The sequence below is a fragment of the Ixodes scapularis genome, unplaced genomic scaffold (assembly GCF_016920785.2).
Source record: "Ixodes scapularis isolate PalLabHiFi unplaced genomic scaffold, ASM1692078v2 PGA_scaffold3__209_contigs__length_174095766, whole genome shotgun sequence".
Taxonomy (NCBI): Eukaryota; Metazoa; Arthropoda; class Arachnida; order Ixodida; family Ixodidae; genus Ixodes; species Ixodes scapularis.
The window spans coordinates 112,461,548-112,533,423 of record NW_024609868.1 but is presented as its reverse complement, the minus strand read 5'-3'; the positions used below and the strand labels follow the sequence as shown (position 1 = coordinate 112,533,423).

Below are 71,876 nucleotides of genomic sequence, written 5' to 3'. Positions count from 1 at the left end.
GATACTGACGCGCCCATCGTTGCCCTGGATGGATACCCACTGACCTCGTCTTTGAATCTTTATATAGTGTGAAGCGGCCGACCCATTGCACTTTGGCTCGGCATCTGGATGCGCTTGGCGCTGGTGTGCTTGGTAAAAATACTTGGACAACTCGGATACCGCTTTCCCACCGGAACTTCCCGATGCACTCAACACAGGATACTGTGCTTGTGCGTGCTGTGTGTGTGTTCCGTGCACCGTGTTTGAAGACGACGCGACGACGCGTCGTCACCAAACACGGCCGTAGCGTGCCTGCAAGCCTCGCTTACACACCCTCCTTCACACATACCGGCAAAGACGAAAATAAATCCCTGAATCCTCGCCTGAGAAGCATCCTGGCACAGGAAGAGATCACCACCGCCTCGAAGTCCCAGTAGGCGACCTCGACTGAAACGCTGGAAAGGAGGCTGGACAAGAAAAAAAAAGAGTCAGTAAAAAATTAAAGAAACTTGACGTCATAACTCTGCTGTGAGAGAGCTCAACTCTTTTTATATATGCACAAGAACTTACCACCGGTAGGTTTACTCCTTCTTGTTCGATAGCAGAGCGTACACAAGCGGGACCACCGCTCCTTGATACTATCAGTGCACGGTGCATAACTGGTAACTGACGTCCCGTTCATGAACCAAGCCTTGGCAATGGAAAGTTGTTCAGATTTTTTTGGAGTGCTGAAACGAGGATGCGTCATTGGTCACCAGCACCGCTGTCATGAGCCAGGAAGGCTTCATCTTGGAGCCGAGACACCTGTAAAACATAAAAAAATACATTGGCCTAATCTGGCAAATATTTAGCTCAATAGAACATCGTCGTACAATGATGCCCTGACTTAACTTGTATTCCTCTGGGATGGTGATGTATTCACGGAATTTCGGGAGCGCGTACTGGTCTTCGTGTTTCAGCCTCTGCTTTCGGAAATGACAGGAGGACGCTTCATCTTCCGCTTTACACACTTAAAGGCGAAGCTTAAGCGTCCTGCTGGAAACGCCTTGAGAGCATGCCTTGCGTTGCCTAGTCAGGAGCCTTGTCTGGCTCGCAACCGAAGGGTCGTGAGATGGAATCCCGACTAAAATTCTTAATTTTTTTTCTTTAACGCGAATGCAGTACTTTTATAAAGTGAACTAATTTAGACATGCGGCGACCTTTAATACGAATTTCACGTCATGCTTTAATCACTTTCATTCCACACGTGACGTCATGTTTAAGGTACACTTTTGGCTTTTGTTTTAAATTCCAGCGCAAGGTCATGTGGATGAAATTTTAAGACGATATCGACCTATAAGACTTTTCCCGTCCCACAAAAGCTGACGTCGGCATTTCTGTGACAAGAGCTGCTTCACACACTGACATTAATTAATGCCCTTGAGCGTGCTGGCTGAAGGTATCTGGGAAGCGGTGTGTTCACTCACTGAAGCGGCGGCATCAAAAAGGATGATAATAATCACTGGAGAAGGGGAACAATGGGGTCAAAGGACGAACACAAATCTCCAAGCACAGCTAGGTGACCGGTGCGCGACCGAAACAGACCGCCTGGTCGTGGTATCGAGCTAGGGACTTATCTATTTCCAGTGGAACGCTCTACCAACTCAGCTAACCAGGAGATAGTCGTCAGTAGAGCTAGGCTTTTATCAGCAGCCACGAGCCTAACACCAACAAGAATGAACGACCTGAATTTTAATGTTATTATCCTAATGCAACTAATGCAAAGATGCAAGCGAGCTAAACAATAATGATGATAATAATAATTTGTGGAGAAGGGGAAAAAGTGGGACAAAGGATGCGACTCCTTCTCCGAGTGGTATAAATGTGGTTCCTTCCACTAATGGTATGGCTGATCGTATCCAAAGGCGTCCGCGTACTCTGACAGGCAGAGCACAAAAAGGGGGAGGGGGAATGTACGAATATCCATTTGTGGATTCTTAAAGGTTGCGCCAGCATGACCTTTTGGAATCGCCAAACACACGCGCGCCTTTGAGAAACTCTACTTACTAATTCAAGAATTCAAAAATTCTAGGATTCAAGATGACTTATTCCTGAATTATCTTAATGGTGGGTATCAGATAGTACGACTAGGCTCAACACCTAGCAGGTAATTCGAAGTCAAGCAGAGAGTTCCGCAAGTACAGTACTCGGACCACTTGTTTAACTTATACGTTATCCAGATAGCCAAGATCAAATTCAAATGTTTGATTTTTCAATATGCGGACGATACAATAATTGTATACGCAAGCAAACATTACGTAATTGCTGTACTGACAATACAAGAAGACATTATTTATACATTAACAGAACGGTACACAAAAGCAGAATGGTCGTAAACGTTCCCAAAACACAAGCACGTTCAGGGCCCGTGGAAAGAATCCTAACTGAATTACAAATAAAATGCACGACGAGAATCGCAATGATTGCTCATGTGTACAGCTGAAACACGCTGATAATTTCAAATACCTAAGCAAAACATGACAAACAAATTAAATTTGGTATTCATGTGGACCAAATTTGTAAAAATAGGTTTACTAACGGGGCAGATGTTTCACGCACAAGATCTGGTCCCTCGAACAATACTAAGAATGATATACAATTCACTAGGAGAGTTCACACTTCAATGTGGAACAGACTACGGACACTGTGCCTAGTATCTGCCACTAAAAATATAATCGATCCAAAAAAGTATAGACAAAAAATATGGGTTGCCTAAGTGATGAAACTGTTCTACAAAATGTTTTCCATAAAGGAGCAGGAATGTTGCGTTTTAGAGACCAGAAGTATGATTTTCTGAGAAAACCTTTTCCCAACAATAATTATAAAGCGGAAAATGCCAAAGGAAGAATGTTAAACCGAATAAAAAAAATTTATTTAGCCATTCATTTATACCAAATATAAAGAGACCACACGAATTTACTATCTACCTAAGATTTTTAATGAATTACCTGTAGAGTTACTCAAGATAAAATCCCCCAAAATAAATGAACCCGTCAAAAATGTGAATACTTAGAGTAGAAAACGCTCATAAAATTTGGTTCGCTTTGATTAGTTGAATTGTAGATAGGTACTGAACATAAATTTCGAGCTCACAAAACAAGGCTGGAGCAACAGGCGGGACTCTGCAGAACCCCAAAAAACCACTCATATTGCGATATACCTAACAGATGGCCGTTATTTTGGAAAAGAAATGCGCGATTCAACACGGGTGACGAGGCCGACGAGACATGTGACGTCACGATTTTCATTCCCTCTCCATCTCGCTTCGTCCCGTCAGCTGGTGAACACAAGCGAGGAAGAGAGAAGCAATGCCGCTTCTCCTCATTCTCAACGGTTCTAGGAGGATCATGACGTCACAGCCGTCGCTTGATCGCGCCTTTCTTTTCCAAAAATACGGCCATCCATTCGAGCTATTGACGTTTGAGTGAGAGTTTGGAGTCCGTAGCGTACCGTTCAACGCTTCTGCGGCCTTATTTTGCGAAATACAAATTTAGGTTCAGCATCTCTTTAACAGTAATGCCAAAATCAAACACATCTTATAAATTACTGCTGTTTATTGATCTAGAGGCTGCACGAGAGACTGTGGCTACATTTTTCTGGGGTTAGAAACTCTATATATTTTACAATGGAGCGCACTAGTGCAAGTTTCACAATTCTTTAAGAAACAATGCAGAGGTACGTGTCGCGTCCCACGCATACGCCAACATTGGCTGTGTGGGATTTACATTCGAACTGTATTTTAAAAAGCAAGTAAATATTGTATTGTATAATATTGTACTGTACTGTATTGTATCGTGTAATTCAAAGGCCTCCCAAACAAACTCCTTTACTATACCGGTGAATTAGCGCACCACAAAATATATATGTTGTATGGTTCTCGTTCGATTCCCAGGGCCCCTGTCTCCGGATGAATGTGACACCGCAACGCGTAGCTCTCTGCAGAACGGGTTTATTCCACTCACATTCTGCTTGGGGATTTCGGGATCGGGAGAAGTGATCGAGAAAGCCTGGAAGGGGTGCGCCGTCACTGCTTGCTGCATCCCGATCGTCCCTGCGGTGCTAGTCCCTACCAGATGCCGGGGGCGTCGCCGTCGAGGGTTGAATCCGGGGTCTAAGTCCGGACCATGTCACCGGGCTGTCGCCCGAACCGGCGTCGCGGTCGCCACCAGCGCGAACGTCCGTCATGGCCCGTTTCCCGCCCAAGGGTCCACACTTCCCATCTCCCGTCGTCCCTCGTCCCAGCTTGCCGCGCACCAGACAGGCGGGAGCCTTTTGTCTCCCACCGTGGGCGGTCTTTCGCTGGAGCTCCCCGTTCGGCTCTGCCGCAGTATGTGCAGGGCCTCGGGCGAGGACGCTGTCCGGGAGGGGGGTCCTTGGATGTCCAACGCCGACACCACCAATCTCTTCAAAATGGGTCCCAAGGGAGGAGGCACTCGGGCGCCAAACTTCAAAGGACCCGTCCTCGCCACGGAGGGAACCGAAAACGAGTCCCCAGGCGCTGATGTCAGGTTGTCGACCAAATGGTGGCTGACGAGATCCGACAACGTACGGGGTCGTGAGTGACTTTATGCGTACACCCTTTTTCGAATACCTTTTATATAACTGATTAGCCAGTTATTTAAAGGAGTTTTTACTCGATTCCTTTAAATTCCACATAAAATAAAAGTATTAGAAAAGTACGTCACTTCGAAGTACTGTTAAAATCAGTCGTTGTTGTCTTAAAATCCGATGAGCTCATGGGACTTCAATAAAGTTTCCACCATTTATTTCGAAGAATATTTACATAATAAATAAGTGGGTGTAACCCGCTTGTGATTTGATACCTATATGGAAAGCTACACACGTTTTTGCAGACATAAATGTGTATATTGTTAATTGAAGAAAATGTCTTGTAAAAATCTTGGAAGCAAAGGTACTGTGCTTGATCCAACCCTCCCGCCTTAAAATGATAAATGACGGACACCTCTACGCAGGCAATCGGTTCATAATGGTATAGGAGACACTGCAGATAAGCGCGTTGACAACGTATGAATGATTTTTTTCAGTTAATAGCCAACTCGTTCACTCGAGTTGAGTAACTCGGGGAAGCATCTCTAACAAATGACTAGGCGAGGAACCTCATTCCCCGCTGTCCAGCGCTGTCTTCAAAATAGATTGTCCGTACATCTGGGCTAAGCTCTTCGCGGGTGCTGCGAACAATTACACTCACCACGAGAGCACATAAATTCATATTTAGTTTTGGCAAGGAGAAGGCTAAGTGTATTGATAGGAGAGGCCATCAACCAGTGGCATCTATGCTTCGGACATCGGGTGCATTTTCCAGTAGTAAATTACGATATATTTGGCTCTACTGTTGTCTGTTTAGAAATTTTGAAGCCATATCAAAGCGCGTATGTGCACACTAAAAGGGCTCGCACGACCAATATTAGCAGAGTGTGTTTAACGGGTGAAATTTATGCTTTGAGCGTTACGCTTGAGTGTAACAAATACCCTTTACAAGCTGGTCAAGGCAACAAAGCATGCAGATCTTGTAGCAAACAATCTATAACAATACAAAGCACACAGAAGGCACATTCAGTCATAAATAGCAAGCCGTAATCATAATTAGGCATTAGTAACTGCATTTAACGAGGTTTACTACGCGGTGAAGCGGTGATAAAACCACGGACCGTGCGACCCATTGCCCGGCAATGGAAGCGTTAAAATTTATAATGGGTAAGGCCCTCCCGCATCCCCTAAGAGCCTTAAGACCGGCTTTTTTTGTTGTAAAAGACTACATACACGAGCCTTTATGGGAAAAAAGAAAAGCTTGGATTTTGGTAAACTGGCATGCTTGGCAACGCTTCGCTGTGACGTTACATCTCTCTAGAACCCCCCCCCCCCCCCCCCCCCGCCCCCCGCGCCCCCCTCAAGCCTGAACGATAAATCTTCTCGTGAGCCTGACGCCTTTGTTCGACGAATAGTCGAACGGGAGCAGAAGCAGCTGGACTGAATGCGATTTACGGTAGCCTACAGAAGCTGAGAATCGTCTGAGTGCGCAACTGGCTCCCGAATAACAAAGCTTGGCTTCCCACTTGATCTCAGGAGGTCACGGGGTGGATCATAACGATTTGACGAATAACACCGCCGGCGTATGACATCTCGGCTACGCACAGCAATCAGTAAACAGGGGGACAATACGACTCCTCTCCTCACCATAGGGATAACATGAGATGGATGACATTGTTGCCTTCAATGTGAGACACTTGTATTCCTTTATAAGCTCAGGTAACTTATATTTATTTATTTACAATATACTGCAGGCCGCCTGCGGGCCCAAGCAGGGTTCGGCAATATAGAGTTACGCTGCAGACAGTTTTACAACCATTAACGTCATATCGCGAGGCAATAAACAACAATATGAAGTAGTACAGTAACAGAAGTGATCAACAAACTGCTGGCGCTATAACAACTGAAGAACGAGAATAATAATAAAATAAAACACCACGGGGATGGCTCACGACATTTTTTTAAGCACTCACAAAAACCAAAGTATGTGCTATAAAGAATGGCTTGTAAGGATTTGTGCGAGAGCATCATATTTATTAATGTAAATAAGAGGCATCGGCGAATTATTCAACTGTAACGCATTCAACTAACTGCCTTTATGAAATTTTCCAGTCATCTCCTGTCCTAGAAGAAAAAAAAAGAAGTTTTAAACATATTGGACGACAATCAAAAAGCTCCGATGTGGCGCCAATCGTGTGTTCTGGTGAAGCGTTTGAACGGAAGAGGAAGTACGTGGAAGGGTCGATACCAGTCTGCCTATTCACAATACCAAAAAAAAGAAAAAAAAGCTTTATTCCAGACTCTAGGCAGCTACGTCGGGAACACAACGGCTCAATATTCGACAATGACAATATTTGAGAAATAAAATTGGTCCTCTTGTGTTTGCCATTCTATATATGAAACGTAAGCCCTGGTTTTGTCTACGTTCAGCTCTAGAAGAGTCAATTTTGGTACACGAATCCCATACAGTAGTGACGTATTCTAACTGCGGTCTGATTGGAGTTTTCTATGCAGTCAACCTTGTTGATGCTGGTGCCAGTTTAAGTTTGGTCCATGTAAGACAAAGTTTTTGGAAATGTAGATGACAATATTATATATCTGCACAATCCAGCCAAGACTAGGTATGAGTACCTAGCCTTAGCTGGTACTCATACCTCAAGTATTTAACGTGGTCAACTCTGGAAACTAGAGAGTGTTTGAAAACATTGCGCGTCTAGGTCATGTACCATCTGTCGTAGTTTTTCGAGGTCACGTACGATTGATTCGAGCTAGTCATGAGAAAACAACACGGCATAACCACGAAGAGCACCAGAAGTTGGATGGACATGTTATTCACAAGAAACGCAGATCACCTGGACGTTACAACTTACCCAGATTGCTCGGACTGCAACGCGCTCCTTGTAGTCAGAGAGCACGAAAAAAACAAGGGGGATACACATACCGTTAGAAGAAGCAGAAGCAGAAATACATTTTGTTAAAGGGACCATGAAATGACCTTTTTACTTTTTCCAGATAATTTTTACATTAAACCGTCAATGTTCACTGAATGCCGAACAGGCATATGGCGATGCGTCCCTTGTTACAAATTATCGCCCAATTTCCTTGCTTTGTGGCTTTTCGAAAGTTTTCGAGCTTGTCATCCGTAAGAGAATGCTATTTTATTTCGGACAAAAAATAACTTCATTGCAGCATGGTTTTTTGAGTGGCCGGTCAGTCGAGACTAATTTATGTAGATTTTTAGACTTTTCTGCCCCAGTTGTGGCTAATAGACGACAAGTTGACTCAATATATTTTGATATGTCTAAAGCGTTCTACAAAGTGAGCCATAAATTACTCTTGCGTAAACTGTCTTCATATGGAGTGGGTCTTGAATTATGCGAATGGTTTGACAGCTATCTGTCATTGCGCCCAAACTCTGTTCGGATTGGTGACTGTTTCTCTGAAAAATGTTTTTCGTCGTCCGGAGTTCCCCAGGGATCAATACTGGGCCCTCTTTTGTTCTTGATCTTTATAAATGATATTGCGTCTTGCGTAAACAATTCCGAACTACTTGATTTTGCTGATGACCTTAAGTTGTTCAAGAGCATTAATAGTCTTAAAGATTGCGATGTCCTGCAAGGTGACGTTACCAGCGTTCTTCAGTGGTGTAAAAATAATCTATTGCTGTTAAACCCTCAAAAAACAAAAGGGATTTCTTTTTGCCGTAGGCATTCTGTTTTTGAGTCTACTTATTATCTCGATGGATTGCCAATACACCGTGTATCAATCCTAGAGGACCTTGGTGTGTGTTTTGACAGCGCTTTATCTTTTAGAAATCATGTGTCATTGGTCGTGGGCAATGCTTTTAGAGCTTTAGGGGTAATTTCTCGTTTGACGCGTAATTTTAGAAACCCTCATTCAATGGTTAACCTTTTTAACTCTTTAGTGAGGTCATGACTGAAGTATGCTTCTGTCGTATGGAACTCGATTTCTAACACACAGGCTATAAGCATAGAAAATGTTCAGAAAAGACTTGTCCCAATCGTTTATGATAGATACTTTGAGCGGCGCTTTTATTATAGGTATGAATATATAATGAAAATGTCATCTCTTTCTCTATTGTCAAAAAGGAGGACTGTTCGTGATCTAATTTTTCTGCACAAGGTTGCAAATGGTGCTGTTGATTCGGCTCAACTCCTTGCAAAAGTGAACTTTCATATTCCATTCCGAGTAACTAGACACTTTGTTTGCTTTGATGTTCGCTCGCCGTGTAACACATCACCTCTCTTACGGATTCAGTCATTATATAATACCTTCGCTCCACCCCACCTTGATATATCTGCATCAATATCTATGTACCGTCGCGATTTAAGTGACATTATTCGAGCGCCTTAGCATTATGTTTGTCTTGGATGTTTTATTTTTTTAGTAAATGTTTAGAGCCTATGTACTTGCTTGCTCATTTTGCTTGTTGTGTTGGTGCACCAATAAGAAGACCAATGTCGTTGTTTTTGGGCACTCCAAAATAAAGATTATTATTATTATTATTATTAGCACTGCATAGCGCTTACAGCGCTAACTCCCTGATTAGGTTGGGCCCTAAGCTTGAAAACATATCACAAACTTCGCGCATGCAGCGAGCATGCAGCACCTACTGCGCACCTGCTGAAATAACGGGCGGACGGTGCCCAAACTGCGACGTATGTCATCATTTTTCAATCAAGCATTGTGTGGTGAAAAACGAGCAGCAGCCAGCAACCGTAAATATCCTCGTATCCAGCCGTCATGAACTATTCCTTCCAGAGCTTCAATTTGGCGATTGTAGTCAACAGCGTTCAGAAATCTATTCAGGGAATGAAATCGATCTTCATGTTCAGCGTCGAGTGTTTTGTAAACTCGCGAAAGCGCATATTTGCGGTTTGACGCGTATTGTTTACGCAAATAACAATAGGGCTGGAAATTGCAATGAGAGGCAGAACTCTCGCGACACGCGCCCGAAAGCAACGAACCACTAAATCACTACTGCTTCTATTGTTGGACGCGGTTTCACAGGATTTTACAGAACCTAATCTACAAGCATACACACTACGCGTTCCACCCTTGCTGGGGTACACTTCATTCCTTCGGGATTCGCATCAGTTATTCTTAGAAGATATGACAATACCCTGCCGTACGCTTTATAGGTAGCGCCAGCGCAGCTAAAAATTCTACTATGCCCTCCTCCCCCCCCCCCCTTTTTTTTTTCGGAAGAGACGCGGAATAGTATTCGTCGTAAGAATGCAAAATATTGCTACGTCGATCCTTCGCAGAAACACTTTAATGCACACCCGCGCCTCACCCCTTTGTCACATAGGCAACACGTTTGCATTCTGTTTTTATCTATTTCTAGAAAAAACAGTTACATTTCGTTTTCATCTGGCTGTTTTCTATTTAAAATTGAATGAAGCTTTCATACTTAATAGTAACCATATATAATATTTAAAATTCTGAGAAATTGTGTAACATTTCACACTTTATGTTTCCATGTTTTTGTTGCACACCTTTTTTTTCCTATTCCTTAGTGTACGGCGTGCAAAACATAATATCACTGTACGCCCCCTTGCGTGTATCCTCTCGTTGGAAATTTAGACACAAATAACTCAAATACATGAAACTAAAATCTTGGAAATTTATATAAAGAAGCTCAGCCAGAGGTTCACATCATCAGAGAAGCAGGAAACACAAGGAGCGCCACTAACCATCGGCCGAAATGGCAATGAAAGTGCAGGAAAGATAAAATTACTGAACAAACGTGACGTCAATAGAACACCTGTTTCCCAGTAGTGCTTTAGCAACAACTAATCCGCCGGCGTCTTGCTGAAACGCTGGTGATGGTATTTGAAATAACCGATTCGGGGGAAATTTTGGCGTCTCTTTGACGCAACATTTTGGCTATGACCATAGTTTTCTGATTGTTATGGGTTGAAGCTGACCAAGTTGGTTCATAATTATTAGAATCAGCAGCTAAACATAAAAGACTAAACGCAAAAAAAAATTTTAGATCCACTAGCAGTGTTGGTGTATATTTCTTTGTGTGTGTTTAGTCTCTTATGTTCAGCTGGTAATTCCAATAACATAGTTTTCTCAACTAAAGTGATATAAGGCGTTTGTGTTGGTTTTACTTTGAGTTGAGCCACCTTTTAATGCTTATGCATAAAGTAATATGGACATTTAAGCGGAAACCATAGAATATCAGGATCTGTGTGTTACTGCAAAACACAAAAGTAATGAAAGGAAGAGGAACATTGCTGACTGGTAACTGCAGTTGCTAGCCAGTGGTGTCCTTCTCCACTTATTTAAATTCATGCTTTGTATGACATTCAACTGTTCACATTAGCATGGATGAAGCAAGCAGCTTAACAGAAACCAGTGGGGCAGTAATAAAGTTAATATATGTCGAATTGTGCTAAGCATCGGGTACAACGAGTAGTCGAAGTGCCACGTTGGTAGATGAGCAGGTCTTGTTTTGTACCTAAACTTTTATAATGGTAATTATTTTATTAAAGAATTTAGTATGAGCCAGCAGTCAAATTCAGGTACAAAATATGTATATACGGCAGATGTGTTCGAATACAGGGTGTGCAACGGGTAAACCACACCAAACTTCGGCGAACTCCTCAGGGGAGTGTGCTGCACCCGGTTTGCCATTGCTTTTCGTTGGATTTTCGAACCCGCAGGAATTAGCTAAAATTTTAAAGACACTGAAAAGAAGAAAAAAAATTTTTGTTTGTTTTATTTTAACAGTCTGTGTGGGACATGCGTGCCAGAAAACAAATTTTATGTGAAATATTTGTTTGCGATATTGACGGCGGGAGGTTTATTTGAAATTCTGCGCGCGAAGTCTATAATGCTGCGGGTCATTTCGGAATGACCATTTTGGTCGTTAAGGCGAAGCCGCTTTACCTCTCCTCTACGTACCATAAATACCGAGAGAGAGAGAGCAAATGGAAATGAGGTGAGTGCCGACTAAATCGCCTCTCGCTGCCGCTATTTTCTGCAACCGCTGACGCAGTTGCAGAAGATGTTCTGGAATGAGATATGTAGTCCCCAGAACAAAAATAAAGCCCGCTTTCTCATGTGTAAACTACACATTGCAGGAAGAAAAAGATGGGGATATAACCCCAGTGAGAGTTATAAAATCAGAAATTTAAAAGACATGATGTTGCCTGCATGAAAAAAAAAAACAAGATTTTTTCTACATTTAACGTTTATCTATGTTTAATATTAGTACAGCTGAGAAGCGGCATTCCGGGGTCTCTGTGTGTTCAGTTTTTGCTAGAAACTACATGAGCAAAGAGGAAAAGCTTATTTTATTTTTTTGTGCACGAGCTCTATTTTGTTAATGAAATTAATGGAAATGTGCAGACGAGCTGGAAACAATAAAGAAAAGTGATCCCTTGACAAGGGGAACAAAGACAAGCACAAATCCCCACACACAGCCAGGTGACTGCTATACGCTGAAAAAATCCACCTGGTCCTGGTATCAAACCAGGGACCAGTAAAGCGCTCTACCAATTGAGCTAACCAGGAGTTAGACGTCAGTAGAGCAAGCGGTTTCTATCAGCCGCCAAAATTGCACGCCGTTCAACAAGGGTGAACGGCGTGCAATTTTTAAGGTTATGATGTTAAAGCCAAATGCTAAGCTGCAGGCGATCTGGGCAGAATAAACAGTAATGATCCCTGGAGAAGGGGAATAAGAGGGACAAAGGACAAACACGAGTCTTTACACACTGTTAGGCGACCAGTCCGTGCTGAAAAAAATCCTCCAAGTCCTGCTATCGAACCAGGGACCTCTTCATTTTCAGTGGAACTTTTATTGAAACAAAAGTCGCAGGCGCTCACAATGCCATTTCTCCGTGGAATAAATATTAGGCTTAAATGAAGGTCCCCTCACAAAATGTCTGTTTTTATCGTTCTCGTTTGAACCGAGGCGGCTCCATGCTTTCAAACATTCGCGATATATCATCCAGACTAATGAAACATCTTCAAGAATTTTAAAATACCGCGATGCGTAGTGTCTTCGTGAGGGCCGAGAAACCGCGGTTCATATATATCTTTTTCACCTACCCTGTACCAGCCGGAGGAGGGCGAAAACGGGGCTTAGTGTGAAAATAAATGTGGACGCTGGCCAGAAGCGTTCCCATTTTTACTGTTTCCTGAGAAAAGTACGCTCGCTGAAATGAGGCGACTGGAGTATCGCGCTCACAATTTAAATAAACATTTGCAACGATGCTACCACTTTAGACAAGCCTTGAGTTCCAAGAGGGTGCTTTCTTCGTAAGGACCAACCATTTTCGCTCCCTCGAATTCCTTAGTAAAGAAATGGTGGCATAGGATGCGAGGCAACTTAAGAAAGAAAACAAAAATGCCGTGTAAACCCACTCAAGCGACGGCGTTCGTCTCGAATTTTACGATCAAGAGAAGTCAAAGCGAGAGGCGATCGTGATAGGGAGAAGTAAATTCTCAGCTTCGGTTGTAAAATGCTTGCAAATTGAGATCGAGCAATGAAGGGGGGAGGGGGGGGGGGGGGGGGGGGGGCGTATTCCAGGCTTTTTTTTTCTTCCAACATTCATCCTTATTTGTTTAGAAATAAAAATAAAAATATACGTGCGAATGTCCGAAACATCTGCCCCCAGAATAAATAGCTCAAGATCGAGAACTGTCGAAGTATAGTGGAAATGGCCAGCTTCCGGGCACGCCTTTTTCAGATGATGGCAATGTACTAGGTCAACGAATGAACAATCAAAATAAATACGACTTGGTTCAATATGTACAATTTTTTTTCACGCGCCATTGAAGACGTGAGCACCCATAAAAATATATATTTGGTTTAGAAACGCGTCAAAGCTTCGGCTGTTGATAAACGGAGGGAGCGGATCGGAAGACGGTTTTGTGCTCTTACTACCGATTGCAAACAATTACTCAAATAACTTTCGCCGGCTTCGTGAGCAAGGCACCTGCATCAACTGTTTCACGAAGTACCGTGCATGTTAATTTTTCCGGGCTACGAAACAGAGAGAGAAGTAGGCGTTTATTAAAACAGTGATGTCATCCAGCGCCTTGTGCTGGTTTGCTACACTGTGGCTACGAAACAGATGCGCGAATGACGACGCGGAAATAGGCATTCTCGCCAAAAAGGCAACCTTCTACGTGATATGGGTGATTTGGGGCGTTACGTCTCACGTGCTGAAAGCTAGGTCAAAACCGACCGCGATTACTAAAAAAAAAAACATTATAAAGTAGCAGTTATAGTCATATTTTTTAACGATATTTTGAGCGTCCGCTTCGCTTTAGTACTGGTCACGAGTGCTGCGTACACTTGTGTATTGACTCGACCGCGGGTTCACCTTTTAAAAAATGCGCCTAATTTGGTGTTGTTTTGGTGGGGATGCTGCGTGGAGTTTCAAACGGCTCAATCTCGAGAACAAACATCTCGTGCTCGTCATGACAATCCTTGAAATTTTCTTGATTATAAGGATTCCGTATGGATCGTTTTCTGTCTAAACAAAGGGTCTCAAAGACGCGGCCCGCAACTCTCTGCGATGCGGCCCACAAGCGTCCCCCGGCTGCGAACCCCGGTTTTCATGCCTCGAGCGTCACATGCACCTTAAGTAATAGTTTTATGTTGTCGATTCATTCCCGCTCGAAAAGGAGCACTGCTCTACTTCTGCAACCGCCTCTTCACCTTTGTCCGTGAAGGCGCCCGACGTTCGTCAATCGGGTTAGTTGCCCCTCGACGGGCTGCGGTTCCAATCTGCCGGCACCTTGAAGCAACTCCTTTAGGACGGATATGATAGTCTATTGCATATTTACAGCAGGAAGCATGTTGAGTCCCGCTCGGGGTCTGTCCCCCTGACAAAAGAGTCCCCTGCTTTTATAACGTTCAGCCAAGCGCGAGAACGAGACGTCAGTCACGTAGGCCGCGTAGCCCGCATGCAGCTAGAGTATCCGGTGTCGCCGGAACGTGCCACACCGCCGTTCGGATGAGGCGCTCGCGGACCGGAGCTTGGCCGTCCCGACCGTAGTCCAAGGCCGAGGAAACGACAGGGTGTGTCGTCGACCGCATCCCGTACGGTGCCAAGGGCGCAACGTGATGCCGCGCACGTAGCTCCTCCGAAGACTACACCCGCGTTCCCCGGCGTGTGTGCGGTTAAGGTCATCGCCGTCAGTCCTTGAGGTTTGCGCCGTTTCTCGGTGTTGCGTCGATCCCAGGTGTTCCGCCGCCGGGTGCTGCATCTTGAGCAGGCGGCTTCAGCACAGCGTGATGGCCTTGTCTCCTCCAACCACGCGCTCCATCTGTGTCAGGAGCTTTGTACATGCGTAGTTGAGCCCGACACCTCCCTTCCGACTGTGATGCACACCACATTGGGATGCATCACATCACCAAGAGGAGCTCAACGTCTTTGCGTCCGGGTGGCGTATAAGCAAACCATATCCCGTACAGCACCTGGCCACGCCCCCTTGTCACGTGACATGACGTCACTTCCGCCAAAGCAATTTGTCATGTCACGTGACCTGACGTCACTTCCGCTCCAAACCAAAACCAGTTGTTTTATTGGTTAGCGAATTGTCACGTGACATGACGTCACTCGCGCCGCTGTGGCAAGGTAAACATGGCGCCCGCCGCCACCTGAAGCACGAATCGTACGCGGTCGATCATCGGTGCAGTCGCGGCTGAAGCCAGAAACGCTTGAGACGGGAAGCCTACGTGATCGACGCAGTCGCGGCTGAGACGCTGTGAACGCGGTGACGCGAGGGACTCAACACTTGGTGACGCAACTACGCGACGCCCGCAGTATGCGACGTCTCGCATCGTGCTTCTGCACAGGAGTGCGTAAAAGGCGCAAGTACTTCTCTTAGCGTTCTCAACTCGTCGCTTGATAAGAGCGAAGCAAGGTTACTACCAACGCCTACCGCTGGTTTCCGAAGTCGAGCCTTCGGTTTCCAACGTCGGGTCTCGATGTCGCCGCTATTCTTGCCGCGCAGGTTCGTCGCCGACGCGGCGGATGTGAACCACGTCATGCATGAACGCTTGCCTTTTTCGATACGAAAATATGCTCTGTCGTCACGAACGCTTACGCCGACCCACAAGCTGAATTTGAAGTATTGTCAGCATTTTTATTTCGCCTGTACGTTGTCATCGCATCACCGTTACTCGCGGCGACGCAGATCTTCGTGCTTGCCTTCTAGCGGTGCCGCGGCTCTCCCGACCCAAAATAAAAAAAGCTGCTCTACGCTCGAACCGCAAATTGGGGAAGTGGTAAAGAAATTAGCTGAGTACCGTCAGAAACACTCGTATGACGATAGGCATGCCCAGTGGAACTATGAAGAGAAAAAACAAGAGTGCATACTTTGAACTCGAAAAGTTTTTATTTCACCACATTAAATATATTGTTGCAATGCAGTGCTGGTTTCAAAGAATGCTATTTCCTCAGTCCCTTGCAAAATGGCAAGTTCACACTGAAAAGCAACAGTTTACGTGTACAAAAAGAAGTTCACAAATGGTAATAATAGTTTCTCTCGAGACCTAGGGTAAAGCAAACGGGCATGTCGCCTCAAACGCACATGAAAGCTGTAACTTTGGAAGCTACTACAGCTTATTCATGTAAAAGCAGCTTCACACACTTGCAACAGCTTATGACCAGTGGCTGACCAGTGCAGTCACAAGAGGCTTAAATCGGTATGAAGTCATTCCCTTCGTAAGCAGTTTGCAGGTGAGTGAAATAGCCTTAAAGTGTGACACCTTTCGCTGTAAACACCAATTGTAAACAAGGAATAAACCTCTTCTGTTCTTACTTAATTTGCACCATGTCGGAATTTTACATCACACTTGTGTGCCTGTGAAATTGTGTGTGCATGTGACAAAATGTGAAATTGAGCCCGAAACTGACACGGCTGCAAAATAATCAGTTTTAAGAACTCGTGTCGGATTCAAAATTGCACCCAAAAATCCTGGACACGGAGCAGACGTTTGATTGTATCTGTTCGGATGAGCAGCTGTGTTTTTCCTTTCATTAATCCAGACAGTTCGAATGGATGTAACCTCTGCTTTTGTACATAACATGTGGATATGAGCATAAACAACAGGGGAGGCACCCAGCATTAGCATCAGAAGAATGAAAACAGGTTAGAGAGCAGCTGGACTTAATTCTACTTGTTGGCTGATGAGTTCGTGGACGACATGAAGCGTGGAGTCTTCTGCCGCGCATGTCAACCCTCTGTGTACGCCCCTCTTTCAATCTCTTTTTTTTTTTTTTTGTCTCCGCTTTTGAGGAGATTTGGGGCTAAGGACGTAGGCAACAGGTCACCGGTTCACACTCGACAAGTGCTTCCGGGGAGTCTGTGCCCAGCTACATTGCCGTGATGCGTCGTGTCTCTCAGCACTGCGAGTAGACATAGTTTTCGTACAAGTTTTGTGACCGGTTAGTTTGTAGAGTGTGTGAGGAAGCCATCTAGCGACACCTTCTTGCCACACCAGATCTCGCTTTTGCTAGGGCTCAACAACTTGTGATTGCTGTGGAGTGTGCCACAAACGGAAAACCCCACATTTCCGAACTCCAGAGATGGCAGAGGTTCGCCACATGGACAAACACCACCTACACAAGGCATGAAACGGTTCATCAATGCCAAGCCACAGCTTTGGCGCAGGGAAGACATCTTTGAGTACAGCTAGAAAATGTTGCGCACAATGCAAGTAGCTATAATTTTAAACACGCCATTTCTGTGGTGGAAAGGGACTCATCATACATGCGTGCCGTCAGTAGTTGGCCAAATCCAAGCACCAAGCTCCGGAAGTGGAATCCAGTCATCATCTGGATCATTGAACCAAGGCAGAAATCTTCGAAGTTCAAGTAAATGAAATCTTCATCTGCATAGATGGTGAGGCTTGGTCAACAATTGTTCTAAAGAGATAGTGTCGGCTTGGAACGGCAGCATAGACTTAAACCTAAACAGCTCTCCGGACGTATTCACAATGTAAGTTGGTGGTTCTGGGAAGTATCAATTTTTCCATGCGGTTCAAGGGAAAGGAGCGTGAGCCATTGTTGCTGACCGTGAAAAGACGTGGAGCAAGCCTGCTTGAAAGAAACCGGTTTGAAGTATTCCATAAGCTACGTGATGCGTGAGCAACAGACCTTTCCAGAAACATGTGGTAACCCCAGCGTCTACTTTATGCACTGCGACGTCCAGATGTATGGCACGAGGAATTGTCCCAGAAGCGAAGACGGAGTTGATGTTTGTTTAACAGTTTGTGATTTCAGAACACGGAGGGCGCAGAGGGAAAGCAAAACAGAGGGTGTGATAACTTTTTTTTTACCACTCACTCAATTTTTAGCATTTTCTGAGCTCCTAATGATAAGAAAGACTGAATCGTGCTACTTCTACGATATACAAAGTGTTCGAGCCGGCACGAGCGTACATCCGAAGAGCCCCACAAGTCCCCCGGTTGCAAGGTCTTTTGGGATTTTCCGGAAAGGTCTATTGCGCATTCAGAAAGGGAGAGAGGGGAGGGGTCCAAGAAGATGACAAATTAAAACACTCTTTGTCGAGGCTTGAGAAAGGATGGTCTTGCTCTTGTCTACCGCCTAACACAACACAAAGCACTACTATTTAAGGTGTCCTTCAATTAGCCGAGCCACCCCCACAGACTCAAGGACTGCCAAAAGAATTTCCAAGGGTCTTCGAGTAAGGACTTGGCGGACCCACATACATTCACACTAAACCTAAACTTCAAACCCAAGTACCACAAGCCTCGACTTGCTCCTTTGGCCCATGAGTCAAAGGAGTAGTACACCATCACGCAACTCGTGCAACAAGGAATTTCGCCTTGGTGCGGAAATCTGCATGGGCTACGCCAGTTGTACCTGTGGGGAAGTCAAACGGCGTGATATGGCTATGTGAATGTTATAAACGCATCATTAATCCAGTCTTGAAACAGAAGTCGTACCCACTGCCAACAGCACAGCAAATGTTGACTCAACTAGTAGCATAGTCCTTTATTACGCTTTTGGTCACAAAACTTCTCTGCAACGCTATAGAAGGGCTTGGTATGCGACTACGTGTGACACTGGGGTTGACAAGGAGCCTGAAAGATGCAAATGTAGCCAGCACCACTGGGAACTGGGCTATTGTAGTTCCGAACCCACTCTGAATGAGCCACCTTTAGATCACGGTGGTGCATCAATGCACTGAGAGCATTTCTGACAAGTCTAAGTGTCTTTGGCTCTGTACGCTGAGTCAACTGATCAAACTTTAAAACCTTGATTGCAGGTGCTATTTGTAAACAGTGTGATAGCCGCGTCCCACTAGAGCGACAAACAGCAACAAACGACAGCGACACACGACAACGAACGACAGACTACACCGACAGACAGCCTGTTTGTCGGAGTCCGCCGTCCCACCTGGGCGGACACGACGCAGAACACAGGGGCAAGGAAACTTGTTTCCTAGTGGGACTGGAGTTGTCAACAAAACACTTCAAAATACACAGACAAACAAAGTCTGGTGATGCGGTTTTCGTGTTTTGCTCTTTGGGCATAAAACGCGCCGACAAACACGGTGAAAGGCGCGATGATTACTTTATTTCTTGATTAAATCTTCAGCTTCTCATCGTTTGCTGTTGGCGACTTTCCGTAAACAGTGCTGACAATCGACACCAAACTTTTTCCAAACTAGAAATACCTGAATCGTTCCTTTTGTGGGCCGTTCGAGGCATTCTAGGTGAGCGCCACGGAGTTTCACGCTGATTTTGAGGATGTTTATAACTTTATATTCGAATGATCGAGGGAAAGCGCTCCTTTGTGGACAATACGGCATCCCAATTATCACAGAACGTGATGACAAGTCTCTTGTCTGCCGGAGTGGCTTGCCGCGGAACGTCGTGTCCTACTTCGTGGTAAGCGGTCTTACTTTGGTCGGTCCTCGCACATGGGTGTATCCATCCCGATGCAAGGGCGTAGACTTCGGCGTCTTGAAGCACCACCTTGCACACCAAGTTTTCACGAGCAAAACCAGCCAGAGCAAATTCGCTTTTGCAACACGACCGCCCGGCACCAGCCAGCAAGCCTCGCCCGTGACTACTACATGCAACCGAGGGACCGGAACTGCGGGGCCGGGAACGAGGAGTGGCAGTGGCCACCAAGGGCTTCTCGTTCCGGGAGGAAGGGTAGAAGGGTGGGAAGGGAGAAAACAAAAGGCATAAACGGGCGAGGAGGATAGGTTTGTCTCCGAGAGATGTTCCTCAGTGGGACTGCTTGCTGCACTTCAAGTCCAACGACAGACAAGAACTCGTCCGTCGTCAATCGTTTGTCGGCGATTGTCGGCGACACAGAACTTTGTGGTGTCGTCGGACAAAAACCGGTGTTTGTCGCTCTAGTGGGACGAGGCTATGAATGTTATATTCGGCGGCAACACTTATAAGAACACCGTGCAGAGTCCAAGTAACGTCGCTCTCACGGTCCCCCTCGCTCGGATCAAGTATTGTCAGCGCCAGGAAGCCACGAACATAGATCAGACTCTCTCAACAAACGTCGCAGCATCCTGTTCATTGCACCGTCCTTTTAACAAAAATTCATCAATGAAACGCATTTGATCGCAGTATGCGTTCAATTAACGACGGGGAAGTTTCTGGACCCCCGAGGATGGACGACTCGGCTCATCACGGATGAATTATAAAGCTTTCTCCCGGTAAAAACTGAAGTTAGTAGTTGGAATGCCTCGAATCCTACTTCGAGGCTAAGAACATCACAAGCTCCGCAAAGTAGCAAGCCGTCTTCCTGGCGTTCTGCATGAATAAACCTATGACACCATACAAGCCCTGCTTGCACCGAAAAAGCTTTCAGATCGAGGTTGAGTTTGAGATCATCAAGCGCCTCAATGAACACCACGACCCCAAGCCAGCGAAAGTGCAGAGTTGGTTCAAATTCCATCAACGGAACAAATCAAACTACGACGGGCTCCGTTCTCGAGTACGTGGCCGCACTTCCTCCGCGATTATCAACTTTTCAAGGATTAGCATCATCAAAGGTCGCGGCGAGCTGTCGACACAAAAGACGGTTTGCCACGGTGCTGACGGCGAGTGTAGCAGTGGAGGGGGACAGGTTTTGTTCACTTCCGCATATCACACATCAGTTCCGTTAGCCACCACGGCAACTGCAGATTGGCAAATATTTTTTTTTCTTTGCGACTACGCACGGGAATAGCGGTTTTTCGAGGCAAAGTGACACGTTTTTGGTCACTTGAGCTTGGGTAAAAAATATAAAAAATACAAACTGCCAATTCTTTCAACACTAAAATCGTTGCACCACCCCTTTGACGTGCATCACGCAGTAGTGATACATGACTGCGTGCCACTATGACGTTCATCGACAGTGAAGCAAGGAGGGACGGCGATTGAACCTCGAATTCCTGGATTCTGCAGTCCAAGCTTCCTGCTTCATGTGCTCCGAGCTGTGGTGCACTAACACGCTCGGCCACCGATCCCCTCAGCAGTGCCATCGAAGGGTTATGCGCCTCGGTCCAGCCCCACGAGCTGACCGCTCGACCAATGTCAGCGACCTTAGTGTAGCTGCATCAGTGTTGGCAACCGTTCTTCGTAAAGCAGTCCTTGTTAAGGAGATGAACAGCTTCACTCTGGTTAGTCTAAAACGTTGAAACGTGCCACCTGTGAGAAGAGTGTGGGTTTCCACGGTAAGGTTTTCCTAGTGTGCCACTGCGAAAAGCCCTCTTTGTGTCGCGACTTGGCTCAGGTTGCCTTTCCGGTTGAACCTTTTTGGTGTATGTTACTTGTACCCTAAGATTTCTTAGCTGACGCGGGAGTCTGCTAGCCTCCCATGCATTATGCACTTATTATAAAGTCGCATTCACTTAAGACCTGACTGCTTCTTCCAACACATTTCAAATCAGAGACTTGGGTTGCCAAAGGCATGGTAGCGCTTTTTTGGACGAGGACAAAAGAAAGAAAGACGAGACAGACACGAGCGCTGACTGCAACTATTTAATCAACATGGAAATGAGGCATATATACATGCTTCGATCCTATCAATCAACCAACCCCAGGCCTAGCCGCCACTTGCATGAACTGCACCTCCTTATCGAAAAGGTCGATAGATGCAACGCTGACACACCCCAGCCCTGCCCTTTTTATTTTGTCTGCTTCGATAATCTCCCTAACAGTTCTATTTTTATGTTTAGCGAGTATGGAGCATGAGTCAAACAAAGGTTTGCACCCGAAGTCATGGGAATGCATTGAAAGGTGGCCATCCCGATAGTTTTTGATGTTTAGACTATGTTCTCGGAGCCTATCGTTCAGGCATCTCCCAGTCTGACCTACATATTTCTTACCGCATGTTAAAGGAATCTGATATACCACACCCTCAACACAAACGACAAACGACAAATCCGTTTGTCGTTTGTGTTGAGGGTGTGGTATATCAGATTTCCTTAACATGCGGTAAGAAATATGTAGGTCAGACTGGGAGATGCCTGAACGATAGGCTCCGAGAAGATAGTCTAAACATCAAAAACTATCGGGATGGCCGCCTTTCAATGCATTGCCATGACTGCGAGTGCAAACCTTTGTTTGACTCATGCTCCGTACTCGCTAAACATAAAAATAGAACTGTTAGGGAGATTATCGAAGCAGACGAAATAAAAAGGGCAGGGCTGGGGTGTGTCAGCGTTGCATCTATCGACCTTTTCGATAAGGAGGTGCAGTTCATGCAAGTGGCGGCTAGGCCTGGGGTTGGTTGATCGATAGGATCGAAGCATGTATATATGCCTCATTTCCATGTTGATTAAATAGTTGCAGTCAGCGCTCGTGTCTGTCTTGTCTTTCTTTCTTTTGTCCTCATCCAAAAAAGCGCTACCATGCCTTTGGCAACCCAAGACCAATACCAACTAGCGCAACATACAGCTTTGACAAATCAGAGACATGTGAAAGAGGGTTGTCCACTTACGCATACTAAGGATGAGTTTTATTAATGAGTTTCGCTTGAAAGGACGGTGTAGCGAACTGGAATCTGCGACGTTCGTTGAGAAAGTCTGATCTATTTCCAAAGGTCATCCATCCACCAGGAGCGTGACAATAATCCACGACGGGTCCCCTTCACCGACGCTGCTCATTGCAGAGGTCTCCATGCGTCTCGCCTTTACCGTCAACCGACGGGTACGACTTGACGAGCATTCCTTTGACTTTTCGTTGAACTCTTTGCTTGAAACACGCTCTTCCAAGTGTCCCTTGTGGAAAAATTTGCATGCATCTTTAGCGAGCTTGCATTTATCAGGTGAACGCATACCTGCGCAAAGGATACAGGATTTCTTTGATGATCTCGCCCCCTTACTTGTGGTTGCAGTGGAACTGGGCACATTACCTTGTTTCCGCATCTGGAATTGCTGGCTGGCGGCCGACTCTGTTTTCAATGCGAGAGTGTTGGCGCAGTCTAAAGTGATGTTCCGTTCCACTAGCAAACGTTGAAGGTGGGAATCCTTGATGCCACAAATTAATCGGTCCCTCATCACCACTTCGAGCGGTAGCACAGAGGAGAATTCTCTCGCTGGGGCTTGCGGGACCTGTCGAGTCTTTTGTGGTGAACTGGCATTTGACACAAGCATGGCTGTGGTGGCCGTCGCCAGAGAGGGTGTGGTCGTTGTGGCCGTCACTGTACCGAAGTTGCAGTCGGCAGTGATTTTTTTCAGTGCGACCACATCCTCGGAGACGGAGCCCATCGTAGTTTGATTCGTACCGTTGATGGAATTTGAACCGACTGAGCACTTTCGCTGGCTTGGGGTCGTGGTGCTCATTGAGGCGCTTGATGATCTCAAGCTCGACCTCCGAAGCTTCTTGTGCGCGGGCAGGGCTCGTACGGTGTCGTAGGATTATTCATGCAGAACGCCATGAAGACGGCTTGCATCTTTGCAGAGCTTGTGATGTTCTTAGCCTCGAAGTAGGATTCGAGGCATTCCAACTACAAACTTCAGTTTTCACCAGGAGAAAGCTTTATAATTCATCCGTGATGAGCGGAGCCGTCCATCCTCAGGGGTCCAGAAACTTCCTCGTCGTTAATTGAACGCAAATTGGGGTTAAATGCGTTTCATTGATGAATTTTGGTTAAAAGGACGGTACTATCAGAGCATTGATGCATCACTGTGATCTAAAGGTGGCTCATTCAGAGTGGGTTCGGAACTACAATAGCACGTCCTGGATGCCCAGTTCCCAGTGGTGCTGGCTAGATTGACAGCTTTCAGGCTCCTTGTCAATTCCAGTGCCACACGCAGTCGCACACCAAGCCCTCCTATAGCGTTACGGAGAAGTTTTGTGACCAGAAGCGTAATAAAGGACTATGCTACAAGTTAACATTTGCTGTGCTGTTGGCAGTGGGTAGGACTTCTGTTTCAAGACTGGATTAATGATGCGTTTATGACATGCACATAGCCATATCACGCCGTGTGACTTCCCCACGGGTACAACCGGAGTACTCCATGTAGATTTCCGCACCGGGGGCAAAATTCCTTGTTGCACGAGTTGCGTGATGGTGTACTACACCTTTGGCTCATGGGCCAAAGGAACAAGTCGACGCTTGTGGTACTTGGGTTTAAGTTTAGATTTAGTGTGAAAGTATGTGGGTCTGCCAAGTCCTTACTCGAAGACCCTTGGAAATTCTTTTGGCAGTCCTTGAGTCTGTGGGAGTGGCTCGGCTAATTGAAGGACACCTTAAATAGTAGTGCTTTGTGTTGTGTTAGGCGGTAGACAAGAGAAAGGCCGTCCTTTCTCAAGCCTCGACAAAGAGTGTTTCAATTTGTCATCTTCTTGGACCCCCCCTCTCTCTCTCTCTCTCCCCTTCTGAATGCGCAATAGACCTTTCCGCAAAAGACCTTGCAAAGGGGGGAATTGTGGGGCTCTTCGGATGTATGCTCGTGCCGGCTCGAATGCTTTGTATATCGTAGTAGTAGCACGATTCTCTCTTTCTTATCATTAGGAGCTCAGAACATGCTAAAAATTGAGTGAGTGGTAAAAAAAGTGGTCAACACACCCTCTGTTTTGCTCTCCCTCTGCCCCGTCTTCGCTTCTTGGACAATTCCTCGTACCATACATCTGGACGTCGCAGTGCATAAAGTAGACGCTGGGGGCATCACATATTTCCAGAAAGGTCTGTTGCCCACGCATCACGTAGCTTATCGAATACTTCAAACCGGTTTCCTTCAAGCAGGCTTGCTCCACGTCTTTTCACGGTCAGCAATGGTGGCTCACGCTCCTTTCCCTTGAACCGCGTGGAAAAATTGACACTTCCCAGAACCACCAACTTACATTGTGGATACGTTCGGAGAGCAGTTTAGGTTTAAGTCTCTGCTGCCGTTCCAAGCCGACACTATCTCTTTAGAACAATTGTTGACCAAGCCTCACCATCTATGCAGATAAAAATTTCATTTACTTGAACTTCAACGATTTCTACCTTGGTTCAAAGATCCCAGATGATGATTGGATTCCACTACCGGAGCGTGGTGCTTGGATTTGGCCAACTACTGACGGCACGCATGTATGATGAGTCCCTTTCCACCACAGAAATGGCGTGTTTAAAATTATAGCTACTTGCATTGTGCGCAACATTTTCTAGCTGTACTCAAAGATGTCTTCCCTGCGCCAAAGCTGTGGCTTGGCATTGATGAACCGTTTCATGCCTTGTGTAGGTGGTGTTTGTCCATGTGGCGAACCTCTGCCGTCTCTGGAGCCCGGAAATGTGGGGTTTTCCGTTTGTCGCACACTCCGCAGCAATCGCAAGTTGTTGAGCTCAACAACTTGCGATTGCTGCGGAGTGTGCGACAAACGGAAAACCCCACATTTCCCTAGCGAAAGCGAGATCTGGTGTGGCGAGAAGGTGTCGCTAAATCGCTTCTTCACACACCCAACAAACTAACCGGTCACAAAACTTGTACGAAAACTATGTCTACTCGCAGTGCTGAGCGACACGACGCAGCACAGCAATGTAGTTGGGCACAGACTCGCCAGAAGCACTTGTCGAGTGTGAACCGGTGACCTGTTGCCAACGTCCTTAGCCCCAAGTCTCCTCAAAAGCGGAGTCAAAAAAAAGACGTTGAAAGAGGGGCGTACACAGAGGGTTGACATGCGCGGCAGAAGACTCCACGCTTCATGTCGTCCACGAACTCATCAGGCAACAAGTAGAATTAAGTCCAGCTGCTCTCTAACCTGTTTTCATTCTTCTGATGCTAATGCTGGGTGCCTCCCCTGTTGTTTATGCTCATATCCACATGTTATGTACAAAAGCAGAGGTTACATCCATTCGAACTGTCTGGATTAATGAAAGGAAAAACACAGCTGCTCATCCGAACAGATACAATCAAACGTCTGCTCCGTGTCCAGGATTTTTGGGTGCAATTTTGAATCCGACACGAGTTCTTAAAACTGATTATTTTGCAGCCGTGTCAGTTTCGGGCTCAATTTCACATTTTGTCACATGCACACACAATTTCACAGGCACACAAGTGTGATGTAAAATTCCGACATGGTACAACTTAAGTAAGAACAGAAGAGGTTTATTCATTGTTTACAATTGGTGTTTACAGCGAAAGGTGTCACACTTTAAGGCTGTTTCACTCACCTGCAAACTGCTTACGAAGGGAATGACTTCAAACCGATTTTAGCCTCTTGTGACTGACTGGTCAGCCACAGGTCATAAGCTGTTGCAAGTGTGTGAAGCTGCTTTTACATGAAAAAGCTGTAGTAGCTTCCAAAGTTACAGCTTTCATGTGCGTTTGAGGCGACATGCCCGTTTGCTTTACCCTAGGTCTCGAGAGAAACTATTATTACCATTTGTGAACTTCTTTTTGTACACGTAAACTGTTGCTTTTCAGTGTGAACTTGCCATTTTGCAAGGGACTGAGGAAATAGCATTCTTTGAAACCAGCACTGCATTGCAACAATATATTTAATGTGGTGAAATAAAAACTTTTCGAGTTCAAAGTATGCACTCTTGTTTTTTCTCTTCATAGTTCCACTGGGCATGCCTATCGTCATACGAGTGTTTCTGACGGTACTAAGCTAATTTCTTTACCTCTTCCCCAATTTGCGGTTCGAGGGTAGAGCAGCTTTTTTTTTATTTTAGGTCGGGAGAGCCGCGGCACCGCTAGAAGGCAAGCACGAAGATCTGCGTCGCCGCGAGTAACGGTGATGCGATGACAACGTACAGGCGAAATAAAAATGCTGACAATACTTCAAATTCAGCTTGTGGGTCGGCGTAAGCGTTCGTGACGACAGAGCATATTTTCGTATCGAAAAAGGCAAGCGTTCATGCATGACATGGTTCACATCCGCCACGTCGGCGACGAACCTGCGCGGCAAGAATAGCGGCGACATCGAGACCCGACGTTGGAAACCGAAGGCTCGACTTCGGAAACCAGCGGTAGGCGTTGGTAGTAACCTTGCTTCGCTCTTATCAAGCGACGAGTTGAGAACGCTAAGAGAAGTACTTGCGCCTTTTACGCACTCCTGTGCAGAAGCACGATGTGAGACGTCGCATACTGCGGGCGTCGCGTAGTTGCGTCACCAAGTGTTGAGTCCCTCGCGTCACCGCGTTCACAGCGTCTCAGCCGCGACTGCGTCGATCACGTGGGCTTCCCGTCTCAAGCGTTTCTGGCTTCAGCCGCGACTGCACCGATGATCGACCGCGCACGATTCGTGCTTCAGGCGGCGGCGGGCGCCATGTTTACCTTGCCACAACGGCGCGTGTGACGTCATGTCACGTGACAATTCGCTAACCAATAAAACAACTGGTTTCGGTTTGGAGCGGAAGTGACGTCAGGTCACGTGACATGACAAATTGCCTTGGCGGAAGTGACGTCATGTCACGTGACAAGGGGGCGTGGCCAGGTGCTGTACGGGATATGGTTTGCTTATACGCGTCCGGGTGTAGACTGTACCCCCGCTCCCGCGAACACAAGTCATGACAGAGCCTTGAGTACTGCGAATTGCCCGCTCCGCCTGTGCCCTCGGCCCCTACTGCGTTTCTTCATTGGCACCCACCAGCCTCGACAGTGCATCGGCGTTCGCGTTTTCGACTCCCCTTTTGTGCTCAATGGTCAGATTGAATCTCTGTAGCGCTAGAGCCCATCGAGTCAGCTTCGCGCTGTGCGGACTGCTCAGAGTCAGATACTTTAGTGTATTGTGGTCAGTCACCACGCGGGGAGGCACTCACTTGATCGAATGACGTTTTAGCGAACGCCCACGTTTCATCGAACGACACTTTAGCGAATAGTCGGACGCCGCGAAGCGGCGTTTTCGGGTGGGCCAAGTGAGTTCATATTTTTGTAATGAGTTGCCGTAGACTGTCGCCGCGAAGCGGCGTAAAGCGCAGCGCGACGGATGGGTTAACGCGCGCCCCCGTTATTCGCTAAAACGACCATTCGCTCAAATGTCGCCGTTCGCTAAAATGTCATTCGCTCTTGTGATATGGACCCCACCACGCGGACCTGTGCGCCAAAAAGCCAGACCTCCAATTTATCCAATGCCCAGATGATTGCGTAGGCCTCCTTTTCTATCGTGGCCCAGCGAGCCTGGGTCGTACTGAGCTTCTTACTTAAGAATGCAACCGGACACTCCTTGCCCTGGTCATTGCGCTGTGCAAGACACGCTCCGACTGCGTAATCGGAGGCATCGGTGGCAAGGATGTACTCGCGATTGGGGTCTGGTGCGTAAAGCGATGCCGCGCGCTTGAGGCAGTCTTTTATGTTTTCAAATGCGCTCTGCGCCTCGGTATCCCAAGGCAGCTGTTGTGGTGTTCGCCTGTTGGTCAGATTAGTGGGAGGTAGCACTATGCGGGCGTACTCCGGAACGTACTGTCGGTAGTAATTGGCTAACCCCAAGAAATTCCTGAGCTCCCTTTTTGTCTGCGGTGCAGGTATTTCCTCAATCGTCTTGACCTTCGCTGGGTCTACACTGAGTTTTCCGGAGCCTACAACATGCCCCAGAAACTCAACCTCTGGTTTCACGAAACGACTCTTGGCTGCATTTACTCTAAAGCCTGCGGCCGCGACTGCAGTGAGCACCTTCTCAAGGTGCTGGAGGTGCTCCTCTTATGTCTCGGAGAATACAGCGATATCGTCAATATACGCGCACGCGTATTCCCTGTGGGGTGCTAGCACACCATTGATAATTCTCTGGAACGTGGCGCTCGCATTCTTCAGTCCAAATGGCATTACCCTCCAGGCGTACTCACGAACCGGTGTCACAAATGCCGTGATAGCTTGTGCCTGCTCATCCAGTGGTATTTGCCAATATCCCCTTAGCATATCAATCAAGGTTATATACTTCGCCTTTGCCACCTGCAGCAGCAACTCGGAGGGTGGACTCATCGGGAATGCGTCTGGTTCGGTGATGCTGTTGAGCTTACGATAATCGCAGCACAGCCTCAGCCCCCCATCCTTTTTGCTTACGCATACGATTGAATACGCGTGCGGGCTCTCAACAGGGTATATCAGGTCCCACGCCAAGAGCTCCTGTACTTGCCGTTCGACTTCCTTTCGGAAAGACATTGGTACCTTATCCGGATGAACGGGCTCTCGCGCCGCGCCCTCCTTGATCTTTATTTTGTGCATGCCAACTGTGCACCTTCCTGGCCTGTCCCCGAAGACCTGGCCGTGCCTAGTGACCAGCGCGACAACCTCAGCACGCTGTGACGGCTTCAAGTGACTCAACGCAGCGAGCGGTATTCGATGGTTTCGTTCACCTTGCGTTGGGGATGTTTGGATGTCCCCAAAATCACTGTCACCCTCGAAAATCAAACCCACGGCGCCAACCCGGGCGTGGTACGCGCGAAGCTTGTTTGCGTGTACTGATCGAGATGTTCCATCCTCCATCTCAATCAAGTAACTGTACGGCCGTAACTTGCGAACCACCTTAGCCGGTCCTTTCCACTTGGCCACTAATTTGCCCTCGCCCTCTCTCTCGAGCCATAAAACCTGCTGCCCCTCTCTAAACTGTTTGTCTGTCGCCCGCAGATTATACCTGCTAGCGTACCTACATTGCTCCACCGTAGTACTGTCTTCGGCCCTTGCGTTAGCCTCAATTAACCTTTCGCGCAAGCGCGATAGGTATTCCTCTGCGGACACGCCCAGAGTGTCCGGGACAGCCCAATCGCCAGACCATGTCTTTTGAAGTATCGAGAGTGGCCCCACTGGTACCCTCCCGTACATCAGCTCAAACGGCGATTTACCCGTCGTTACGTTCGGGACCTCTCTGTAAGCCCAAAGCAGGAACGGTACAAACTTGTCCCATTCCCGCCCATGCTCCCTCACAATGTGAAAAAGCATCGACTTGAATGTTCCATTCCAACGTTCGACGAGTCCGTTACTTTGTGGGTGGACCGGCGTGGAGAATCTCGGGCACGCCCCTAGCTTCGAGAGAAGCTGCTGGGTCACCTTTGCAGTGAAATTTGTCCCCTGATCACTACACACCACCTCGGGGACTCCCAGACGCGCGAAGATTTCCAATAACGCATCACACGTGGCCTTTGCTATCAGTGTCCTGAGGCACACTACTTCTGGCCATCTAGTGTTAACGTCTACTACGCACAATGCGTATCTGTGACCACGCGCCGATGGCGGGTCAATCGGACCGATGCAGTCCATGTTAACCACCTGAAAAGCGGTTTCCGGTCTGGCCAGTGGCGTGATTGGTACGCGGTCCAGCGTACGAGCTGGGGACCTCACCTGACACGACAGACACGAACGGCAGTATTCTCTTACGTCCCGCGTTATGCTTGGCCAGAAAAAGGAGCCCTTTATACGTTGCAGCGTTTTCCGCTCGCCGAGGTGCCCCGCCCACGCAGAATCGTGTGCCATCTTCAACCCCTTTGAGCGGCGATCTGACGGTAGCACGAGTTGACAGCACTGATGTCCTGCGATCGGTTCCTGATGGAACAGCAACTCGTCGCGTATTGTCATGCCATGCGTCCCCTCCCAGGCCTGTGCCCACGCCTCACGCAACGACTCATCTGCCAATTGCGCCTCGCGAAACTGTTGCCGCGTCGTTCGCGTCTGCGCGTTACCGCCCTCCAAGCTCTCAGCCTCCACCGCGCAAGACAGTGCATTTTCGGTGTGTTCTAGTTCGTCTAAGCTTTCTTCCTCTTCCACTTCTTCACCACGCATTTCTATGTCCTCCTGAACTTCGCATCCCACTCTCTCCTTGAGCAGCTGGTCGTAGTCCTCGAGAGCAATCAAAACATCCACTCCCGTGACTAGCCTGTCGGTAAGCGCACACAAGACTCCTCGTTCTGACGGATTGAATGACACGAGCGGTACGCCCTCTGTCGCCGTTAATGGGACGTACGCCAGCTCTGCAATGACCTGTTCCCCGAATGCACCAGTCAACTTTATAGTCGACCCTGCACTCTCATATTTCTGACAAGCTGCCTTTCTAACCACTGTTATGTCCGCCCCTGAATCAACCCTTGCGTGTAATGTCCGACCTGCGTTAGTCAGTGTTACTCCTCTCGTACCGATGACCTTGCTCACTTTAGGTAGTCCTATTCGAGCTTGGGAAGCTTCCTTCTCATACTGCGGAAAGGCTACCCGAGCAATGACAGACCTGTCTCTGCCCTTGACGAGGCGGGCTTCCGTGGTTTCCCTCGTTGGGCACTGCTTAGCTATGTGCCCCGTTGCGTGACACTTGAAGCACTGTTTCCTTATACGTGCGTCCCAGTTGGCTTTCTTTGCTTGCGACGACGCCACAGCCTCGCCTGCCGTCAAATTCACAACCGGCGCACCCGTGCTAGACACCACAGCAGGCCTGTTCTTACGGCTTTCGTCGTAACTCTCTGCTAGCTTCACTACCTCGATAGGCCTGAGGAAACCTGGTTTCTCATTCAAAATAACATGCGCCCGCGCTTCCGCAGTTAAACACTCCCTCAAACGGTCTGCTACTGTCAGGTGTTTAAATTCTCGCAGCGAGCTCACCTTGCAACTTTCCAGATAGCAATCAAGGTAATTTTATAACCTCACTGAGAATTCCTCCCAAGTTTCCTTCGCTCCTTTCGTCGACCCAGAAAACAAACGCTTGTATTCAGCCGCGGAAAGCCGCAAACCATCCAAAATTTTGCTTTTCAGAGCAGCGTAATCTCTTCTCTCTTCCGAAGAGAGCCGCGTGAGAAGACCCCGTGCCCGCTCACTAAGCCGCGGCAAGATCAGTCCGGCCCACCACTCGCGTGGCACCTCGTACGACTCAAGGGTGGCTTCTACATCTTCGAACCAGCTAGGCACGAGTGCCTCCTGGCTCGGCATTGGCGCAAGAACACCTTTTAATAGACCTGCAAATTTCAGCCGTCTATCCTCGTCCGCCTTTGCGGCCACCGCGAAGCTGCTGTCAACCTCGCCAGGCTCTGCACTCCTTTGTGATTGCAGCCGCTGGACTTCCAGCTCCATTCGCTGCTTCTCTCGTTCTGCCTCAGCAATTTTTAACTGTAACTGCAGCAGCATAATCTGCTGCTCCGATGCCGCCTCTGATGTGGTATTTGCTCCTCCCGTCTGACCTGTGAGTGCCAACTCATCTCCCGCCCCATCCGCCATTTCCCCTGTTTCCTTAGCGATATCACTCCTCAAAACCCAAGGCTTTGGCATAACATGCGCCCAACAGGAACCAAGGGGGTACTCGACTAGCTACCCAAGCGCTGTGCTGCGTGGCCCTCGGTGCCCCGGCTGGTCGGATTAGCTTGGAGTGTCCGATGGCTCTCCACGGTCCAGCTTGAGGTCGCCGCCTTCACCAGTCCCGGTCGTCCCTCGTCACAGCGGAGTTCTTCAGCTCAGCCTAAGCAGATCCTGCCGACTGCGCCACTTCTGCAACCGCCTCTTCACCTTTGTCCGTGAAGGCGCCCGACGTTCGCCGATCGGGTTAGTTGCCCCTCGACGGGCTGCGGTTCCAATCTGCCGGCACCTTGAAGCAACTCCTTTAGGACTGATATGATAGTTTATTGCATATTTACAGCAAGAAGCATGTTTAGTCCCGCTCGGGGTCTGTCCCCCTGACAAAAGAGTCCGCTGCTTTTATAACGTTCAGCCAAGGGCGAGAACGAAACGTCAGTCACGTAGGCCGCGTAGCCCGCATGCAGCTAGAGTACCCGGTGTCGCCGGAACGTGCCACAAAGCCGTTCGGATGAGGCGCTCGCGGACCGGAGCTTGGCCGTCCCGACCGTGGTCCAAGGCCGAGGAAACGACGGGGTGTGTCGTCGACCGCATCCCGTACGGTAGGCCAAGGGCGCAACGTGATGCCGCGCACGTAGCACCTCCGAAGACTACACCCGCCTTCCCCGGCGTGTGTGCGGTTGAGGTCATCGCCGTCAGTCCTTGAGGTTTGTGCCGTTGCTCGGTGTTGCGTCGATCCCAGGTGTTCCGCCGCCAAGTGCTGCATCTTGAGCAGGCGGCTTCAGCACAGCGCGATGGCCTTGTCTCCTCCAACCACGCGCTCCATCTGTGTCAGGAGCTTTGTACATGCGCAGTTGAGCCCGACAGCTCTGTTTATGCAATTTTCATTATTCTGTTTGTTTGTTCTTAGAGCGCAGCACTTAGGCGCCCGTTTCCGGCTTGGGCGACGTCGCCGTCGGCGTAACCGCACGTTGCATTATGAAACGTTTCCCATAATGACGTCACGAGAGTTTCGAGATTGACGCCGTGAGAACCACGAGGTTGACGTCACCCTCGCGACGTCACACGGTGCCTAAGATTAGCGGGAACATTTCCCCGATAAATCTAACGGAAAAAATGCCCCGCCAAAGTTGGACGATAAAATTTCCCGCTAAATTTAGCGGAAAAATCTTCACGCTAACTTTGACAGAAGAAGTTTCCCGCTAAGCTTAGCGGAAACGTTTCCATTCTATATATAACGGCAAATATTCTCCGCTAAATTTAGCGGGAAATTTAGTGAAATTTACGGCTAAATGGGAGGGGAGCAGAAGAGAAGGAGTGGAGGCTACGGAGGGGGAGGTGGGCCATTCCCTCCACTCCGTACCCTCCCCTCCTCCGCCTCAAGAACTGCGCTCTAATTCGGCATTACAGAAAATTCTATACGTCGTTCATTTTTTATTATTTCTCCAAAGATTGCTTTGTCTAAATCTTTGCTTTTCAACCCTTTCTCATGTAAATCAACCGGAATGGCAACACCACTACTAGGGTATGCACGTGCGATCTCTTTGCTCAAGGAGACACTTCGGCTGCGCGAAGTCTTGCAGAGCAAAAGCAGCGGCCAAAAGATAAGGCTATGCACTCATGGTTCTGCCCGTCAGAGAATACATTTAAAATGAGAGTATTTCCATATAATGCTAGTGTAGAAAGAGCCAAAAAAGTAGAAACTGCCGCATAAAGAGATTCTTCTTCTAAGCCTGCTGAGCCTAGTGAATTGTGTGACAGGCAAGGAAGGTTTGCTTTCTCTTGTTCTATTGAAAACTGTCAGTACTGTAGTACGGTAGTGTTTTAACTCCTTTTATAAGATCATATCTGGTCCCAAAGTAGTCGTATATGCAAAAAAAGAACCAAAATGGGCAAAACGATGAGTTACTCGCTTGGGTTGAGCTAGTTGGTGCATTACTAGGACAGGCCCACTTTTCCTTTCTTTTTTTCACGTTTTTTCGTCTTCAAGATCAGGCTGCGCTATCCTAATAAAGCTATGAGCTTACAAAAAGCAGAAATCATAAGGTTCCTTGTCTATAAACTCTCTAGGGTGTCGCAGGGGCAGTCAGCTGTTTTGTTTGCATACTTTTTGTCCCAAAATAGCAAAATATTGCTTCCCCTCCCCCCCCCCCCCCCCCCCCCCCCTTCGTTGACCCTCGTCCTTTCGAGGGGTGGCCTACCTGGCCTCCAGGGCTCTCAAACTCCAATGAGTTTCAGACCCCTGGTATAAACGTAGCTAAAATGTACTCGGGTCATGGCTATAAGCTTTGAACAATTAAGGGAGCCGATTACATGGAATAGTCCTCCAGCCATAAGATAACGGTGCACTGGCGTTCACCTCAGAAAAAAAATTGCTATGATAACATTTTTAATGGGTTCATTTTAAAAAAAAAGTTAAGCGGCAGCTTATTGATCAATAATTCGTGCAACGTCTTCTTTGTCATCGCTATCTTGCGCAAATATACACTTTGATGAGCAACTGAAAATTATGAAACCAATTTTAAAAGTTATGCGGTCAGCGCATCTAACTTGACAGTGAAAGGTTATAATTAAATCAGCGACGGCATGAGAGTATGGATGCTAGACATTTCACGATACAAGAAAAACCACAAGGAAAAGAGTGACACGAACACTTAAAGACCGGCATTAATTCGCCTTCGCGTTCACCTGAAAAATATTGCTCTTAACGGGACACACAACCTATGAATACGGTCAACCAACGCAAATGCTGTATTATGACCCTCGTTAAATGGAACATTAGGAGGTCGTGAAAGTTCAGTTTAATTATATAAATAGATAGGTGCCTTCCAGGTAATGTTGACAATGCTTTAGCACAGGGTTACACTTGCGCGCCGCACAAACTAGTTTTAGAAATCCAGCTATAATCATACCGTGTCCGATTAGACCGACGTCCGACACTTCTGAAAACACCAGTTTTTGAGTCACGTGGATACTAACATCAATGTAGCCTCGTCAGGTGATTGGTCAAAGTGAACGGTGTCAGATCGTCTTGTGCATTTTCAATTCAAAACTGTTAAAAAAATTGTTTTTTTTTATTTAGTCACTACAAAAATCATATACGTTAGCCAGGAAAGATTACTGTGAGAGGGATTATAGTGTTTTATTCCGCAGGCGGATGGACTGAAATGACTGAAAATCCGACCGCCGTTCACTTGCGAATAATGACCGGGGACTGATTTGAAAAGCGTTTAGTGTGGCAACAACAGGGTTTTTTGTTGTTCTTTTTTTTTCTAATGAGAAAAACATAAATGGAAAATCTTTGTGTTTTATGCGTTTTGTGGCGCAGTTCCAAGTTACCCGCGTGATGAGAGCTGCAGAAACTGTTCCAGGCTGAAGGGTTGCCACTCCAGGTACGGTTTGTGACGAAAAGCTTCTTTCAGACCTCGTCTAGCGCTCCCCGATCTTTCCAGTACATCCATCCAGCCTTTTATCCAACGATACGCCCGTAGTGTACTGTAGTGTTGTGTGCGAATATGCGGGACCGAGGAACATCGGTAAACGCGGTTATGCGAGCCCAAGGCTCCGTCTCTTTTACGCCGAGCCCCCTCCAGGAGGCTCTTACTTGCGCTATGTCTTAGGATAGTAAAGCTAATGGCGTCCTCGTGAAGCCTGTCACGGTGTTCTGTCCCACTTGGTACGTAAAACAGCAAGACGCAACAATTATTGTTCTTCGTAATGCAATATCACCGCTCGCAACGCGATTGGCAATCAACGGTGTCGATAGAAAAAAAAGTTCATACACAGAGTTGCTTTTGAATGCGTTTGACTGGGTTGCGTGGACAAACGCCCGCGAGTCACCCGGTCGTCCGTGCTTCGTGTGAAGCATGTCCCCCAATAGACCGACCTCACCAGGCGTTGCGCGACGCCAACGCTTCTGCCGTGCATTCAGGTACCGTACATTATTCTAGGGCTGGGCACTGGACCCATTAATATACTAATAATAGATAAATTATTTAATCACGATTATTGTTTTAACAAGTTTATCGGTTAAATTTTGAGAAACAAACAAAAAAAATAAAAATTTAACGCTTTCACGACGCAGACGTGGACGAGTACACCTGGAGCAACGTTACTAGAACCCCTAAGTTGGGAAACTGCCATTGAGCCTGCTTTAAAAAAAGTGGCTCCGATCCGTACTCGAGAGTCAGTCAGTCAGTCAGTAAACTTTATTGAACCATAAAATCAGATCATAACATCTGATACGAGGGTTCGTTTAAGGGTGGATGGGGAATGTGGGATTCTTCGCATTCTTCGCTCCGACTTGAGCTTGCACTTAATTTTTTGCACCCATGAAACGACTGCAACCTGAACAGTGTAGTCTTCTGCCACCAATATCCGTTCCCAAACAGGGGCGTCGCCTTCCTCTAGTATGTCTCGCAGGACAGTAGGCAGGGGGGTCTCTGGGCATTCCCAGTAGGTATGCCGCCAGGACCCGACCGCGAAGCCGCATTCTTCACAATTTCCTTCGAAGAGATCTGGCCATGATCTTCTCAGGGTTCGGGGAGTCAGGGAGTTGCGGAGCTGTAGGCGCCGCCACGTAGATTCTTGAAGTCGGGTGAGCTTCTTGTGAGGCTCGCCCAAAAACTTGCGCCGAATCCTGAGGTTTCTGAGGATCTCATTATATGTTACGGGACCCCGCGTGATTGGTGACGCCCCATAATTGCGGTCTCCGTCGGTGGTGGGGATGCCCATCCCGCCAGTGGTCCGGATGTTTTGCGCACGGACCACTAGCGAGTGAGCCCCCTCGTTGCCAGAGTGACCCGAGTGGCCGGGTACCCGTGTTAACGAGTAGCTGGCTTCTTTCTTTGGCGCCGTCTTCAAAATAGATTCCGTGCCGCAGGTCCGGCTTTACCGTTGCTCAGGTTCATAATGGCCGATCTTGAATCAGATGTGATGGTGGCAGAGTGGCCCTTTGCTGCGGCCAGGTTCAGGGCCAGGGCGATCGCCGCCTCTTCTGCCTCGTCGACGTAGCTCGTTCGTACTGATGCGGTGGTCGTGCAGTTAACGTTGTACACGGCCACCACGCAGTTGTTTTCTTCGGAGGGGTATGTGCCGGCGTCTGCGTGGTACATGTGTTCTTGACCACTATGTAGCGTGTCCAGTGCCCTGGCTCTTGCTTCCCTTCTTCCCTTGTCCCTCGCGGAATTCATGTTTTGGGGCAGCGGGATAACTCTTTAAACTCGGTGCCATGTTGCTGGGATCGATTTCTGTCTGACTTCTTTCTGCGATTGCTTGACTCCGATGCGCTGCAGAGTGATGAGGCCTGTTGCAGTTTTCGACAGGCGCTGTTCTTGCGCTGTCCTCTGTGCTAGTCGCATTTCTTCGAAAGTATTATGAAGTCAAAGTTGTTCCAGCGCGTCGTTTGGTGTGCACGTTGGTAGACTAAGGGCGGTCTTAAAGGCTTTCCTGATAATTGTGTCTAAAGTCTTGATTGTCCCTTCGTTCAGGTTCATGTAAGGTACCGCATACGTGATTCGACTGAGCACCAATGCGTGAACTAGTCGGCAAGTCCCCATTCTCTTTGAGTCCGTAGCTCTTGCGGGACACACGTCGAACTAATCGGGCGAGGTTGTCCGCGCGCTTCCTGATGTACTTGATGATACTGCTCTGCTCGTTCTTCATAGAGATTGTCATTCCGAGAACTCGTACATTGTCAGTCCTAGGAATGTCTATTCCTTGCTCTTGAGGTAGAACTCCATTTCCTGCTGGTAAGCTTTATGACTGGGGGGTCGGACGAGTAGTGGCGACTTTTCGGTGGCGCATTCCAGTCCGATGCTTTAGCCTCTTCCTTTACAATGTCCGTCCCTAACTTTATGGCTTTACTCACGTAGGGGGATGGGTGTTTGGTCTAAATCGTAATATCGTCTGCGTACAAGGCGTGCTGCAGGCCTCCAACCTGTTCCAATTTTCTCGACATGGGTATCATTGCCAGATTAAACAGTAGCGGGGAAATGACTGCCCCTTGTGGCGCACCGCACCCGTTGTTGATGTTAAAGACTTCCGAAGTTTCGCCTTCTAGTTGGATGCTGGCTGTGCGGCCAGACAGGAAAGAGCGGACGTAGTTAAAGGTCCGCTCCCCCAGCCCCATCTCGGAGATTTGGTTCAAGATTCCCGCATGGGATAAGCGGTCAAAAGCCTTCTTCAAATCGAGTACGGCGAGTGCGGTCCAATTTCTGCTTTCATTCAGCGGATCTTCTTTAAGTTGAATAAACACGTCTTGCGTAGAAAGATGTTTTCTAAAACCAAACATTTGGTGCGTGAATAAATTTTGCTCCTCCTTGTATTGTTGTACTCTTGTTTGAATGATGCGCTCCAATAGTTTGCCCACGCACGACATGAGTGAGATAGGGCGCAGATTCTCCAGCTTGAGAGGCTTTCCGGGTTTTGGGATGAAGCATACGATGGCGTGGCGAAAGCTTTCCGGCAGGCTTCCGTTCTACCATATTTCGTTAAAGTGCTCGGTAATTCGTAGGACCGATTCGTCGTCCAAGTTGCGAAGCATTTGGTTTGTGACTTCGTCCGCGCCCGGTACCGAAGTAGTCTTGACTCCGGCCATGGCGAGACGCACTTCCGATTCGATGATTGGAGCATCGAGCCTGCCGTTCTCGGTTCCGCCGTACGCTGTTGGTAGCGAGGTGGCAGGCGGGGGGAATTCGAGATACAGGGATCTAAGTCTTGCGTAGATGTCTTCGCCATCGAGTTCCCGAACGAGTTTGGTGAGGACTTTCCTCTTCTCTAGTTTGGTGTCGTCAGGTGCCATCATATAGCGAATGAGGTACCAGGGGCTCTTTTTGTGTAATGTGCCTTGTAGCTCATCGCACATTTGCTGCCACTGTAGCTGTTTAAGTTGCTGATCATACGCTTCAATTTCGCTGATGAGTTTGGCAGCCCGTCGTCTTAACTTAGGGTACTTCTTTTTCGTTTCCTTCCATCTCCGATGGATAGAACGGTACGACGGTAAGCCACCAGCACTTGTTGTAGTTTGTTGTCCATCGTTCTCGAATGGGTAGGGTTCTCGATTTCTGTAGTACTGGCCACTTGATCTTCTACTAACTGTTTGCACCAGTCGCCGATATTTTCTAGTGGTCGTGCGGCTTCTCTTATTTTGCGAAAAGCGTCCCAATCGGTGCAAGGTTGTGTGGGAAGTCGCGTGAGTCGGAATCCTGACAGTGGAACTTTCGTTTTTGGAATATAATGGTCTCTGAATAAATTTTCTTTGCTATTGGTCTATGTGAATTCGTCGATGTTTAGGCCAAACGTAAGATCCGGGTTTGTATCCCGTTGCACGCTATTTCCAATCCTAGTGTATTCTGTAGTGTCGTTAAGTAGCAAGGCTTCGTGGGTTTTTGCCAGGTGTGCAACTTCCTTTCCTTTCGCAGAATCTCTTTCGTAGCCCCATACAGTATTTGGAGCGTTAAAGTCTCCCAGGATCAGAACCGGATCTTCTCCCGCAACGTTCCATATCTTCTTGAAAATGTGCGAGACTGCATAGAAAGTATCCGTTGGATTGGAGTACACGTTGCAGATGATGAGACTTTTTTGTTTCTTGCGCTTGGGCATAATTTGTACGGTGACCGATTTAATTTGGGCATCCAATTCTATATCGTGCTGTTTGACTGGTAGATCTCTCCTCACGAAAGTGCGTACAAATTTTCCTCAGGACCCGGATCGGCCCATCCGCTTTGCATCGATTATGGGTGTTTTGGGATTGCTCCGCTGCAATTCTTTCAAAATCTCTTGGTTGTTGGTTTCTCGTTCTCTACTAAACACCTTGGCGACTACTATTCGGAGAGAGTTTTCCGAGTTTGCGGTGTATCCATGCGCTTCGTATTCACTGCCCTCGTACCAAAATCCCTTGACTCCTAGGTACTTCTCCGCCCGTTCCTTATCGTTCGTATGCACGGTGACTGTGTTGTTACGTACGTTCTTGATAGCATAGTCTTCTCCCAGCGCTGCCCGTGGCGATAAGTTGGTCGCTGCCATGATGCACGCAAAGATCTCCAAGGCTTCAGCTTTCCTTAGGTCGAGGCCTTTGATTCCGACGATAATTTCGAAGGTAATTCTCTCCTCTTTGAGCGACGTTCTAAAATTCTTAATGATCCGCCGGCCTTTATATCAACCAACTAGTTGCCACTTCGATTTGTCGTCATCGTCAACCTTTTGTTCCTCTCTAGCAGTCAATTCTTGCTTGTATCTAGCGATGTTCAAGAAGGTAGCGTGATTCTCCTGCTCCCTCACCGTCATGGCGCTAGGCCCAGCGTGAGGCCTAGCTTTCTCCGACAGATTTCCTTCTGTAATGGCTATTTCGGACGGAATTTCGTGCAAAAAAAGATATCCCTACGTTTCGCTTAATCTTCCGATGCGTAAAAAGTGCAGACTCACCCCCAAAATGTTCGGGACCCGCGGTAATCTGCCGAAAATCCGGAGCACGTGGAAGACACGTGCGCTTATCTCTCCGTCGTCCTTGGCCCTCTCCGTACTCGAGAACCGAGCTAATGGCGATCGCAACGCCGCTATTTCTCTCGCAGCGTACACTCCGGGAACTGCACGGGTTCACGCATGGCCTCCGAGATCCCGAAGCGCGCGCGCGAAGGCTTCTCCGGCCGCCTCATTTGAGTCACTCCCCAGCAGAAGAGTGTAATTGCGCAGAACTCCGTCGCTCGCCGCGAGGCGGCGCTGTCTGCCCAGTCATAACAGAGGGGCGAGCCGTCAGCGTCGCAGTTAGAGATCGGCACTGGAACGGGCCAGACCACGGGCCACGGGCCGGCCCGACCCTCGGGCCGGGCTCGGGCTTCACAACTACATTCATGAAGGACCCGGGCCGGGTACGGGCCTTGCATTCAAGTTTACAAGGGGGGCCAAAGCGGGCCAAACCGGCCACAATCTTTTTTTTTAGCGGCATGTTTTTCGGAAGCGTGGTCGGGGGTTGGAGAGGAACCACAGTGTGTGTGTATGGGGGGGGGGGAGGTGGATAAACAGATGCTGAAGCATGTGTGTGTGGGTGTATGTTTTTGGTATTGTTCGGTGTGTGCAGCGAATGCTCTTCCACAGGACTAGCGGCGCGGCGTTCCTTTTCGTCCCCGGCGGCGCCGCCATAATACCATCGCTTCTCACCATAAACACGCACATACACGCGCCTATACCATGCGTACCCTCGCCGGCGTAAACCATCTGTACACACGAGTGCTGCATCCCGAATAGGGGCGAAGAGGTTCCCCTGACGTGTACTTTTCCTGGACAATTTATCGCAGACCACCGCAAGAAACGACAACAATGCTCTTTTTTTTTTTGTTCTTTGTTTTTACGGTTGTGCGCAGCGAGAATGGTTAATTCAGAACTTTGCTCGTCTTTTGACCAAACCCGTCGCGATGCTTCCCTTCCTTCCCAACTGTGACACGTGGTTTTGTTTACTTCTGCTTGCCATTTTTGTCTTTCCGTCCTTTCCGCGCGTGTTTGGTCGCAGAAAAAAAAGATCGGGTGATTTTTCTTAACAAGCTGCCTAGGCCTGCAGATTGGTCCAACTAATAATATCAGCAAAAATGCTTACAGTATTTACTAGGGCTGGGCGTCGATTAAAAATATTAACCCGATTAATCGCCACCCTTTAATCGATTAATTAATCAATTAACCGGTTGCGTTGATTTTTATAAATAATATATTAAAAAGAATGGGAACAACTCGTCTTGCCTTTGAAGATTTATTTTACTCTGTTACACGGCGCAAAGGACATTTACAATTGAGGATACATGTACAGGGTGTCACAAAAGAAAATTTACACCGTCTTTCTTATCGCAAAAATAAACTAGGCATCGCCGAACGCTCATTCTCCGCCCAAAGGTTGAGCTAGAGGTCACAACCAGATGCCAAAGTTTCAGCCCGATCCGATAACTTAATCAAAAGTTATAAGTGGTTTTCTAAAAATTTCAATGGGAAAATGGCGGCCGACGGAGTTTTCAAACACATGGGGCTCTATGGCACCAGAAACCGAAAACAGGCAAAAATGGGCTCCATTTTCCCATTGAACTTTTCAGAAAATCACTTATAACTTTTGATTAAGTTATCGGATCGGGCTGAAACTTTGGCATCTGGTTGTGACCTCTAGCTCTACCTTTGGGCGGAGAATGAGCGTTCGGCGATGCCTAGTTTATTTTTGCGATAAGAAAGACAGTGTAAATTTTCTTTTGTGACACCCTGTAGTTCAACGATTCAAAGACTCACATATTTTTGCTTCATTTCCGAAGGCAAAGAAGTTTGTCCACATTCTCCGACAGGAAGACAAGAAGTCAGGGCTTGGGTGATGCTTTCTTCTTTTTTCAGGGAAAGGGGCCTCGATGAGAAGGCGTTGATTGTTGTCTCTGTTTTGGCGGATGTCCTTGCTGGCAGCGGCGTACATGGTGCTTCGGTCGTAGGCGATACTGAAGCGAACTTACGCTTCCACTGTATGAAAACGGCTCTTTGCAGATGATGCAGTGGACCTCCTTCGAGTTAAAAAAATTCACCGCTGGAGTTTACTTTAAGCCCAAACTTTCCAGCGAGATTGCCTTTCATACTCGTGAACTCGTCCATTTGTACGGGCCGAATACTGGAACAAGTAAGCATGGCACATGAAGGCACCCTAAGCATGACGTCGTTAGCTTCCCAGCTTGTTTTCTGCTTGTTTGTCTTGCCTGGGCAGGATGTGTAATAGATCCTCAACACGTAAAGTTTCGCGGTCTTAAAGGGATCAATTGCGGGCCCGGCTTGTTCGTCTGGCCTCGGTAGAACTGTATTGTATATCCTCGAACACGTGACGCTTCGCGAGCGCGAGAACTGAACCTTGCTCATACTCATACCACCTGGCTGGGAACAGAAAACCTCTCGGGACAGAACGACCGGATGCCCGCCACGCAGCGTTTTCCTTAAAGGGGGGTAAGGGGGGGGGGGGGGGCATGAGTCAACCTAATTTCGGGCAGGTCGTCCAGGATAGAGTCATGCATGCGTCCAGTTGACTTCTTTTTGAGTACCGATTAAAAAACCGATTAACCGGTTAAAAAAATTGATCGCGATGAAAGCCTTAATCGATTAATCGCAAGGTTAATCGATCAATTGCCCAGTCCTAGTATTTACTATTGGGTGTAGAAATCAACTCATGTGTAGCAGTTGCAAGCGAGTATACTGGGCTAAAATAAAGCGCAGCTGGTCCATGAAAATTATATTCGGACCAGGCTGGGCCGGCTGTCGGAAGTAGAAGGCGGGCCGACGGGCAAGTCCGGGCTCAATAGACAACGAGCCAGGCCGGGGGTCAGTCCGGGGGTCAGTCGCGTCGTCGTGCTTCATCTTGCGTCACCCGGGATCCCCGGACTGTTTTGCTTTCTGAAACTTCTAGACGTGAATTGAAAGCAAGGTATGTTCTAAAGCTATAAAAACACGCTCTAGCCATATAGATTTCTTAGCAGACGCAGTGCAGTCGCGATACTTAGACGAAGGAGATCTGCCGATATGAGTAGGGTGAGAGAAAAAAGTAAGGGTTGTTTTGTTGAGACTGCCGAACTGCTGCTCCTTAATCCTCCTAAACAGCTTTCTAGAAAGCTAATTTGACGTGTTGTGCGTTTTTACAGGGATAGTTGCTTTTTTTTCTCCATGTTGTCACTTGACATTGTGACGTCAGAGCCACGTCACTTCATAATGTCTGGTGACGTCGCAATTTCACTAACATCATGGTGTGACATGATGATTACAAGATAACGCCCCACCTTTTGAAGGGGTGCCTACAATTATCACGAAGTTTATAAAAACAAGACTGGCGAAATCACTGCGATGTGGTTGTACCTCATCGCCAGAAGCTTACTCCAAAGCCGGGGTCACGCTGCTTGTACATCGTACAAAAACAGTCTGCAAACAGATTTAAACTCGAGTCACCACGAGATCCGAGCTTCGAATGCCGCAAGGCAACGAGTTTAAGAAGACGCTTGGAACGCGGCATTTGAACCAAGGATATCGTGGTGATATCTCCAGACTGTCTTGTGTATAATGTATAAGCAGTGTGACCCCGGCTTAAAGGTACTTCTAGTGGAAGCAAACACCACAATACGACCACCAAAAATTGCGTAATAAATATTAACAAGGCAGGACAACACGGACTTCACTATATAGTATCCAACCTCCTGCTCAGGCTCAAAGACCTACGCCAAACAACGTGCAAAGGTAAAAAAAGAAATGCAGCATGATTCTTTTTATTTACTGAAATCCGAAGTTTTTATGTACGAAGCTAATTTTCTTCTGGAATTTTATATGTGCTACAAATTGCAATTAAATATATCAAAAGGCACGCTTGTGGCGTCAGCCGCAACATGCCCTGTTGAATATCTTAAATTAAATAATTAATAAAGCATCACGAATTCTCTATCTACGCCCCCGGAGCAGCTGTTCGCCGTTCTACCGCAATACACGCACAAAAAAAAAATTGTAAGTATAAGTTGCAGTAACTTGACGTAACAAGACATTTTCTTGAACTCTTCTCCCTCGCGCCATGCTGTCGGATGGATGGATGGATGGATGGATGGATCTGGCTAAACCCTGTGAATCGGGCGGTGGCTTGCGCCACCTAGCCAACATTATAAATCTAATTATATGTTTTGAATTCCAAGATTAAATCTCACCCCTGCCTCGATTTTAGCCACCAGTCTGATAACCTCCGCTTGGTTATTTCTACCAGTGTAAAGTCTATTTTTCCTTCACTGTCTTTAAAACCCAATGCTTTGATTAAATCCGCCCGGTCACTGTTAACTGTTGGGTGAAGCCCTTTACAGAAAAGTATTAAGTGTTCAGCCGTTTCCTCCTGCTCCCCACACACACTACATAAAGTGTCCATCTCCTGGTACTTAACCCGGTACGTCTTAGTCCGCAATACTCCTGTCCTGGCCTCAAACAACAAAGAGCTTCCCCTAGAATTATCGTAGATATTTTCTTTGCAAATTTCCTGTTTGAACATTCTGTACGTCTCCAGTGCTGGTTTTGTCTGCATACCCGCTTCCCACAGACCCTTCTCTGTTTCTTTTATCCTTTTCTTAACCCGTAATTCCTGGTTGGCGCCCCCACTGCCGCCCAAATATTTGCTTGATAATTTTCTAGTTCGCTTTCTCCATTTGGTATCTACAGTCCTCATGTACAAATAACTGAAAACTTTCCTAGCCCACTGCTCTTCCTCCATTTCCCTCAAACGCTCCTCAAATTCTATCTTGCTGCTAGCTTCCCTGCCCTCGAATGACGTCCATCCCATGTCGATGACTGGGTTGGGAGCGCCTCCCCGCGGAAAGACGCTGCGTCCTTCTCTTTTTCGCATTACGCCCTCTCCGCACAAATGGAACGGTCGGAGAAGCGTTCGTGCGCTTCGGGATCTTGAAGGCTGCTTCAGGTCGAGCGGGGCAAGGGCCGGTGGCGCCATCTTGCGGGGCCACCTCGCAATAGCTATCTAAAGCAGCTTTCATACTTCAATTCCTCCCTAAAGGGTGGCGCTGTTATCGTATTTAGCTCGGTCTCGGTGGACGCCAGTGTCCCAGGTTTCAAGATGAGTTTCCACCTGAGGGCTTTAGTAACGTTGACCCGGAGGAAGGCACACTTTAGGTAAAATTTCGACCTCAAAGGAGCTGTGCAACGATTATAACGTTGAAAGAATTTGTATCTTCTACCTTCGACATTGTTTATCTTGTGACAAAGGACAGAAAAGATATCTCGTTCCTTTGAAATGTTCTGATTCCGCCGCGTAATCGGGAGGAAAAAATAGAATATTTCCCGACCTGCAGCCACTAGCGGCGGCCATGAGAAACACGCGGCGTGACGTCAATGGGGGACTTGTAGAAAGATAGCTAGGCAGTTGTAAAAATAAGTGCGTGATAAAAGGTAATTTTTCTATAAATCTCGACGCTCGAACATAAATGTAAATGCGTCAAGAACCTGGTATCATCTACAAAACTTTGGTTATACGGAGTTTTAATTGGCGCCATCTATCCGAGGTCAACAAAACCGTCAGCTCTATCTGCTACCGCGAACAGCCGCCAGAAGCCGAAGGGGGATGGGGCTAAAGCCGGACGGGGATGTCCGGACCCGGACGAGAGTTTCCTCCGTTTCCCATGTTGATAGCTCTGCGCCTAAGCAAGCACGTGGTCCCTTGGTCGCGAGTGGGTGAGCTCTTGCTGCTCACTGATGGCTCTAGAGAGAGATCTTCACCGGAAGCCACGCGTCCCCCTTTCACGGCACAGCGCGCGTGACTCAGAATATGGTGAAGGAGTTGAAAGGTGCCAAAAACCGCAATCTTTGTAAAATTTTTAAAAAATAAATAGAACATGCAAGCAAAAGCAATTTTTGTTCTTTACTTCAGAAAGGCCGAAACACCAACCCCCAAATTATTTAAGCAGAGCACTGAAATTGTTGCACAGCTCCTTCAAAAATGAATTTTACGCGAAAAAAAATTTTAGAGCAATATTGACAAAGGTAGATGGCGATTTAGTCGGCAGTCACCTCCTTTCTCCTTGTTTTCTCTCTCGACAATTCGGGCGCGTGTAGGAGAGGGGGATCGGATTCACCTTCACGTTGAGGTGGAGAGAGCGAATTACCATCTCGTCGAGCGAGTGACCACTCCGTGACGTCATGGACCTTGCGCAAAAGAATTTCAAATAAATCGCTCTCCGTTAATATTGCTCTAAATTTGTTTTCGCGTAAACTTAATTTTTTTGGATAATATAGTAAGGGTGCAGGCAGTTAGATAATATAGTAAGGGTGCAGGCAGAGCCGTTGAATGTTAACCATGTTAAATAAACTTAAGACTGGGGCAGAAATTAACATATAAGTTGAAGGAACTGTCGTCCTGTTTTTTTTTTTCTGTTTTTCTATTTATGAGTTCAGTTCTGTGCTAGCCTCAGGTTTATTTTTTGACACGCGTGTACCAACCAAACTGTTAAAAAAAAACTTCTGTTTTCATTCCAGGGGTTCTTTAATTAAACTGTAGGACGATATTTGTAACGCCAAACAAGTGAACAACGGTATAAGTGTACAAGTCACTTCAACGCCGTCAGAGTGTCCGATTAGCGCAGCCAACTGCGGCCGAAACAATGCGTGAGTGGGTATATTCTGACTGTTCTCAACTACATATCATGATCAATTTAAACTCTGAAATTGTACGTTTTGCCGTTTATCATATATTAAACAAAGGCATTGATTTTTACTCCTTTAAAACATATTATGCATGAGAATGAATGAAACCGAATTATTTATTATTTAATCGATGAAAGCTGGCGATATATCGGGTTTAAAAGTTTAATTGACGCCCAGCCCTACATATATCTAATTTAAAATTAACCCACGTATATCTTCATTGCTTGCATCAAAAGGGAAGTAGTAATGCAGCGCGAGGAGTTGAACATTATTACTGCGGTTCTTGAGGTGAAAACTAGTTTAAATTGTGTACCGTTCGAGCTCTATTTTCGTTTTTAATATTGGTGAAGCTAGTGATCTTCATAACATTAGGGAAAATCGAGTCCGTACATAATAGTCGTCACTTATATCTATGATACCAATTTTCATTGCCTTTTGGACACGTTCAATATACGCTTTTCTGAAGAAGAGCTTATTTGAACGTGTCCAAAGCAATTTCAACGCGTACTTTATTCGCTCGCGATTAAAAAAAATTACGACATTAGTGAACCTTCAATTATGTAACATGATTAGAACCTGGAACACAAGTATAGTTAACAAGAAATGGAACAGATGAAAAGTCGCTATATTGATCATTATTATGTGTCAAATTTAGCTTTAAAACAATCAATATGCGTACAAGATGTATAAAGAAACGAATGACCATCGTACTGAGGTCAAGAGGTCGACTTTTCAGTGGGAAAAAGTACCCATAAACCAATTTCAAGGGAAAACAAAACAAAATCTGTATTTAGAAAGAAATAGTGTACACGCTGCTTAAATTGCGGGGCTATTGTATCACTGCGCTGTTCAAACCGAACGTACAGTTCGTTTGACCTAACGGACAGACGGGACGGAGAGACTTGAATAGAAAACGCGAAATAGAGACATGACTGAGAGACGTTACAAATGAATGACGTGAACGAGATTCGTATTAATTGGTGGTTACAGAAATAATGCCCCAGCTAGTGGTCAACGCACCCAGCTCATGTAACCATTAAACGGAGCATTTTTTTAATGAGTTAGCTCCCCCTGGGAACCTTTTTACGTGTAGCACAAAACTGATGTGCATGCTGTAACGAACGACCTTCGCGGCCGTACCTGGACGCGGAGCGCCACCCTTCTCCAACGTTCTCGAGGACGCGACTTTCGCTGTCAACCTCGAACCACGATTATCTGCCTCGTTGCCGGGGTGAACACCCGTACCGTCGACAAAAGAGGAAGTCAAGCTGTCGTCGATACCGGCTCAGTTAAGGCAGACTTGTACACGTTACTAAAAAATAGTAAGGAATTACATTTACAATTACTCAAGGTTTAATTGTAATTTAATACAATTACAATTACCCTCCCATAAAAGTAACTGACCGTTACCTCAAAAAGTAATCTGTTACTTTCGTGGCGTTACTTTCAACATTGTTGTCCTCAAGTAAGAAACAAAGGGAAGAGGAATTATTCAAGTTCTTATTGTTGCAACCTGTTCCATTGAATGACCTTGAGTGTTTTAGCAACAGCTGGCTCTCGAAAGTCTCGTCAAACATCTTGCGGTATTTCTTACTCCATATGTCGACTGCTACGCTGAACACCATTTAAGGCTGCGGTCCCACGGCGGTCATGACATATGACGCTTTCAGCACGTTTTCGAAATGCGATCGTGGCGTGTTCAAGCTTGCTAAAATTATGTGTTATATATCATCTTGTAGTGTACAACATTATCTTTTATCTGATGTAGGATTTGTTTTCCTAGTGCAAAAAGCTAATTCAGAGGGCACCCGCGAACATTGACCTTTTCGGCAAAACATGGTTTCGTAGTACAGTGGTACAGGGTGCACTGTTGGAGCAATTTCTTTCTAATTTTAGAATGTTATAGAAGAAGAGTGCGTTCATTGTCAACGGAGGCCCTTTTTTCGTTTTTTATTTTATTTTGACAGATATTTACTTTAGAAAAATTGACTTTGCGGAAGCACTTCAGTCGCGAAGTTTTGGGCGCCTACTCGGTCATTTTATTTGAAACTTTTTACATCAGTTTGTAATTATGGTCGAAAGAGTTACGCTAAATTTCATTGTAATATGGCTTAAACTTTTTTCGGAATGCTCACGTGAAAAGTGACAAAAACCGTTAATTTTGGCAAACTTCATTTGGTAGTACAGTGGTACAGCGCTTAGGGATTGGCACACATGAATAAAATTGTAGGCCCGCAAAGAAAAACATATTCTGCTTTGCAAAGCGAGGCCCTTTTTCTAAATTTCACTTTTGATTTTCCATAAAAAAAGTTTGAATATAGGTGAAATCACGTATTTGTTGATAGTCAAAAACGAGTATTTTGACCCCTTTTGGCAGACATTTAGGCCGATATTTTTAGTATTAAATGGAGATTACTGTTCCAGGTCCTGATTATTAGCCCACATTTTCACTAATCGAGCCTATTTATTAAAAAGAATCATAAAACACACAGAAAACACAAATTGGATGTCTGGTTGCGCCCTCTATGTGGCGGTGGCTGAAATGTGACTACGCGAGGTTCAGGAAACTGCCGAGGATGGCGCTGATTCCAGCTGTGGTTGCCAGCTTCGGAAACTGGTTGTACACTTGGCTTCTTCCGTTTCTTGCAAAATAACGTGCTGGAAAACTTGGTCGAAACTCGTGAGGTCCTTTATAACACGGTACTTTCTGCTAATATAGCTTTTAGGAAGAATTTCAGTCGCTTTCATATTGTTGAACGATTTTTTTTTTTATGCGAGGCTCCACCGGTTCAGTTTGCTGAATAAATTGTTCACGGAATCGATATGAAAGTTTCAAATTACCGAAATGCCAAAATCGCCAGTTCTGCGTAGATACGCAGCGTGACGCACGTGCTTCTGGTGCGTGTGCACGTACGTGTTTGCTGCGTAGTTCTTCGGTTGCTGCGAGTTTTCGCGTATTTATTGTGCACTGCTTACCTCCGTCTGCGCACGCATCTCATCCTTGTAACTACCCCTGCTCTGTTTGCCTAGAGTGAAGTTTGTGTCTGTCTTTTCGTTCGCTGACTAAGCTCGTGTCGGTGTCCTTCCTACCGGCTGCTGTTCGTGTTTGCGTACCGTGTCGCTTTGATTACTAGGTCCCCTGCTTATGGGGTGGAGCAAGCGGTGGGCGTCGCGCCAGGGGTGGGTCGTGATTGGGGAAACAGCTTAGCAGCCGACGCCGACTTCGGCGCGTTTCTTCTGCGCACGCGCGTACTGTCATTGATATCGCTACTTCGCGCCGTGACGATGCGCTGATCTACAGGCCGGTCGGCGCTCGCGTGATATTGTTGAAAATTCTCGAGCGTGTATTTACGTTTCGAACGCCATAATAGAATTAAAGTGGACATTTGGCCGGCAGCCGGCATACCGTGGCTCTGAAAACAGATTGCTAGGAGTGCCCTCTCATTCGCTGGTTCCACGCTGGGTGCGCGCAGTCCGTGCTTCTGGCCTCCCCGGCCGCCCAAATGCGTTTTTCTGATGCTTGTTTTGTTTTCAGTAAACAGACAATAGATTCCTGCTGATATTCTCCTTTATAATCTTCACTCTTGACAACTCTTTAGTGTTGGAAGGAACTCCGTCAAATTTGACGATAATGCATGTGTAAGTACAACTGGAACCTCATAGTTGCAAGAATACTTTTCCTGGATTGTCTGCATTAGAGTGCCTCCATGTGCGCTTCGCGCACATGAAGGCTCCCTAGTCTGCACCTTTCTGATAATATGATCGGTCTCCATAAATTGCACTTCCCCGCTTCGGGAGCACGGCCAGCGGTGGTTCTCTGTCGGTCATCGAACCTCACACACGTGAAGCGTTGTCAAAGCTGTGATATACCGGGCGTTTTATTATTCTGTTTTTTTTTTTTTTTTTTTTTTTTTTTTTTGCTGAAAGAAATTATACTTTTGGTATTCCCGGGGATAACATTATCGGCTGCGGCGGACGTAAAGGAACGAGCGTAAATTGACAGTTAGTGGCCTACTAATATTTGCCATTTGCGAACGCTGGAGAGGGGGCGACCTCCTCTCCCCCGTTCGCTCCGCTGAAGTGGAACAGGGTGGGAGGAGCTCCCACTTCGTTCTTGACCTGTCACCGACTACAGTTGCGAATTCCACTTGTCATTTTGGAGCGATGACGAGATAGAGCTGAGTCATGTATTGCGTTCTCTGAGATGAAGAACGCAATGCGCGCGGAGTTGCTCCACGTATGCACCAGTCACCAGTAAAAACGACCTGTCCTCCGAGGAGGTCGAGCGAGACGCCGGCTGACATGGGGGTCGGTCACCTCACCGTCACCACCGTCTACCGTGCCTTCAAAAACACGGGGCGCAATATGTTTCTGCAGTATAACAAAAAATTGAGCAAACAAGGTGCAAACTTTCATTTTTTTTCCTAAGTGTGGTTTGCAGGGCTGAACCGAATACAAAAACGATACGCCGTGCTGGGATGACGTCGACTACAATGGTACACGATCATAACAAGAGCACAAATCCTGCCACGTTATTTTGCTACAGCGATAATAGCATATATATCTTTGTCCGCGATGCGGCAACAGAGACATTATTTCCAAATTAGAGTTCGAAGTTAGCCTTCGATGCTAGCACTGACCAACTCACTTCACTCACAGGGTGAAAACGTGAAACTTTGTATCATTCGGACAGAGATCGAAAAATAACACGCACCGCTTCAAATTGGACACCCCAAAATAATTAACTGTAGTGGATCGCACGCAAAAGCTTCGCGTACGCAATAAAATTCCCGGTCAGAAGTACGGTTCCGCAAACAAAATCAACATATGAGTCATCAAATTATGAAGAAAAACCAGGTGTGAGCGTGCCAAAAATATTCGACAATTATTGTTGTCAATATTTGTTTTTCTATCCACGTGCTTATGTCGCAGTGGAAAGCCGTGAAACTCCCTATAAAATTATTTTCGGCAGTGTTTCCGACGGTGCTCGCTCGATCGTAAAATGTTGCTTTGTTGCTACTTTGGCGAATCAAACAAGGAAGCCACGTTCACCTACAATGCCCTGTCCACAAGAAAGGAAATCGAAATTTTCGCTTCGTTTTCTTTTTTTATATATATTCTTCTCTTCTGCACGATATAGGGTATGAATTATTATCCTTCCCTGTACTCTCGCTGCGACGAACAGTCCGATAAACGAGTCACCCTATGACAAAGATGGGGGTCCCGAAAATCTCCTAAAATCGTGTTTGTTCTCAGAGACACATCCGTGTGTAAGAAAAACCGCGGCCCTCTCCACGAAGTACGGACATATTTGATAAACAGCGTTGACTTGAGGTTGAACTTTTCATTTGCTTTGTAAACACAAGCGTGACGTCACGTGCGCATCCCACGCGACCCGACTGAAGTCTGAACTGGTGTACTACACACTAAACATTGTAACACCCATAATCGTGTAAAAAGGGTGTAAGAAGGGTGTACGTTAGGAAAAACACCCTTTTTACACGCTTTTTACACCATTTCTGAATATCGTTGGGTGTAAAAAGGGTGTGTCGACGTTTTACACCCTTTACACGCCCTCTTTACGCCCCACTTGCAACGATGGTGGCTGAAATCGTGTAAAAAGGGTGTATGAACGAGTTTTACGCCCTTCATCCACTCGGTGTGAAAGGGGCGTAATGGTGATGCTGTCAAATGCACCCATGATTTCATAGCCGTTCATATTAAATTGAAATGAATTGGTTCTTATTTAGACACAAGGTCAAGGGTAACAGGACAAAGGGCAGATTATCTCTGCCTGACGTGGTCCTATCACCCGTTTACAATGCAAGCAATAATTATTGCTTTATTAAAATACAAAGCAATATTTATGCTTTGGTGAAACTGTTGATGGTGTACGGCGGTACAAACATCGAGTATAATTAATCGCCACACGGAGTCGCGTATGATTAGGAAGTGCTAGAGAATAGTTTTTGCAACTCCTATTGAACTCTTCGTTCGACACGAGCCTAAAATTACGTTTCGCGCGTGCATCAGTTTTATCGGTTCAACCTTGATTATAAAAAAAATCATCTCCGCTCGCAAAAAAAAAAAAAAAATGAATGAAGACGTGTAAATATACAACCTAGGCAGCACACGCTATTGCGCTGTTACGGAATTAAATGGGAAAGATTGTGTCGATATTATTTTGGTCTAGCCAATATCTGAAAAATGGGATGGGTCGCGCCGACGCTGTCCTGACATACTGTACTTGGCGCCGTTTTTGGGTGACTGTCAAGAGTGTCCTGCGTGAATCGGCTATGCCGGCGAGGTATTTCTATTCCTTGACTGCCTAAAATCCGACGTTAAAAAAACAATACAAAGCAAGATTAACCGAAATAGAATCTGCTTACTTTTAACTTGAGAAAGCCTTTTCAGCTGAAGACTTGAACAAACTGTGGCGCCCTCATTTCGGATATTACAAATTCACCTGACTGGGCTTCGCACTCCTTATAGCACCTTCACTGATACTTTATTTTGGAGTGTAGCTCCAAAATAAAATAATAAAGTAATACAAAATAAAGCGGATTAATGACACCCCCAGGGACGCGACTCTTATCTCTGCGTAATGACACCAAAATATCTAGCTTTCCGACTCTTTTTTTCCGGTTTTTCTTTGGTACACGTGAAACCGCGTCTTCGGCGGCGTTAAAAATTGTTTTTCGTATTTATCTTGTGATCTCGCGGTCCGCACCAGGTCATGCGCGTCTACAGGAGTGGCAGTTTGAGACGCTCAAGGTTGTACTACGCAAGGCAAGCCCTGGCGAGTCCGAATTCGCGACCTTCCCTGGGCGGGGCAGGTGGCAATACAAAGCAGCAGAGGGAGATTAGCGGCTTTGTCCAACCCCCTTTGACCTCGTCTTCGGATAAGCCTCGAAACCTTCTTTTGTGTCTTCGTGTTGCTGTGAGCGAGTGCGAAGTCCACTTCTAGCAAATCAGAGGGGTGGCGCAAAACACGTGACCGCTCTCCGTAGGACAAGGACGCTTGGACGAAAATTTGTCACGTGATTTGCTCTGTCGCGCTGATGGGCTACTGGGGCCGTAGTCTTTGCAGTATGCCAAGTTATGGCGAGTTGTAGGGACCACGTAGGTCCGGTTTACAAAAAGGGGGGCGCCCGTCAGTGTATTCCTGTTTTTCGTGCGTTTGAGTCGCGGCAGTGATTTTTCGTCGTGAACGGCCGGAATACATCCATGCCAACTTTTCGGAAATGGTCGTTTATTTTGTCGGAGTCCATGGAATTATTGTGCTGTATTTGTTGGACGCGTTTCGACAAAGAGCTGCTCATCGGTGGCCGCGAGACTTCCGTTGAATGTGACCGACCGCCTTCAACCTCGGCATTGTGTTTGCGTTGATTTGTGCTGCCCGAATCGGATTACGCATCTATCACGACAGAGAGGTGCTCATCGGCGACCGCGAAACTTCCGCTGAATGTGAGCGACCGCCTTCATCTTCGACACTGTGTTTGTGGATTGTGCTGTGCTGCCCGAATCGGATTATGCATCTATCACGGATTACATGAGATCGCTGTTTTATTTGTAAGTACTCTGCAAGCATGCTTCTGATAGTAGTCCAAGGGGGCTATGTTCGACAAATGTTTCATTTCTCCCAAAAAGAAACGGAAGTGACGGAAGCGACGATATCGCGTTTGATTTTTGGAAGGTCAAAGGGTGAAAATAGGTAACTTTCATCATTTGAAAATCTAACCAATTAAACGCGATATCGTCACTTCCGCCACTTCCGTTTATTTTTAGGAGTAAGGAAGCATTTGTCAAACATAGGCTCCCTGCTTCAGTTTCAATAGACCATTTTACGGTTTACAAACATGAACTGCCGCTTACGTCTATAGCAACTCCTGGTCGTACCGTCTTTGCAAGCCTGTCAGTTTTGTCCACGTCACCAGTGCAAGGAAGCATAAACGTCACAAGATAAGTACAGTTGGAGATTTAACTATGGCCTTCGGTTGTAGAATTTGAAGGTGGTTATGAAACAATATCCGGTTGAAATATTTATGACCTTACACGCACGGACCGCCACTGGTTTAGAAGCGTCTCGGTCGTGGTGGAATTGCAAGGATAAAAGAGAACTATTTCTTTCAGTCTTGCCTTCGCCAAGTTTGATGACGTGCGCGTGAACGTAGCTTTGACCTTTGGCACGCTTGTAATTGCACGCACTTGCCCGCATAAGCGGAGACATGGCTGCGGCCAGATGACCTGCTTGCAATCGTCTATAGAGAATTTTGTAGAACCTGTTAGAACCTTGATTAAAAAATAAAAAGTGAACCAGGCATTTGCAGTCATTTTCTCGTGCGCTCTTTTGGGTTATTACGCGCAACTTTATGGGTGTTGGTAATCGCGCCTTTTTTATTTCCCTTTCCGGCGGTGATACACACAATTTAGAGGGCGTACTGCGCAGACATAACGCCCTAATAAAAAGGTGTACAGTAGAATCACACCCCAATTGAAAGGTGTTCGGTATAACGCCGTCCTTTAAGGGTGTTAGGGAGACACACCCTATTTTAGGGGCGTTAGGAATAACGCCCTTTGTTTAGGGCGTTCGGCTACACCCAAATAGGTGTTAGTTATAGGACAAGCCATTTACACCCACAAGGGTGTTACGATGTTTAGTGTGTATGTGTGGACAATATGGCATTATTTTGACTTCCCGGCCGCGACGACCTTGGCGAGGGAGGGCAGATGGGGGTCCCAAAAATCCTAGAATCGTGGTTTGTTCGCAGGGACACACACATCCGTGTGTAACAAAAAACGCGGCCCTCTCCACGAAGCTTACACAGACATTGTTGTGTGACTACTGAAGATGCCTCCCGCAAGGGAGGCGAAACTGGTCAGAACTTCAGCTTGGGCGAGTTGGTTATTCATGATTCATGGAGGCGTTTATTCATGGAGGCGAAACGTCTATAGTCGGTTACAAGTCAAGAAGGTAGGAGAAGCTCCTCCCACAAGCGTGATGCGCCCGTTTCAAATCTCTCCGCAGTCGAAAGAAGAGTTCACTGGAAACGCTCCTTGTTCCGCTTCAATGAATTCCAACTTGTCTCCGATCCCACTTTTTAAGAAAGCGACCTTTGTATTCATTCGAGGGGGAACCGAGCCCCAGAAAGCAGCCTTTGTATCCATTGGGGGGGAAGCTAATCCCCGAAAGTCGTATTTGTTTCGATCGGAGGGGGAAAACTCTAATCTCCCTCTCGTGGCTTCCACAATGCTAAGTCAAAGTCGAAAGATAAAGCAAATATGTACAAAAGGCAAGACCCTTCTCGCGCGTTGGCCGCGACGTCACGGAAACCATGGGACGCTATTGGATGCGGAGGTGGCGGAGGGATATATGATTCCCTTTGAGGGGCATTTGCCGCTACCTTCTTAACCTGTAACCGACTATAGTGAAATTGTTTTTTCCTGTTCTGTGAAGTCGGTGCTTTTATTTTAATTATGTTACCAGTCGGCCTGTGTGACCAGTGCTCATTTGAAGAATCGCCTTTGTCTTTTTTGAACCCTAACAAAAACACCCTCATAACATTTTTTTTTACTGTTCGGCTACGTTGGCATAGCCTATAATCGACATAATTTTTGCGAAAGCCTACTTTTATTTTATAATTATCTGTAACTATTTCTAATTGAAGAAGTGACAAGTATAATAATTATATTATGATTTCATATCAAAATTCGACGAACCGGGAGATGCGAAATTCGGTGAAACAGCTTTTCAAAAAAATATCCGGTGCCCGAAACTTGCTTATATTAAAATGTATATCATGTGTATGTGTTCTAATACAGAAGATGAGTGCAATGTGGAAACTGAATGACCTCACAAACAATTGTCAACGAGTTGGAATTTTTGATGAATTACCCTTTGTCGAGTCATCCTACTACCGATTGGCCTCTTCAATCAATTGCCCGTCGACAAATATTGTTGTTGGTTTATTTGCCATCTGCTGTAAGGGGAGAGTGTGGGGCTCGTCAAGCCGACATCTGCCAGCATTTTCATCACGCCTCCAGCGCCTGTACCGACTGACGCCGACGAGTTGGCCTAGAAATAAATACCCACGGACTATACTATAGCCGCTAAATATCTCTACGCGAACATGATTTGTTTTCAAAGGGGCACCCGCCTGTCGGTGCTTCTTTGAATTATACATACGTCACGGACAAAACGTTCCGCAGCTAATGAGTGAAGGCCGACCAACCTATTTTGTCCAAATGTCCGTGTATGGGAGATGAGAATGCCACTGCGTCAAAGGCAAGACGTGTGCGAGCGTCGCTAAAAATAGAGACCACTATCGATGTTTTAGTATACATGGTTTCATTCTTAGTCAGAGCGCAAACAGAGGTTAGATGTCACGAAAACACATACACAAAGACAAAAAACACTTTATCACGGCGCATTGTATGAGTTGTTATATTAGTGGGTGGAATCACCCAAACAAAGATAGTGAACGCCGTGGCGTTTAGGCGTTGAGCTGTTGGTGATGCTTGATCGGCGCAATGTGTCAGTCGAGCTCCAACTGAGGGTGATATGAGGCGGGGCAGCTCTGTGGTTTTACTTGTTGTGTTGCATAGTTAGTTTCGGCCGTCAGCAAATAGTGAAAAATATCTATCTACCTATCTCTCTCTCTCTCTCTCTCTCTCTCTCTCTATATATATATATATATATATATATATATATATATATGCAAAAATGCGTACTGTCAGAGTTACTAATTCGAAGTTTACTACGACGTTTCGAGCGGGGACCACTCTTCATCACCTAATGAAGAACGGTCCCCGCTCGAAACGTCGGAATAAACTTCGAATTAATAACTCCGACAGTACGCATTTTTGACTTTATATATATATATATATATATATATATATATATATATATATATATATATATATATATATACATTTTACTAATACAATGTCTGGACATTTACACTTACCAAGTAACCATTTTCAGCTGTGATTTGAGACTGTGTTGCGCTTATCCCGCTCTTATTTATTTAGTTTTTGTTTCTCTTGTTTCTGGCCTTTTTAGTATAGGCTTCCACCAGCTCGCTTGCGCGTGAACTCTAATTTCAAGTGAAACAAGTTTGTAAATTAGGGCGACAATATATAGGTTTGAAATCCTATACCAATTTTATTGCCATTTGGTGAGCCACGTACGAATTTTGAAATATATCTTTTCATCCAAATAATCGATTAGTAAATCGAATAGCGATTCGGACGAATTTACTACGGCGGGAAGAACGAATTTGCAAATCTCATGGCAATTAGGAAATTTCAGCCATCCTTGGTTTCCGATTGGTCGCGCTCAGTAGCGGCTCCCTCCGCACAGAGTAGCCTCGAGTCAGAATTCGCGGAGTCTCTACTGACCGGCCAAAAAAGTGCTGCGCTTCAACTGCTTCCGCCCAGACGACTTGATGTATTTGTATACGCCCATGACATCGGCCGCGATCGGCGATTGAGGTTCCGTTAGCCGACGCAAGCGTTAGCGGACGTCTCATATTTCCATACTCTCATTTAACTACAGAAACAAAAACAACAACAAAAAAATCATCCAGTTCATGCTCACTATGTTCACCACTGACAAGATAGTCGGTAGTTTACGAGTTTCCGTGCAAAGCCGATCAAAACGAGGCACCAGATCAACTTTTACGGCTGCCATCAGGAAAGATCTGGCTTGTCGCGTTCCCTCAACGTCACTCCAAATATTGTTTGTGCCCCACGCACCATCCTCTTGTAGCAATATTTTTATTGTCCCCATGTGATTTCTTTTTTATGTTCTTACTGGTGTTTGATCATAATTCGGTCATTGAAATAGTTTTTGCTGCCGACCCTACCATTATTTTGACCCTCTGGCAGCAAAGGAATATTATGCCGGCATTACACACGAAATAAGAATGTAGACACTCCGTCCCATATCTCAAATTACATCACAACGTGTTTACACAACTGTAGTGCAGAGGTACGATGAGCAGGGTCTGAGAAAATATTAGTTTCAGTATTTTCAAAAGAGCGACGAAACAAAATAAAGAAAGGACCGCCAATCGGCAGCGCGTGCAAGCAGAGGCAGTAGTGACAGGAAGCGCGAGGTGTGTCTTTCGTACGGCCGGCATCAACTCACGCACTGTCCGAAGATGTACTCTGTTTTACTCGTAGGATTGCAACGCTGCGGAATGTAGGCGTGTGATTTTAGAAAGCGCGTCCTACCATTTCTACGCGCGAGTGCTCCTGCAACCCAAGCATTGTATACAGTTACGTCCTCGCGCCCGTGCCTTGGCCAGCCCCGTACACAACTTATGCAGTATCGAAAAGGCATAGTTCAAAATTGACGGTCCCACTTTTCCATACCGCTTCAAAACCCCATCTCGCTCAAATCACTTGGCAGCCGGACAATTTTGGCAGGGGGCCTCAAGTTGGGGATTATCCGGTACATTGTCCTCCCAACAATGAACGTGGGCGCGACGCGCCAGAGGGTGAACACGTGAAAGGAGGGGCGTAAGAGTGGAGAAGGAAACTCAAGGTCGCAAGCGGCGGGAAAAAGGGTTTCGAAATTGGCGCGCAGGTTTTGCAGCATTTGCTCATACGGACAGCCAACGCCGCCCTGGTGGTTCAACTAATGTTTTGTTCAAGATGGCCGCCGTGGTACCGCAGCCTTAAGCTGAGGCACTGGATGGGAGTGCCAAATTGTTCCTCACGAATGTTTTATGCTCTGCGTTGAGCTTTTTCAGCGAAGCAAGGGAAGTACTATTTACCTCGAAGGTAGAACAAAGCTTCGTCGTTGCAGCCGTTGCCTGATATTCGAGAGATTTAGCAGATATTCTGATACCTCCGATACCCGCGATAACGATACCTGATAACGATTTGATGGATGCGCAAAGACGGCGGCGATGTATCGCATATCGTTATCGGAGTCATCGGACCGAGCTACCAAAAAACTCCATTGTTTAAATCGCGAAGCTGTGGAAGTCATCAATAGGAAAACATAGTTTGTAAAAGTAAGGTGATAATTAAATAATAAATAAGGTTTGGCTCGATATTCTTCTTCCTTTGGTTCTTAACAGTTCGAGCCCCACTTGAGACGTTGGTGAATAAAAAAAGTTTCCAGCATATAAATATAAGTAATAGAAGAAAAAGAAGGACACTCATAACAACAATTAATTAGAACGTCGGTTAAAACAAGGAAATGTATACGCACGTTTGCCGTGTGCACCTTTCTTGGTGCAGTTCAAAAATGCAGGGTGTACGAACCGACTGCAGTTTACTCCGGTGTTCTCCAGATAGATGTCCGCTGATGCCACGAGCAGCGAAGGGCAGAGAAGTAAGCTGCTCTATGGTCCCAATCACAAGTTTCACTCTCTCCTCAAGCCCAGAATAGCAAGTCTACGTCAGCCACCGTTATGTTTTATTTGTAAAAATATCTGCTTGAGATAAGATGCGTTTTGCCGGGGCAAAACCGGAAGAAGAAGAAACGAAGACTATTAGCATTTTCTAAGTGCTCGCAAAAAGCTGACTCAAAAAAGGGTAGGGTAGACGGGGCTGCAACAAGGTGGAAAGTTGGGCGAGTTGGTTGATGGTCATATTGAATGGGTTAAAACAGCGCAAAAAAGACGAAGGACCAGTAAAGGCCCTGTCACACTGAGGCAACACGACAGCAACATCAACACAACACGTTGTCCAACAGTCGGGCAACTTGTTGCTCGCTCCCCGTGTTGTCCGACAAACCTGTCACATCGCGGCAACAGCACGACAACATGCACGACAACTAAAATGTTGCCTCGGTATGACAGCTTTCGGCAACAAAAACAGCAGCAACTTGTGTTGGACAACGTGTGTTGCCCTGATCGCTGGCTGAGCAAATTTCGGGCCGGCAACACGACAACATAGATAGCTTCGATGGCAGAGCTAGTCCCCTATCAATAAAGTCTTACTTGGAAAACGTTATTTAACAATAATTAGGGCTGGCGTGCAGCTAAAATATTTTCGTTTAATGTTTTTGCTGCGTAGATACGGAAAGCGATTTTCGAAATGGTCACAGCTACGGCCGTGAACGTTCAGCCTGGTTTTGAAATTAGAACTGCCGAGAGACCGGCTCACAATACTGACAGGGAAATAAAATGGCATGCCTACTCACACGCTAATAAAGTATAATAAAAAGTATCCAGAAAACCAAAGAATAAAAAATTGAAGCATAAAACGACTACTCTGATCTAGATTGTTGATTCTTGGAACTTGGAAACAGCCGCTACCAGACACCTGATTTGTTTTCGAAATTCCCATGACGTTTTGGGGGAATGAAGCGATCAAGTAGACAGCGTTGAAAAATATTTATTCCACCGATTGTTATGAAGGCCGATCGTGTCGGTGTCGCAGTTTTGAAGCACTGTCACTTTGGCTCAACACCGCGCTACAAAAGACGTTTTGGGGTACTGCCGGTGATAACTCAATTTTACAGTAGAAATAGGAATTGCATGAAAGAACCGGACAGAAACACTTCATACGGTGGCGTAAATCCCGAACATATATCAGCGATGTCACTTTCCTCGGTTAGGGCTATCTCCTTTGTCAGCGAATGAAGAACATTTCGATAAAATAAAGAGCGGAAAATACTCCCCGTGTCAAGTTTTCTAATCACAGTCACTGGTTGATGTCGTACCGTGGTAATTCCCGGCCTCTCGAACGCACTAGCACTTTGTAGAGTCACATTTGCAGCGATTCCGCGCCGCACACGAACGAAGGTAAACAATCAAGACGGCCAAGTGTTCCCCGTGTTGCCCCCGCCGTCAGCGCGGTGTGACAGGGTTGTCGGACAACAGATCGGGCAACACGGTTGCCGGGCGGCAGCAGCATGTTGCCCGACTGTTGTTGTTGCCTTGATGTGACAGGGTCACCGGCAACACGACTTCCCCGTGTTGCCGGATAGAGTTGTCACCACACGAGACAACGACGGAGCGTTGTCTCGTGTGGTGACATTATGAAAACGGTCGTAGTCATTATAACCGGGAAGGATATTGTTAATCCTTTTCAGTGCACTTACCACCTCGAGCTTCCCGAAGAGGCACACAATAACTTGGTGTCCTCCTCTCCCCGTCTTCGATCACAAAAAAAAACAAAAACAAAAAAAACAAAGGGACTAAAAAAAGCGGAAATAACTTGCCCCCCCCCCCCCCCTTTTTTTTTGTAGAAATGTTCATTTGGATTTTTTGACATTGTTGTTAGGGTCTAAAAAAAAATAGATTCAGGGGCTTGGTGTTGCAAAAAAAAAAAAAAAAAGGCTTTGCGGAACTGAAGAGCGCCAAGCCTCCCTTTGCGCTGGTCAATTCGCGTGAGTGTCACAGCGCTCAACTTTACAGAAACGAAAAATAAAATCGTTATTTAGAATTGGCGCGGGGGGGAGGGGGGTTAGTTTTGACAAAAAAAAAATGTAACGGAATACAATGAATCCGTTACGTAAAAAATGTAAGGGAATTACTTTAAAATTACTCTAGAAAATATGTAATTATTCCGTTACTAAATTACTGATAAATATAAGGGATTACAAGTAATTTCGTTACTTGTAACGGATTACCTACAAGTCTGAGTTAAGGTGCTGAAAAGAAAAGACTAGGGTGCCTTACGCACATGAAGGCTCCCTATAGTCGGTTACAAGTCAAGAAGGTAGGAGAAGCTCCTCCCACAAGTGTGATGCGCCCGTTTCAAATCTCTCCGCAGTCGAAAGAAGAGTTCACTGGAAGCACTCCTTGTTCCGCTTCAATGGATTCCCACTTGTCTCCGATCCCACTTTTTAAGAAAGCGGCCTTTGTATTCATCGGAGAGGAAACCGAGCCTCTGAAAGCAGCCTTTGTATCCATCGGGGGGGAAGCTAATCCCCGAAAGTCGTATTTGTTTCCGTCGGTGGGGGAGAACTCTAATCTCCCTCTGGTGGCTTCCACTATGCTAAGTCAAAGTCGAAAGATAAAGCAAATATGTACAGAAAGGCAAGACCCTCCTCGCGCGTTGGCCGCGACGTCACGGAAACGGTGGGACGCTATTGGATGCGGAGGTGGCGGAGGGATATCTGATTTCCTTTGAGGGGCATTTGCCGCTACCTTCTTAAAGGGGTCATGAAACGCTTTTCCAACTTTTTCCTGTTTCGCTTTCCTCCTCAACTCATAAATCGCGCATTCCACCAAACAGTTCAAGAAGACGAAAAGAGGAAAGGCCCCTCTCGCTCGGAACCTGGTTTGTGTACCCGGAGAGAGCCATTGTCCCCCTAGAAGATTAGCCCGTCGCTCAAAACTCGGACAAAAGTTTCTTTCCCTACCCCGTTCAACCCTAAGCTGACAGTGCTGTGGAAGCTACGTGCTCCTTGACGCTAGCCACATTTTTGCCATGTGAGCGTGGCAAATGTGGCTGCAGAGAATGAGGTAAGTTGATGAAACGGAGGCGGCTGATTGGTCCGGCAAGCGCGTAGCTTCCACCACAATGTCAGCTTAGGGGTGAAGGGATTAAATGAGGTCCGGCTTCGTGTGACGTCAGTTTGGACCCGACGACGCGCTTTTGGGACCGCGGATGTATCGCAGTGAAAAGGCGGAGAGGTTACGAAGGGGAGGAGGTACGAAATAGTCCGCTGTGTTTTCAAATTTTCGCACTGAAAGTCAGGCTTTTGACTTTCTACCTTTTTTCTTTTGGTCCACTGAACGACGTGCTATTAGTAAAATCCCAATCTAAAATGATTTATCCCAAGCCAAAAATTGTTTCATGGGCCCTTTAACCTGTAACTGACTATTCGCGACTCCAGCGACCTATAGGGGGCGCCACCACCAAACAAACATGGCGGCTGAGTCCAGGTCGCGGCGGCTCGGCCGGGCCGCCTGAACAGGTGGCGCGTTCAATTTAACATATTTTCTTTTGTTTAATGCCCAATTTTATAGGTATTTGAACTGAGGCGGTTAAGTGTAGCCGGTGCAGATAAACTTGCAAAGCATAGTTTTGTTTTGCCGATGTTTTTTTTTTCTTCTTTTTGTGTCAAACTTTCGTTTCGGAGGTTTCGTTCAAAACCGAAACTATGGGCTCCGAAGAGACGGTAATATATATACTAATCAGTTTTGATCATCTAAGGAAAGCGGCGATGACTATAGAATTGTTCCACAGAGAGTAACTTTTCAGCTAACTCGCATGCCTCGGCCATGCGACTTATCTGTCCGCGGAATCGAGCTTTTGTGCGTATCCGCGTTTACGAAACAGCTCCAGTCGTCTGCTCGGCCAACAACAGAGGCTGCAGGAAAATTACAAATTAAGCAACCGCTTCTTGAGCCAAGGACTATGTTAACCCGCGGGCGCCCCACTAAGCAGCTGATACTCGTCTTTCAATTCAGGTTTGTGGGGATTCAAAAGGACTACAATAAAGATGGCTCGTGATGCGGGTCAAGCTAGCGCGCGCTCAGGACGAGCGCGGAACGGGTGTGGACACCAGCGAAACGGTTGTCTGTTCATGAGTCTCCACAGGTTTTAGTAGCAATCGAGAAGTCATTTTGACGAGCGGGTTATGTATTATATTACGTACTATGGGGGTCCCACTAAAGCGATATTAGTATGTCCTTCGGGTTGAATTATGAGCTTAGTTGACTAGCTATCAGGTGAGCTGCTGAATAAAAGTATATTTGACAGAGGGAGACATACTACTTAAATTTAGCCAAATGGTTCTATAGCCGACAGCACGGAGACAAACTGAAGAGAGTCTTCATTGAAGATCCACGCAGAACCTCTCTGCATTGAACTTTGCTTCGAATCCTGAACGGAGAAAATTTGTATTTTTTGTGGCCGGTCAACCTGACCAATGTAGACAGACGTATATTGCTGCTGGCTTCGACGTCCTCGTAATATAAATATTGGAGGCGCGATAGGTCAAAATGCCGCGATAGCATCTTACGTTGCGAGACTTGTCTCCCACCTTTTGAAAACAGACAATTTCCGTCATTCATTATTTGCAGCGAGCAAGTTTTCCTGAATCAATTAATTGCGAAATCATCCCAACTCCTTCAGTGTGGTCCAGAGGCTTTTTCGGCGAAAAGCAGCCAAGATGAATAGCCAACGCACCGACCGACGTGGGTGGCTCAAACTTGAAGCTAACCGAACACAACCAAACTCAAGAAAAGCAGCTATCGAACCTTCCCATTCACTTGACTGCAACATTGATGTTCCCTCCAGTATCAGTTACCAAGCAGTCGTCACTTTGAATGTGATTCGAGACAGACAAGAAATCGAAAAGTTTTTCCGTGATTCGTCCCCACCCAACAAATCGAAACCACGCGACCGTGTGCTGTGGAGTAAACGGGCTTTCAAACACGCAATAGAAGAAAACAATCTACTGAGGCTTCACCACACTAATGATCACTCAGGCAAACTTAAGAAATATTCGGACCTTCGTCAAATTACATTGTTCGCCACCGCGCCAACAACACGCCTCCGCGAAAGCCACCAGAGACGCGGAGGGGCGCGGAGCGACCTGGACCGGCTGGTTCCCGGTTTTCCCGCTTGGCGGCGTCCGTTTTGCTGGAGTCGCGAATAGACCTTTTCCACAAGGGCGCCGCCATCTTGAATCGTCGTCACTTCCAGTATGGGAGAAAACATTGTTTTGCGTCGTCACGCCAATAGGTTCCTTGCACTGACGTCACATCGCATACTTTTGAACACCAAGGAAAAGGAGGAGGGGGAAACTGCTTTTGTAAGAATTTTGAGTGACAGGTTAATCTTCTCTAATCTTCTGGGGGGAGAATAGCGAAGCCTGTACAAATCCGGGAGGCAGAAAGGAGGATCCTGATAAGAGGGGAGCTCCTTCTTCCCCTCTTCTCTGGAGGGCATCGGAAATGACGTTATGTGCAAGGAGCCTATAGAAGGCATTTAGGGTAAAAGCGTAACCGTCTCACATTTTTGTTTTGCATCCCCTCTATTTTTTACCACTTGCAGGTTGAAGCGTTTTAGTATTTTTTCGTCGCCCATACCGGATGCGCTTATTAGGTGGCTGGGGACGAGAGTACACGAAAAAGGTCTATAGTAAAGACGTTCTTCCCGAGGAGTCCAAGGACGAACCAACGGCCACGGTAATCTCTGCTAAGCCGAAAGAGCGAGATCAGCCGTCAACGATAAATGCCCGATTATCAGCGTCCTATGTCCTTTCCGTCCCGGCTAAGGAGGGGGACGGTATCCTCCGGGCGTTCGTGCCCTGTTGGAGTCAATAAAGCGATTAACCGGTGTGTGCGTTTGTGCGTGCTCGTAGGCGGTGCCTGAACGTTTGGGCATGACCTTATCGGGGTCACCTCTCTGTAGAATTCAGGAAGCAAGGCCAAATTTCAAGCGTCTCTAAGAAAACGGCTGCCACTACAAGCCTTGAGGAATCGGCGGTGCAATTATCCTCTCTGTGTGTTTGTGCATGCTCGCGAGCGGGGCCTGACCGTTTGGGGAACGGCGTTATAGCCTAGGGACGTAGGAAAATGGGACCTTATAAAAACAGCGGTTTTACGAGTGGCCGAGTGGGCTAACGCGTCTCAGCTCTGAGCGTAGATAGCAAGCTTGAGCTGGGGACCTTCTGGGTTCGATCCCGCCACCACTGCCCGTTTTGATCTCGATGAGTTTCGTACCGGTACGCGTTCGTGTGATCATTACTGTGTGGTGCACGTTAAAGACCCCAAGTTAGCGGTTGTACTGCACTGGCTAAATTTCTCATCAACAGCTAAGAGACCGATTATCCGTTGAGGCGCATCTCCATCAAGGCTGTATAAACATACAGAGAAAACACTTTTTCTTTTTGCGCTCTCTTCGTGTTGTCATGTTGTTCTCATGCCGAACGGTAGACTGTACATAGGATGTAAGTATACAGTTTGAGAAGAGACACCCTGGCTCGCTGCCAACTCTTTCCGATTTCCTGGGCGACGCATGGCTCCAGCGGAGATCGACTATGTGGACAAGCCCAGAGTCGTTACAACGCCCAGGAGAGTGTTGAGTGCCTACATTGATACGATAGAACAAAAATTCCGAACGTTAAGAAGAATTGAACCTAGGACCCTGAACTATTGTGCCCGATGCTCAAGCTCTATACCTAGATGGGAGACTTGTTAAATGGTAGTTAATATGTCCCGTTCTCCTCTCCTGTTTTGTGCGCGCGGACGATTCGAGAAACATGATGCTCACTGGACATGCGGCATTTTCAAATGTCATTCAAGAGCAAGGATCGAACTGAATACATAGCTGAACATAAGTGCTCACGTGCTGAGTGTGACCATCTTCATTCAATAAAAATGCACTTCATTTTGACGCTTAGCTACTGGTTATGGGGTTGCCGCAATTGATCCAATGGGACATTGATACAGGGGCGGATTTAGACCTCCATTTTAGGGGGGGCGGTTCCTCGGTGTAAAACGGCGGAGGGGGGGGGGGGCGGAGTGTTTATATTTTTTGTGGAGTTATCGTTTTTACTAAACTCTGATAACATAATATAGATCTTGATAGCTTTTGTATCGGTTTACCCCTGTAGGGATGAACTCTTTTAATTAAAACCTTTCGGGTGACCACGCTAGTGGTAAGTATCTAGAAAATTATGGTGTCACTATCCTTTCTGAACACCATAACACAAGAAATTTTGTAGTTCATAGGAAGCAGGATTACGCCATTCGCGTGGCAGCGCGCTAGAAATAGAAAAAAGAAGTTTAACTACTGGGGATGAATGCTTGGTTCTATAGCGGCTGTGATAATTGCAGACAGTGTAACTTGATGGCTCAGATATCCCCGGCGGGGCTACAACTTTTGGGCTCCTTTTGCTTGAATATTTATATATTGTCGTTACACACGCAGAGTATGTACGGAAAGCCAAACTTTGCCAACTATACGGAGGAAGCTCATGCAGCTAAAGACAGTGCGAAAACCGTTTTAATCTAAAACTCGGCTGTTCTTTGAGATTAAGCTTGCCATAGTATTTAGAACTTTATATTCAGTGCCAAAAAGCAGAACGTGGTTTTAAAACATACTTTTCATTGTCGCCGGTTCCTTCAATGGAACGAGTACGTTGCAAACAAGCGACAAAAATGGCCCGGCGGCTTCGACGCTGCTCGCGGCGTCAAACACTGTTGACTCAGCGAGCGAAACGAACGCTGCCAGGCAAGTTCGTCGGTTGTTCGCCGTATATTTGGAATGTCCAGAGCGCAGCACATACGGCATTGCCAACCCAAACTCCTGTTTTCACGTGTTCTGGATACAACTCGAGAGAACGAAAGCGAATAATTGTTGAATATTAGAGAGTTTTAGTAGATCGTTTTGGCTCTCCCGCTACGCTATACGCTAGAGCGACGACGCTACGGCGCATGCGCGCTGCTAGCGGAAAATTAGCGGAGCTGCGGAGGCTAGCGGAGGCGCGCTGTTCTGCAAAAATAGCGGGGGAGGTAGCGGGATGTGCTAGCGCGGGTCTCGCGAGAACGAGTCGTTGCGAGATTAGGGAAGGCCGGGGAGAGCCAGCGTTCTCGATCACTTCCAAGATGTCCGCGATGTCTGCCGCGTTGAATGTGCCCGCTGTGCGGTCGCGCTTCGTCGTGGCAGACGACATTCTGCTGCTACAAGAGGTAGCAGCGACAAACCCATTCGAGGACCACGACAGGTGGCGAGCAGTCACAGAGATGGTCAACAAAGCAACCGGGAAAAACTTCACAGCTCGTGCCATACGCGAACGCTGCGACCTGCTACTCGGCCACTTTCGTCGAGAGGACAGGGCGAACTTAAGAAAGTAAGTACAGTAACCTCTGTTCCTTGAGCGTATTTTAAGCTGAAATCGGCGAAACATTCGGTCTGCGGCTCGTTCTGAGATCCACTGCCTGAACTGACCTGTGCAGGACTGGCAAGCGGTGATGCAATGAGGGCACAGCCACGGATACGCCAGATTTGTATTCATAGTACGGGTGTCGTGTTTTCGGAGTTTATATCTTGTGAAATTGGGAGTCTGTTTTACGGAACATATATTTTGCAAGGGAATCGTTGTTTAACGCATTTTATTTTCGTTCTATTTCCAATGCTCCGAAATTAATAAAGAGATGGTCTGCGTTGCTCTTTCCCAGATTTTCCAGTGATTTTTACCGCCCCGGCCAGCGTTTTTTAGTCAGCTCATATCGATTCCCACTGTACATTTTATTTTCCTCTTCCCTTGCTCACGGGGATGACCTTTTAAGTACCCATGTGGCTTGACCACATGAGACAAAATGTGAAAATTGATCGGATGCAGAGTTTTGTATTCCTGTTTGATAAGAGCCAATGGCTATGTTGATGCAGCATGACTTTTCATGAGGCAGTTACTTGCTGCAGGTGTGACTAAATAAAATTCAGGGTTGTTGCGTGCAGATATGCTAAATCTTAACAACTCAACTCACATCTAACAATTAAAGATACTAAATCACCTTGTGTTGAATTGAAATACTCCTGCTGCAATCATTTCCATCTTATTCTTCAAACATTAGGTCTGGCACAGAGGAGCAATACTCCGAAAAGGAGCACCTGCTCCAAGAAATAAATGATATGGCGAGGGAGTTCGGCCACCAAGTCAGGGTCCAGCCCAGAAAAGTGGGCATGACGCCGGGCAACGCCATAGGGCCAGGCAGCAGGACCAACAAAGCTTCGGCCAGGGCAGAGCTACACGCCGCCAATGCCATCAGGGAGACAGCTGTGACGGCAATCAATGCAGCAGCCGCTGCTGCGAAGAACGTAGCCAACGCAGAGGAGGTAGTGGACGAAGATTCGGACAACATTATGGGCAAGTATAATCTGCATAGACCAGCGTCCGAAATCCTACTCTCCAGTGATAAAAATGGGGAATAATAATCTCAATTGCAGGCTTTTGTGAAGAAAGGGGCTGTGCATAAAACAAGATTTTTGCTTTTCGCAGCACTCTTGGCATCGGTGTCGTTCTTGGAGCTTCATCACTATGCATTTCCGACATTCTTGAACTACGGTATGCACAAAGGTTTCTAAAAAAGAAAAACACGAAGTCTTGCAAAAATCACAGCCCTTTACAGTGTTGTGGCATCAGCATAAACAAACATTGCGGTGCCCATCGAACAGAGCAAACACTGGTCCACAGATATAGATGAAAATTTGATTCTACTGGAATGTGTGATGACATACTTTGTTACAAAAACGAATGGTGTTAGTTTCATACATTTATAAGGCGATTCAGGTATCTTTATAGTTAAGCTTGAAGTTTCACAAGCCACAGAGAACTCGAGAGGCTGCCTGTAGTCTGGAAGGACCCTTCATAAGAAAATTCACCCAGAAACTTGCCTTCTTTAAGGCCATTAGCTCTCCCCGAGCCAACCTTTTCAATTGCACCCCCCCTCCCTCTCCCAGCCTCTCCTACACTTCTCTGCTTCGTTTGTAGAGGCTCTAGAAGAGAACCTCAGCCTGTGTAGTGTGCCACATACAGATGCTTCTGGCATTCGTTACAATGCCTTTGCACGGTTCACAATAGGTTCACCCTGTGCTTGAGGCTGAGCGTTGCCAAAACTGTGATTTCACTCAATTTCTTTCACACGTTATGTGCAGGTGAGGAGTCTCCAGCGTCTCTTCTACTCATGCAGATGTGTGAGAATGGCGCCAGAAGCACGCCTGCAGTTGCCACGCCTGCCACCGGAGGCCCTTCGCAGTCGACGTCCACCGATGGGGCCAATGGGTCCGATCGGACGAGGTCACCACCACCACCTAGGGCAAGAACTGCGGCACTGCGAGGTATGAATATCAATATTCACTAAGCATTTTATGATTATTTTTTGTGCAGTGTTTCCAGGACCACTTGCATCTTACTTGAGTAATTTCTACTCCAGGCAAGTCTTGTACTAGACATCAAGACTCTCAATCAATTGGAAGGAAGCATGCTGAATTGAGCGGTGTCAAACACTTTTGCCTTCCCAAGCACGAAGAACCTCAAATTGCATGTTTCGTTAATTGCGTTGTTCAGCAAGTAGTCTAAACTAAGCTCTTTCTGCTGGAAATTGTTTGCTTTTCATGGGTGCAGCTTGTCGGAATTTCATTTTTTTCAAGAACAATTCGAAGTAAATAGCACAGTGCTGAAAAGAGCTGCAGGAGTGGGTGCTTATGTAGCTACCTACATGCCACAAGCTAAATTAAGCACCTGTGTTGAGCACCTGATTGTTTTGAGTGTGTGAACCATCAACAGAAAGTGCCCAAACTCCCTATAAGAGCTGTCCAAACGGCATGTTTTCTGCCGTTCGTGGCATTTGCTGTACCTGCAGTGGAGGTTTTCCTACGGTTCCCATCTGCTCTCATACATTCTTTTTGTCAGGAGAAAAGCTTCCCTGTGGTAGCCTGCTTTCCCCGCGGCAAAAAGAATGTACCATAGAATACCGCGCATCCGCCCATTCCACATTAAGCACCCATATCCAAATTTTTAAGATATGAAAAAATATGCACAGTACATTTAT

At 46.7% G+C, this 71,876-nt stretch overlaps 2 protein-coding genes and 1 pseudogene across 2 annotated transcripts in view; 1 reads left to right on the top strand and 2 right to left on the bottom strand.

Moving 5' to 3' along the window:
* Positions 1-28,090: 28,090 nt before the first annotated feature.
* On the bottom strand, positions 28,091-32,154 carry LOC121837265. The gene is made up of 4 exons (XM_042292846.1): positions 31,787-32,154; positions 28,792-31,432; positions 28,269-28,479; positions 28,091-28,146 (listed from the first exon to the last, which is right to left on the bottom strand). Exons 1-4 carry the CDS (start codon positions 32,152-32,154, stop codon positions 28,091-28,093), a joined length of 3,276 nt encoding a protein of 1,091 aa, XP_042148780.1.
* A 4,931-nt stretch (positions 32,155-37,085) lies between these two features.
* On the bottom strand, positions 37,086-37,784 carry LOC121837264 (annotated as a pseudogene).
* A 30,955-nt stretch (positions 37,785-68,739) lies between these two features.
* LOC115311797 overlaps positions 68,740-71,876 on the top strand; it is a 4,287-nt gene continuing 1,150 nt past the window's right edge. The window contains exons 1-3 of the mRNA XM_040220161.1: positions 68,740-69,175; positions 69,900-70,192; positions 70,981-71,163. Of these exons, the coding sequence (XP_040076095.1) occupies positions 68,760-69,175; positions 69,900-70,192; positions 70,981-71,163 (892 nt within the window). The 5' untranslated portion in view covers positions 68,740-68,759. The remainder of the gene's footprint in view (positions 69,176-69,899; positions 70,193-70,980; positions 71,164-71,876) is intronic.

Excerpts from the sequence above, each read along its gene's own strand:
- LOC121837265 (XM_042292846.1), bottom strand. The coding sequence starts at position 32,154 with ATGGCGGATGGGGCGGGAGATGAGTTGGCACTCACAGGTCAGACGGGA. Across the intron at positions 31,433-31,786 it reads TACGAGGTGCCACGCGAGTG|GCCTATCGAGGTAGTGAAGC; the intron begins GTGGGCCGGACT and ends AGGTTTCCTCAG. Across the intron at positions 28,480-28,791 it reads TTCGTGAGTACGCCTGGAGG|ACAAAAAGGGAGCTCAGGAA; the intron begins GTAATGCCATTT and ends CCTGCACCGCAG.